The sequence below is a fragment of the Trichosurus vulpecula genome, chromosome 3 (assembly GCF_011100635.1).
Source record: "Trichosurus vulpecula isolate mTriVul1 chromosome 3, mTriVul1.pri, whole genome shotgun sequence".
In the NCBI taxonomy this organism is placed as follows: Eukaryota; Metazoa; Chordata; class Mammalia; order Diprotodontia; family Phalangeridae; genus Trichosurus; species Trichosurus vulpecula.
Window position 1 is genome coordinate 423129453 of NC_050575.1, and position 72089 is coordinate 423201541.

Here is a 72089-nt window from a genome sequence, read left to right on the forward strand (position 1 = left end):
CCAGAGCTGAATAGAAAATTTGACTTTCAAACACAAGAGTCAAGAGGAGCATATAAAGGTAAAGAAGAAAGAGAAGTCAAAAGGGACTTACTAAAGTTGAGCTGTTTTGTTTACATTCCTACATGGAAAGATGATGTGTATAATTCATGAGACATCAGTATCAGGGTAGCCGAAGGGAACACACACACACACACACACACACACACACACACACACACACATATATACATTTATACACATGTTGATGTGTTGCTATATATATGTGCATGTATGTATATATATATATATATATATATATATATATATGTATGTATATTCCCTTCAGCTACCCTAATACTGATGTATTTTATACACACACACACATACACACACACATATATATATATAGAGGGGGGGCGGGGCACAGGATGAGTTGAATATGAAAGGATGATATCTAAAAAAATAAAATCAAATTAAGTGATGAGAAAGGAGTATATTGAGAGAGGAGAAAGGGAGAGATAAAATGGGGGTAAATTACCTCTCATTAAAGTGGCAAGAAAAAGTAGTTCACTGGAAGGTAAGAGGGGGCAGGTTAGGGGGAATGATTGAATCTTTGTCTCATCGGATTTGACCTGTGGCGGGAATAACATACACACTCAATAGGATATCTTACCCCACAGGAAAGGAGGGGGAGGGGAATAAACAGGGGGGATGATAGAAAGGAGGGCAGATAGGGGGAGGAAGTAATCAAAAGCAAACATTTTTGAAAAGGGACAGGGTGCAGGGAGAAATTTGAATAAATAGGTATAGGACAGGAAGGAGCAAAATTTAATTGGTCTTTCACAACATGAGTATTGTGGAAGGGTTTTGCATCATGATACACATGTGGCCTATGTTGAATTGCTTACCTTCTAAAGGAGGATGGGTGGGCAGGGACGAGGGGAGAAAATTTGGAACTCAAAGTTTTAAAAGCAGATGTTCAAAAAAAGTTTGATTTTCATGCAACTAGGAGATAAGATATGCAGACAATGGGGCATAGAAATCTCTTACCCTATAAGAAAGTAAGGAAAAAGGTGATGGGTGGGGAGTGGGGTGATAGAAGGGAAGGCTGACTGGGAAATTGGGCAATCAGAATACATGCCCTCTTGTAGTGGGGGGGAGGGTAGAAATGGGAAGAAATTTGTAATTCAAAATCTTGTGGAAATCGATGCTGAAAACTAAAAATATGAAATAAATAAAAAATAATTAAAAGAAAAAACATTACTTCATTGTCAGTAATGATTACTCCTTTTAATTTCCCTCACTAAGCATTGGTTTAATTCCTTTTGGCTCACTCCAGCTCACCTTCCTGATTTTTAGTATCTACCACTAAATACTTTTGGTCTGATTTCTATATGAAATAGTCAAAATTTCCCTGAAAAATAATGTCACTATTTTGGAGGCACCAACAACCATTTTAGACATAGGACTCTCTTTAAGCTATTTGAATCCATTCTTCCTAAGTTTCTTATTTTTTAGGGCATGGAAAGCCTGACTGTGGTCTATTTTTTGTACCCTGAAACAACAGTGGCCAACTTTAATTTAGCCAATTTTCATGGAAGATGTGGTGCAGTGCTCAGATTACTGGTTTGGAAAGTAAGCACTTGGGATTAATATATATGTGTGTGTGTGTGTGTGTGTGTGTACACACATATATATATATACATACATACTATCTATCTATCATGTGTGTGTGTGTGTGTGTGTGTATATGTACTTGATTTTGACTACCTGTGTAAAATTTGGCAAGTCCTATATTCTCCCCATTTTAAAGATGAGAAAGTTAGAGTCAAACAAAAAGAGAATGACTTCTCCAAGGTCATAAAAGTAGGAAATAACAGGGATTTAACTTGAACTTAATCTTCTTTCTGACTCCAAAATCTGGTCTTTTTCTTCCACCTGAAATTATTCTGTATTTTCTTACTACATACAGATTTGTTTATGTTCTCCAATGAAAGTAAAGTCACTGAAGAATGGAATATGGTTTTTTTTTTGTATTTTCCAAATCTAGCACATACAGTAAATTCTGTTGTATGTTTTAGATAGGACACCACTTCATACTATCTGCCTAAAACTAAAATACTGAAAAGGCAGTGATCATTTTTGTTCCTCACACACACAGTCTCCTATGTTGATAGAGTATCTGCGAGGGTAAGTTGCACAGTGAGATTATCATTAGGGAAGCCAACTATGAAATATCCATTTAAACTTTTTTTCTACAATCCATCTTTATGTATTTAGTAGTTCCTCTCCAAACAAATCATGATACAAATGCTAAATAAGCAAAGAGTCAATTTAGTGGCATTTAGGCTGTGCAAATAATAAACTTCACCAAATTTCTTCATTTGGAATTTTTCTTATTCAAAAGGATATTTTCATTTTTAATTTAATATACATTTTGAGAAGGTCACATTTTTCCACTCATTTGCAAGGTTATTAGAAACAACATATTTCATGTGCTTTGTCAGGGTTTTCCAATACATCAAGATAAACTCAACAAATGTTTATTGAGAGCATAGAATGAGCAAGAAAATTGGTCTGGGCTACAGCATAATACAAGAATGAATAAGTCTTTTTTATTATTCAATTGTCTTAGTTGTGTCTAACTCTTTGTGACCCCCCTTGGGGGTTTTCTTCACAGAGAGAATGGAATGGGTTTCCCTTTCCATTTTCAGCTGATTTTACATATGAAGCTAACAGGGTTAAGTGACTTGCCTAGTGTCACAAAATTACTAAGTATGTGAGGCAAGGTTTGAACTCACAATGATGAGTCTTCCTGACTCTAGGCCCCATGCTATATCCACTGTGCTACCTATATTCCTATTGAATAAGTCATACCATGATTTAATAGTGAAATAATTGTAATCATGATCTGAAAAGGATGCATTAATATTTCTGTTTTTATGCATTTGTTGGTAAAATTTTTATTCCCTAACATATGGTCAGTTTTTTTTTTTTTTTTTTTTTTTTTTTTTTTTTTTTTTTTTTGTGTAGGTGCTATGTAACATCGAGAAAAAAAAAAGGTATATTCCTTTCTGTCCCCATTGAGTTTTCTGTAGGGAACTATGATATTTAAGTTTTCTAAAAGTATATTGACCCCCTTAATTTCTTTCTTATTTATTTTGTGGTTAGATTTATCTAGTTCTGAGAGGGGGAGGTTGAGGTACCCCACTATTATTGTGTTGTTTTATATTTCTTCCTGTAACTCATTTTAACTTCTCCTCCAAGAATTTGGATGTTGTGCTACTTGGAGCATATATGTTTAGTATTGATATTACTTCATTGTCTGTGGTAGCATTAGCAAGATATAGTTTCCTTCCTATGTCTTTTAATTAGATCTATATTTGTTTTTGCTTTCTTTGAGGTCAGAAGTGCTACCCTTCCTTTTTTTTTTCTTCAACTGAAGCATAGTATATTTTTCTCTAAACTTTTACCTTTACCTTTACATTGCTTCAAATTTATTTTTTGGTAAACATTATATTGTAGGATTTTGTTTTGTTTCTTAATCCATCCTGCTATCAGTTCCTGTTTTATGGGAGAGCTCATCCCATTCATATTCACAGTTGTGATTATTAACTGTGTATTTCCCTCTATCCCATTTTCTCCCTTTCTCTTTCCTTTTCTCTCTCCTTTCACTCTGCCCCACCCCATTCGAATTTTGCTTCATGCCACCATTTCCCTCAATCTGCCCTCCAATCTATCACCTCCTCCCCTTTCTTTCCCTTTTACCCTCCTACATCTGCCCTGACTTCTATCAGCCCCCTGCCTTTCCATCCCCCCTTTGTCCTCTTACTTTTCTATAGGGTAAGATAAATTTCTATAGCCAACTGAATGTATATGTTACTCTATCTTTGACACAAATCCTATGAGAGTAAGGTTCAAATGATGCTCACCCTTCCCTTTTTATCTTTACTGTAATAGATCTTTTGCACCCCTTTATGTGATGTAATTTATCCTATTCTATCTATTCTTTTTTTTTCTCCCTGTACAATCATTTTTTCACTCCTTATTTTTTTTATATCATCACATCAATGTCAACTTGTACCTATACCTGCTGTCTGTGTATATTTCTTCTAACTGCACTAATACAGATACACTTCTCAAGAGTTACATGTATCATCTTCCCTTGTAGGAAAAACAGTTTAAATCTTATTGAATACCATAATTTTCTTTACTGTTTACCTTTTTATGCTTCACTTGAGTCTTGTATTTGAAGATCAAATTTTGTGTTCAGCTGTGGTCTTTTCATCAGTAATGTTTGAAAGCCTCTTATTTCATTGAAAGTATTTTTCCCTGAAAGATTATGTTCATTTTTTCTGGTTAGGTGATTCTTGGTTTTAATCCAACCTCCTTTCCCTTCCAAAATATCATTTTCCAAGACCTCCAGTTCTTTAATGTAGAAGCTGCTAAATCCTGCGTAATCCTAATTGTGGCACTTTAATATTTTAATTGTTTCTTCCTGGATTCCTGAGGTATTTTATCCTTGACCTGACAGTTGTAGAATTTGGTTCCTACATTCTTTGGAGTTTTCACTTTAGGATCTTTTTTTTTTTTCTCAGGAAGTGATCAGTGCATTTTTTTCAATGACTATTTTGCCCTCTGGTTCTAGGATGTCAGGGTAGTTTTCCTTGATAAGTTCTTCAAAGATGCTGTCCAGGCACTTAATTTATGTTAAATTTATATACAAAAAGTTAAATACACAAAAAAGAAAAAGAAACATATTATAAACTTAAATATTAAAACATAAATACAAAATAAGGAAAGAAAAAACATTGTCATATGCACAGCAGAACTTAAGAGAGGATTAAAATTATACAGCAATAAATTTGTATTGCAAGAAAGCCTATATAATAAGTATTATTCATTTTGTTCAGAGTTATCTGTCTTTTATTTGCTTCCTTGTAAGTTTTCTTTTGTTCTCTGCTAAGCAGGTTTTACTATGTTCTTTTATGCCCTCTTTCTCCCTGCCCCCCAAAATATACAATTAACCACATATATAATTTCTTTTCCCAATTTTTCTTCTTCCTCTCTTACTTGGTTTTAAGATTCTTTTTGAGTTCTTCTAAGAGGATTTTTTGGGCTTGAGTTCAATTCACTTTGCAACTTCACATATAGGCATTTTCACATTGTCCTCTTCCGATTTTGTGTTTTGATCATCAGTTACCATATCAGCTTTCTGTGGTCAGGGCTCTCTTCTATTTCTTACTCATTTTAAGTCTATTTAATGACTTTTCAAATTTAGCTCTGCTGCTAGGGCACAGGGGCCACTATCCTAAGCTTCTTATGTTCAGAGCCAGGGGCTTTCCATTCTGGGGCCTCAGATGCTTGCAGCTTGCCCACTGCACTGGCTTAGTCATGCCTCTTTTGCTGGAATTCTGGGGCTCACTATTTTCCTTCTGCACTGAGGTTGCAGGCCTCACTGCTGTCCTGCTGTACCAAGATTGAGGGGCCTCCATGGCTGATCTGTGCTGTGGCTAAGAGCCTTTTGCTGACTCCCCTGAACACTGTCCACACTGGCCTCCATTCTCCTTTAACCTAAGTGAGACAGACCTTTCCTGAATTCCTTCTAAGTTATCTCAAGCTAGAAAATTGTTTCACTCTATCTTTTTGTGGATTCTGTCACAGCAGAATATGCTTAGAGATGTGATTTAATGTTGTATCTGTAGGAAACCAGGGAGAGCTCAGACAACTTCCTGTCTTGTCTCTGTTATCTTGGCTCTGCTGATTTTTTTTTTTAAATTAAGATTGGTGATGAATGGGATCATTGCTTTTGGAATAACTAGTAAAAGATGACACTGAATTTGCCAGCCTGGGTGATTGGGATAATGGTGGTATCCTTGAGGCTAATAATGAAGCTCAGATGAGGGAAAGATTTTGGAATTGGAAAAAAAATAATATTTTGCACATACTGACTTAAGGATGCCTACTTCAGATCCAATTAAAGTTAATCAAAATGCCATTGGTGGTATCGGATAGTAGGTAAGATGAGACATTAGGACTGGATGGATGGATCTAGGAATCATTTGCATAGAAATTTGGACCTATAAGAACTGATAAGATCATCAAATAAGGTACTATAGTTGAAAAAGGAATAAAAGGACCCAGTACAGAATGTGGGGCAGGACAATATTGACCTGGCATGTGAAGAATCAATAAAGTTGATTGAGAAGAAATCACACAGGTAGATTGAAAATATGGCATTGCAGAAAGCTAGAGATGGCTTGGTGTATAGAGTGCTGGACCTGAAATCAAGAGTACCTGAGATCAAGTATGGCCTGAGACACTTAATATTTGTGTGACCCTGGGCAAGTTAATTAATCTCTGCTTGCCGTAATCCACTAGAGAAGGAAATGGCAAAACACTCTAGTATCTTTCCTAAGAAAACCCCATGAACAGTATTGGTGTGCTATGATCCACAGAGTCAAGAAAATTCAGACACGAATGAATGAACAACAGCAAAGTCTCTGGGAAGAGTAAATGAAAGATATTTCCAAATTACATATGGAGTCAAGAAGGATTATTGGTGATAACTGGCCATGTTTATCAATTGAGATATTGGTGAATAGGAAAAAGATTTTTTTTTCTTTTAACTATGAAGTTGGAAACTGGATTGCTGAAGATTTAGAAGGAAATGAAAGTTCAAAAAATGAAGGCTAAGTGTCAATGCTTTCTCAATGACTATGGATGAGAAAGGAACACTTCCAAGAATAGAAAGGAAAGAAATATGGTCTTAAAGGAGGAGAATATGAAGTATTATAATACTTCCATAAAATATTTTATTTAGGAACTGAAATTTCCAAGTTATTGATTGTGATTAGCTCATTCAGTAAAGCTGTGAAATACTAATACTGGAGATTTGAATACAGATCTTAATGATTTTGTGTATAAAATTCTATCCTTCATATTACCATGATCCTGCTGGTCTGTTTGACCTTCAGAACATAGACTGATTCACTCTGAATCAGAAAGACTTGACCTAGAATCGCACCTCATACCCAGGTAAATTACTTAACCTCTCTGATCTTTAGTTTTCTCTTTGGGAAAAGTAGAACATTGGAAGTGATCACCTCTGAATTGCTTTGCAGCCATATATCTATGGTGCTATGTCCCTATGATTTATTAAATTTAGACAATAACATTTCTTTGACTCTTTACAAATTTGTGCTGATGCTCAAATGAGATAATGCATGTTAGGTATAAAGAGCACTTTGCAAAATTTAAAAGTGCTACAAAAGTGTCTGCTATTATTATGACTGTGTTTTTATCTCTCTTAGCAGTTATATTATCATAACTGAATTATTTGCACTTTCTGGGCTTATAGTTTGTTTACAGCAATATTTTCAACTCTGAGGTCTTGCCAACTCATTCAGTACTTGGTACATTTCTTTAAAAAAAACCTTTATTTGTTTATTTAGCATTTCATTTGGTACATTTCTTCATAAAAGGATTTTCCAGTTATATAAAAGTGAATATAACCATCATTGATTGTTCAAGTGGATTATACACCCCACCCCCAGAGATTGGTGCATTTCATGAAAACCTAAGGCATTTTCAATTTGAAATATACCAAAGGGGTATTGATTCCTATATTTTAAATTAATGAATGGATGGTACTACAGAGATATTATAAATCTTATCAATTACCTGAAACAGGGCCACCTTTTTAAATAACAATATTATATTTATATTGTTATGGTTATGAGTCCTGCAGAAATGAATTCCAGTGTCCTTTCCTATGTGAAGATTTTCCCAATGGCTCCCAGGACTTAGTTACATTGCTCCCAATAGTAACTTGTATATATACTTTGTATGTATACTCCGCAGCAGCTAGTCTGGAAAACTCATTTTCCTAAATACAAATCTGGCCTCAGACCCTTACTACCTGTGTGACTGTGGATAAGTCACTTAACCCCGATTATCTCAGTTTCCTCATCTGTAAAATGAGCAGGAGAAGGAAATGGGAAACCAATCCAATACCTTGCCAAGAAAACTCCAAATGGAATCATAAAGATGAGACATGACTGAAACAACTCAGCAACAACAACAAAATATACTTTAGTGAATAAAATAATAGGCTCTTTTATCTTGTTTTTTTTGGGGGGTCAAGTGACTTGCCCAAGGACACACAGTTAGTACATGTGTCAAGTGTTTGAGTTCACATTTGAATTCAGGTCCTCTTGACTCCAGGGCTGGCGCTCTGCTCACTGCGCCACCTAGGTGCCCAATCTAGTGGGCACTTTCGATGTGATTTCACTGACAGAGGGAAGTACTTGATGAAGGAACTCCCTTTCTTGATGAAGGAACTCCCTTTCTTGATGAAAATCAGCATCTGCTCTACAACTTATAGTCTTAAAGAGTTTGGTAGACAACTGAGATCATATAAGCTTTGAGGCAAGTTTTGAACCCAGATATTCCTATCTATGAGACTAGGATTATGGTTCTCCACATCCTGCTGCCTCTCACATATTGTCTTCATATCTACATATTCACGTTTTGTCTCTGCCTTTCGAATGAAATCTTCTCGAAGCACAGAGCTTTTGTCTCTCTTTCCTTTTTTTTTAATGGTTCTTTTCAGTTTATTACATGAATGAATTACACTAGTCAAAGTTAAACAGCAGACCCTAAATGGTTACATTATACAAGCTGAGAGGTTTTTAAACTTATGACAAGGGACAGAAGGGAATTCTTCTACTCATTGCAAGGCAATCCTCCCTTAAGCTCAGTGAGCCACAAACACTTAAAACCCATGCGTCTTCAGCGGGTCGTCCTTAGTCCAATTTCAACGAGAAACCAGCATATATTCTTGCGGTGGTCATCCTGTAGCTGAATTACTTCTCCATACTATGAATGCTCAATTACAGTACCATTGCAGGCAAATTTCTTCTTGAATGCCTTTACTAGTTTCTTTTTATCGTAATCATCAGCGATGCCCTGGACACTAGTGAGGATCTTCCTGCCGTTCCTCTGTTGAATTCTTATACAGATATAGTCCTCAGTCCCAGCAGGAAGGAGGTCATCACCCTTACTTGCATCAGCAAAGGTGTCGAAAAAATGCACGTTCTTGATAGCGGACTACGATACGATTTCTTTCCCTCGCTGGAAATAGCTGCGGAAGGCAGTGAGGACGGGAGAAGACGGGCTAGGGGAGGGGGGGGGCAGGGACGAAGCGTGCGGAAGCGAGGAGGCTCGAGGGAGAGGCTGCTGAGTCCTCGCAGCGGCTTAGTGACTGGCAGCACACGGCTTTTTTCACATGTCTTTGTACACTTACTGTAGCAAATGGTAGGATCTCCCTAAATACTGTTTGATTGGTTGCTTTAGAGGACATTATTCTCTGTAAATAATTTTCTACGAGTATTAAGAAGTCACTGGAGAGACTCATGTGATAAGTAGGAGCAGGGCGCAATAAAACTTGGAATTATAAAGGAGACCCAAACTGAAAGATGTCCTCAAAGAAATATGAGTGAAAATGATGATGATGATGATGGTGGTAGTGGTGGTGGTGGTGGTGATGCTGAGAGTTAACATTTAATTTTCAATTTAAGGTGTGTAAAACACTTTTCATAAGTCATTGCAATTGAATGAAAAGACAACACTGTGGTGTAGGTGCTATAATTATCCTGATTTTGTATGGGAGATGTCTGAGTTATAGAGAGGTTAGGTATCTTACCTAAGCTCAAAATCTTATAAGTGTCTGATGCATAATTTGAACTCAGTTCTTTCTGACTTCCCCTTTTTTGGTCGAGGCACTAAATTATTTAAATGACAAATATGAGAAGTGATGAGAAAGAGTTAAGACACTGTATGCTCTATTGTCCACCTTTTGATGTCAAGAAAAATCAAGGAATCATGTTACAGTATTTGTTGTGCCCCCGTTGGCAAATGTATATGAATAAGAGTCACTCAGAATAAGCAGTCAAGGGCAAGTTAGGTATTGGATCTGTGGAAGGAGCACGCACATTGTTGAAATCAGAGATTCAATAGCCTGCATGTTTATCTATTCCACTACTACTCTATTGTTTTTGCAAAATATTCCCTACCTTGTGATGATATTTGAGTAGGGAAGGAAATTAAAAGAGAAAAATACACATTTGTTTCCATTTCTGCCTTTCTATGATAAAGGAGAAGAAATGAAAAAAAAAATGCTTCTCCACATTGCAGATGCTAAGAAATATTTTTTTTTAATTTAAATTTATTTATTTAACATATTTGGTTTTCAGCATTGATTTTTACAACAGTTTGAACTACAAATTTTCTCCCCATTTCCACCCTCCCCCCCACTCCAAGATGGCATATATTCTGGTTGCCCTGTTCCCCAGTCAGCCCTCCCCTCTATCACCCCCCTCCCCTCTCATCCCCTTTTCCCTTCCTTTCTTGTAGGGCAAGATAAATTTCTAAGCCCCATTGCCTGTGTATCTTATTTTTCAGTTGCATGCAAAAACTTTTTTTTTTTGTTTTTGAACATTTGTTTTTAAAACTTTGAGTTCCAAATTCTCTCCCCTCTTCCCTTCCCACCCACCCTCCCCAAGAAGTCAAGCAATTCAACCTAGGCCACACATGTATCATTATGTATAACCCTTCCACAATACTCATGTTGTGAAAGGCTAACTACATTTTGCTCCCTCCCAACCCATCCCGCTTTATTGAATTTTCTCCCTTGACCCTGTCCCCCTTCCAAAGTGTTTGTTTTGATTACTTCCACCCCCATCTGCCCACCCCTCCATCATCCCCCCCCTTATTTACTTATTTTTTTTTTATCTTCCTCCCTCTTCTTTTCTGTGGGGTAAGACACCCAACTGAGTATGTATGGTATTCCCCCTCAGGCCAGATCTGATGAGAGCAAGGTTCACTCATTCTCCCCTCACCTGCCCTCTCCCCTACTCCCACAGAACTGCTTCCTCTTGCCACCTTTATGTGAGATAATCCACCCCATTCTGTCTCCTCCTATCTCCCTCTCTCAGTATGTTGCTCTCTCATCCCTTAATTTCATTTTATTTCTTTTAGATATCTTCCCTTCATCTTCAACTCACCCTGTGTCTGCTCTCTCTCTTTTACATATATATATATATATATATATATATATATATATATATATATATATATATATATAAACACACATATATATACATACATACACATACATACATATGCACATAGATATACATACATACACATTCACTTATATATATACATAAACATATATATATATATATATATATATATATATATATATATATATATATATATATATATAAATGCATATTCCATTCAACTACCCTAATACTGAGGTCTCATGAATCATACACATCATCTTTCCATGTAGAAATGTAAACAAAACAGTTCAACTTTAGTAAGTCCCTCTCAATTTCCGTTTCTTGATTACCTTTTCATGCTTCTCTTGATTCTTGTGTTTGAAAGTCAAATTTTCTATTCAGTTCTGGTCTTTTCACTGAGAAAGTTTGAAAGTTCTCTATTTTATTGAAAGTGTATATTTTGCCTTGGAACATGATACTCAGTTTTGCTGGGTAGTTGATTCTAGGTTTTAATCCTAGCTCCATTGACCTCCGGAATATCACATTCCAAGCCCTTCGATCTCTTAATGTAGAAGCTGCCAGATCTTGGGTTATTCTGATTGGGTTTCCACAATACTCAAATTGTTTCTTTCTGGCTGCTTGCAGTATTTTCTCCTTGATCTGGGAGCTCTAGAATTTGGCGACAATATTCCTAGGAGATTTCTTTTTTGGATCTATTTGAGGAGGCAATCAATGGATTCTTTCAATTTCTATTTTGCCCTGTGGCTCTAGAATATCAGGGCAGTTCTCCTTGATAATTTCTTGAAAGATGGTGTCTAGGCTCTTTTTTTGATCATGGCTTTCAGGTAGTCCAATAATTTTTAAATTATCTCTCCTGGATCTATTTTCCAGGTCAGTGGTTTTTCCAAGGAGATATTTCACATTGTCTTCCATTTTTTCATTCCTTTGGTTCTGTTTTATAATATCCTGATTTCTCATAAAGTCACTAGCTTCCACTTGCTCCAATCTAATTTTTAAAGTAGTATTTTCTTCAGTAGTCTTTTGGACCTCCTTTTCCATTTGGCTAATTCTGCCTTTCAAGGCATTCTTCTCCTCATTGGCTTTTTGGAGCTCTTTTGCCATTTGAGTTAGTCTGTTTTTTAAGGTGTTGTTTTCTTCAGTGTATTTTTCAGTATTTTTTGGGTCTCCTTTAGCAAGTCATTGACTTGTTTTTCATGGTTTTCTCGCATCCTTCTCATTTCTCTTCCCAAATTTTCCTCTACTTCTCTAACTTGCTTTTCCAACTCCTTTTTGAGTTCTTCTATGGCCTGGGGCCAGTTCATGCTTTTCTTGGAGGCTTTTGTTGTAGGCTCTATGACTTTGTTGTCTTCTTTAGGCTGTATGTTTTGGTCTTCTTTGTCACCAAAGGAAGAATCCAAAGTCTGAGACTGAATCTGGGTGTGCTTTCACTGCCTGGCCATATTCCCAACCAACTAACTTGACCCTTGAGTTTTTCAGTGGGGTATGACTGCTTGTAGACTAAGGAGTTCTATGTCCCACGTTTGGGGGGGAGGTGCCAGCTGTGCCGCAACAGCACTGCTCCTTCCCCAACCCCCAACCCGGACTGGGCTTAGATCTTTGGCAGGCTGTGCACTCCTGCTCTGATCCACCACTTAATTCCTCCCACAAGGTGGGCCTGGAGCCGGAAGTAACAACAGGTGTTGCTGCCCCACCTCCGCTTCCCCCGGGGCTGGAAGCAGAACCACGAACTCCTTCCACTCCTGCAGCTTTTCCCACTAACCTTCTCCTCAGTCTTTGGTGTTTGTGGGTCGAGGGGTCCGGTAACTGCCGCAGCTCACATATTCAGTGTGCTAGGGGCCCCATCCGCCCGACCCCAAGTTTGGTTGTTCCACGCTGCTCAGGCTGGGCTCTGCTGCACTCCGTTCCCAGCTCCCAGTTCCCAGCTCCATGTGGAATAGACCTCACCCAGAGACCATCCAGGCTGTCCTGGGCTGGAGCCCTGCTTCCCTCTGCTGTTCTGTGGGTTCTTCCATCCTAGAATCGGTTCAGAGCCATTTTTAATAGGTTTTTGGAGGGACTCGGTAGGGAGCTCACTCTAGTTCTTGCTTACCCGCCCCCATCTTGGCTCCGCCCCTCGCTAAGAAATATTTTAAAGCATGCCTGGTAATCTCACAAACTACAAATCAGAACGAAATGTTAATGTGATTTTCTTCTTTCTTCATATGCAATAGCAAAAATGACAGTACCACTAAAACTTTCTTCTCAAGAAATACTAGACAATGTCTGATGTGACCAAGAATAATAATTCAACTCAGATTCAATTCTTCTCCTCTTGGATTGCCTCACTTCCTTTAAAGCTCAGTTTAACTCAAGTGCCACCTCTTATATGACTCTGTTCCTGATCCCCCTAGCTGCTAATACACTTCCTTCAAATTACTGTGTATTGATTTTGTATAGAGGTTAGGGAGTAGATCTGTGATGCCATTGGTATGTAGTTCTCCTAAAGGATGAAGTTTCCACTACCAACGCAGGCTGCCACCTTCTCTGTGACTTATAGTTCTAGAAATTGGCTTGGAACATTGAAAGGTTTAGTAACTTGACAGAAAATCAGTGTGGAATAATGTGAGTACGTATTTGTATAGAAGCTATCTCTTCCAAAATAATAAAAGCCTATGAAGGTCAGGATAATTTTTATCATTGAATCTACAGCACCTACCACAGCATCTGATACATAGCAGGTGAGTGATCATGATTTTTGATTAACATAATTCAATAAATATTTAAATATATCTCATGGAAGGCAATGTTGTGAGTGCTGGAGATCCAAACAATCAAGCAAAGAACACTCACCAACATATATCAAATCCTCACTTGGATTATTACAGTAATTAATTGGTCCAAATTAGTTTACCTGCTTCTTTCTTCTTCAATCCAACCTCCATAAAGTGACCAAATTGATATGTCAAAAACATAGATCTGGCCATGTTGCTTACTTGCTAATGCCTAAATCAAAACAAAAAAAAAGTAAAACTCAAAAATCATATGTGGAAAGTTAGAACAGTAAGATAATAAATTAGAGAAACTAAGAAGTTACCTTTCAGTTCCATGGATGAGCGAACAATTAATACAATTAATAAGTAAACAAGGGAAATACAGAATTACAACATAAAACATACAATGTTGACCGCATATTTTTAACCTATGGAACTCCAAAGTAGTTAAGCTTAGAATGCAAATTATTATGTAGAAGAAATATTTGCAGTTTGTTTTCCTTATAAATGTTTAATTTCTAAAATATATGAAGAACTGAATTATTTTTAAAGAATAAACAGCATCCACACATTCTTAAGTGGTAAAAAAATAATAAAAGATATCAACAGGCAGTTCTCAAAGAAAGAAACCAAGCCTATCTATAGACATATGAAAAATGCTCTAAATTACTACTATTTAGAGAATTACAAATTAAAACAACTCAGATTGTACCTCATAACTAACATATTGGTGACATTGAGCAAAAAAAGGAAAATGACAAATATTGAAGGACCTGCAGTAAAACAGAAAAATTGGAATGCTTTTGGTAGAGCTGTGAATTAGTCCTGCTTTTTTATTACCGGCAATTTCAAACTCTGTTCCCCAAAATTACTAAAATATACAGCCACTATGTCCCCAAAATACCATTACTACATCTGTAACCCAAAGTCGTCAAAGAAAAAGGAATAATATTTTTTTTGTAATGGCAAAGAACTAGAAACTAAGGAAATTTCCATCAACTGAGGAATGGCTGAACAAAGGTATTTGAATATAAAAGATAATTATTTTGGTGAAATAATTTTGGAAAAGACCAATTCAGAGAAGTCTGGAAGACTTGTATGAATTGATGCAAAGTGAAATGAGTAGAACCAAGAAAACTAACCCTCTCTATGTGTCTCTCTGTCTCTGTCTATCTGTCTCTCTCTTTCTGTATACATATATATGTATGTATATGTACATGTATGCCAACACACATATATGTAATTGTATGTGTAAACTTTGAAAGACAACATCTCTAATCAACATAAAAATGATCCCTCATTCTAGCAGATGGAAGTAAAGCATGGTACCAACTTTCTGATGGAAAGGCTAGGGAAAATTCTCAGAATGAAACATGGTCTTTTGTCTCAGTCTCCACCAGCAAAGGGATGCTCACAGAGTACTCCTCTCCATAATCTCTGCCATCACCAAGATTGTCTGGGCCTTTGCCAATGGATTTGCCCTCTGCTCCCAAGTCTTATGCAACCAACTATGGTGATGCTCAGGAAGGCTGCTAAAATCAAAGTGAGCAATAAAGAAAATGATTCTTTCCCCAAATGAGATAGAAGACTGCAAATATGAGGATATTTCAAAATATGAAGAAGAAAAAACTGGAAGGGAAAGAAGGTGGGAAAGAAGACTGTGGTTACACCATCAAAGAACACACTACCAGCCAAAAAAAAGAAAAAAAAAAAGAAACCATTGTTTCCACCACACCTGCCAGGAAAGCAGCCATGATTCTAGTAAGAAGGACACTGTGGCCCTGACTAAGAAAGTGGCTACCCCAGCTAAAGCTGTTATCACACCAGGCAAGAACGGAGCTGCTTCAGCTATAGCGGAAATTACCCAGCTAAAGCTGCAACTCCCATCCCCTGACCAAAGGGGCAAAAAAGAAGAATTCCAAAAAAGATCACAGTGAATCTCATGATGAGGATAGTGAAGACAAGAAGTATGAAGAATTTGAGCCACTTCTCAGCCACAGAACTGGAAGCAGTTCCAGCCAAAGAAGACTATGGGGATGAGGAGGAAGAGGAAACTAATAAGGATGAAGAAGATGATGATGGCTTTAAAGAATAAGTAAGGATACCACATCTGCCAAAGGGAAGACTGTTTCTAAGAAAGGTATCCCCAAGACATCTGGGAAAGCCAACGAATCTGAGGAGGAAAAAGATGAGGAAGATGAGGAGGAGAGAGTGTCTGTCAAAGATGCACCAGGAAAGAGGCAAAAAGAAATGGGCAAACAAAACACTCCTGAAGCCAATAATCAGATTTTGGAAGTTGAAGCATCTGCAAATTTCAATCTCTTTCCTGGTAATCTGAACTTCAACAAAACTGCTTCTGAACTAAAACTGGCACCATAGACTTCTTTGCAAAAGAAGTTTCACCAGGAAGCTTGCCAACATGGCATTTTAATCTGCTGAAGACATGGAAAAGACTATGGATCTCAGTGACTTCAAAGTCCTTAGCTCTGAAGTGAAGCTGGAAAAAAGCAAAAGAGAGCAAGAAAGACTGAGAAACGCAGATATACTTCATAAAGAATCTGCCATGTAAAGTAACTCAGGAGGAGCTCAAGGAAGTATATTGAAGATGCTCTTTAGGTCAGACTCCATTTGCACCAAGAATGGGACACCCAAAGGAATTGCCTACATTGACTTTAAAGCAGAAGTAGACATGAACAAGGCCTTGGAAGAGGAACAGGAGACCTAGACCGATGATTTGGCCTTCACTCTTAACTACACAGGGGAGAAAATTCAAGGATAGGAGAACTTGAGAGACAGAAAGAATAATTTTTTGGAGTGTAAAAAACAGCAAGATGTCAGACTCAAAGGCACTGGTGCTGAATGATCTCACCTACAACACCACCGAAGAAAGTCTGAAGGAAGTTTTTGATAAGGTAATGTTCATCAACTTGCCCAAGAACAACAAATATAACTAAAGGGTAGATGTTCATTGAATCAGTTTCTGTGGAAGATGAAAAAGAAGTTTTTGATTCTTATAACAATGTGCAGATTGAATGCAAAGCCTCTTGGCTGGAGTTGAAGGGACAGAAGGCATCTGTTGCTGTTCCAAGGATCCATTCTTACAAAACTTTGTTTTATCAAATATGCACAATCAAAATTCCTATATTGATTATGTACAAAAATGTTTGTCTCATTCTTTTTTCTATGTTAGGTGCTTTTAATATATCCTAAGAAAGATTTCTGAAGCAGAAACAATAAGAAAACATTAACTTTTCTTTTTCCTTTATATTCAGAAAATGGGATGAAAATGAAACAAAACAAAACAGCTACAGACCATTGTAGAAAAATGGTTTTGTACATGGGTAATAACATTATGAAATCAAGATAATTCATAAGTCTGACATCTTTCACTCTTTCAGGAACATACATCCAAAACCAACATGATCTCTCCCGTGAAATGTCATTTTTCCAAAATGATCTCTGGACTATGTATGTCATGGAATGTTCTCAGAAGGCTCTTTCAATGATGAGACAACAGGCACAAATATCCAGAATCCATCCAAATGGCAGAGAAAAAGAAAATGGGGACAGGCTATTCAAGCTATGATTCTTTCCTTGTGGCTTGTCATCTCCTCCTCCTTGCCCTCCTCAGAAACCACCCCAACCTCCAAAGTAGCACCTTCTTGGCCACTGAAGCGTCCATCACCATCACTGCCACAAATGTTTCCTTAGCTTCCAAAACCACTAAGCTTGAACCAGCCCTGAATTATTTAGTTTATATCAATTTCCCCGTCTTCCATGGCCTCTTTTGTAGAGATAGCATTTTCTTCTGAGTTGAAGTCCACAAAGCTGAATCATTTCATTTTGCTCTTTGCGGGTGGTAGATGTGAGAATAAAAAAAATGATAATTTTAAAATATTAAGTATACATATGCTTACACACATGCACTGTGCATACAGGTACATATATGCATAGATGTATGTATATATATATATATAATATTAAAATCACTTTGTGAGAAATAAGAATATGTTAAGAATCATGTGACCATAAGAGTTCTCTAATAAATTCTCTGTTATATCCATTTGTCAACATCTTGTCAAGTTAAAAAAAATCAAATATCAATTCACATTGATATAAAAAGTAATCTGTATCACAGTACTGTGAGAGTTATTTATCTCTCCAGTAAAAAAAGTTTTTATGCCAATGGGGGAAAATTTTTCATTGGTTTCCTATTGCCACCTGAATAAAATACAAAATTCTCAGTGAGACTTTTAAAGCAATCCAGTCTTCCTATTTACCTTACAGCTTCATGTCATATAATGTTTCTACAAAAATGCTTCATTTTATGAAAACTTGCCTGTTATCTAGTTTCCAGGAATCTAGAGTCTATATTCCATCTCTCCAACTCCTAAATTTGCATAGGCTAACCATCCAATCCTGCACGTTCTTCTCCTTCCTTCTGCCTCTTAGAATTCATAGCTTTCTTTAAAGAGCATTCAGTGTTACCTACTACACGATGCTTACCCCTACCCCAGTTTGTTATGGTGCTCTCCTTCTTGAAATTACTTCATATTTTTAATTTGCTTTGCATTTATATATGACAATCAAAGATTTATATAGAACCATATATTATCCCATAGGAGCCTCCAAATAGCCCTGTGAGGTAGAGTAGGGACTCTTGATATCCACATTTTGCAATCTGGGAAACTGAAGCTGAGAGAGGCAAGTGACTTACCCATTGTAAGTCTATGTTAAGTGTCTTGGAGAGGACCTGAACTCAGTTCTTTCTAAAATCAAAGCCAGTGCTATATCCATTATTCCACCAGATGCCTTTGGATCCTATATTATATCCCCCAGCAGAATATAAAACTCTTGAGTTTAGAAGCTCTTTTGTATTTCACTTCACATTCTCAGAGGCTAGCATAATACCATTCATATAGTAAGTATTTACTATAGTATAGACACTATAGTATAGACATTTAGTCTATAGAATTACAGCAGCACTCAGAATAAATTTATTCAGAGTAGAAGTATTTCCCTTTCAGTTGGTATAAAGTACTAGGCATGGAGAATCTTCCCTGAAAGATTCTCAGGTATTCTATGCCACAAATTTGATGAGTATAAACTAATTTCAGCTGAAAAGCAATCACCTCATGAAATAAATAATCCAATTAGTATCCCTATCCTTGAATAAATTTTTGAGAAAATTTATTCAGAGTGATTTCAGTTTGAATATATATTTGCCCTCAATGACTTTCTATACTTGCATTTCCTTTTTTTATTTAATTTGTTTTGCATTCACTTTTTAATGTTGGAATATGAATGGTATGATTTAAAAGAACAAAAGGCACAGAGGAGAGTTATAGAATGACTACACACTGTGGTCTCAGTGGAAGAACAGAGGATCCATTTATAAAAATGTAACTCACCTTCTTGTGTGTTTTCATATAAACTGGACGATCATATTTTGTCACACAGCTGCAGTATTAAATATGAAGCCTTTCCACTAGAGAGAAAACAAAAACAGATGCAAATGAGGAGCAAATGCTTTACCAAAGATGAAGCTAAAAAAAGAGAAATCTTGCATTTCCACTAGATAAGGGATAGGGTCAGTGCTAAAGAAGATATATCACTGTCTCAAAAATATAAGAAGAAAAATCAGGGCAGTTAGCTCAAAGCAAAATAAAATAAAAATTTAATTAACAAAATTATTTTTAGATTAATTCAGAGATGAGTTTAATCTCTTTATTCTGGTATCCATAGCAGTCCCTTTTGCAATACTTCTCTAATTTTCAGCTTAATATGGTAGACAGAATGTTTTATATGCTCTCATATGATTCAAGATAACGGATTTCAATACCTTTACATAGAGTTTACTAGTTGTATACAGTAAGTCTTTAGAATCAGATGTTTTTTTTTCATCTCTTGAACACAGGTAAAAATGCTTCTACATCACATGGTCGTTGTGATACTCTCTAATAATGTATATAGATCTCTTTATAAACCTCAAATCCCTGCATTTGCTGGTTCCCTGCCCCAAAGTGAGAGCTTCAGTGATGCTCCTTAATAATAATTTAGTATTCCATTAAATTCATCATGGCTTTTTATCCACCCTATAGTTGGGCTTCACATAATATACAGCACTCATTTAGAGGGATTATTACTGTCATTTCCTACTCTGTATTGTGTACTTCCTCCATTCCAACAATCTACTACTCTATTTCTTAGCCAGTATCAGTTTTAATGGTTTCTACTTTGTAATACATGTTGAGATTTGGGACTGTGAGGCCACATTCCTTCAGATTTTTTCCTACTGATCCCATTGATACTCTGGACTTTTTGTTCTATCACATGAATTTTGTTATGACTTCTTCTAGCTCTGTAAAATAAGTTTTTGATAGTTTATTTGGCATGTCACTGAATAAGTAAGTTAATTTAGGTGGAATTATTTTTATTGTATTGGCTTTGACTTATCCTTCAGCAGTTAACATTTATTCAGTTTATTTGGATTTGTCTTGTTTTGCATGAAATGTGTTTTATAATTGTGTTCATAAAGTATATGGTTTTGTCTTGGCACACTAATTTCTAAGTATGTTACATTTCCTGAAGTCATTTTAAATGGAATTCTTCTTTCTGTATCTTTCTGCTATACTTTGTTGGTAATATGTAGAAATGCTAATTTATTTGCATTTTTATAACCTGCCCCTTTGCCAAAGTTGTTAATTGTCTCAACTATTTTTAGTTGATTCTCTAGGGTTATCTAAGATATCTTCATAATCATCTGCTAAGAATGGAAATGTTGTTTCCTTGTTCACCATTTTTTGTTCTTCCAACCTCTTTTTCTTGTCTTATTGCTAGCATTTCTAGTACACAATTGAAGAAGTGGAATGATAATGGGCACCTTTGCTTTATACTTGTTCTAATAGGAAAGGATTTCTAGCTTATCCACTTTACAGCTAATGCTTCCTGGTAGTTTTATATTGATGTGATCTATCATTTTAATGAAAGCTCCATTCATTTCTATGGTGGCTAGTGTTTTTATTATGAATGAATATTTTTGTATTAAAAGCTTATTCTTTTTTCCCTGCATCTCATGTGATAATTTTTTTTATTCTTATTGTCAATTATGCTGATTTCCTAATATTAAATTGGGTCTTCATTCCTAGTATATATCCCACCTGGTCATAGTGTAGGATATTTATGATCTATTGCCATGATATCTTTGCAAGTATTTTATTTTATTTTTACATCAATAGTCATATAGATTGCTCTATATTTTTTTTCTGTTTTTCTTCATCCTGGTTTGGTATCAGAACCATATTTGTTTCATTAAAGGAATTTAGTTAAACTCCTTTGCCTATATTTTTTTAAATAGCTTTATATTATTGCAATTAAGTGTTCTTTAAATGTTTAGTAGGATTCACTTGTGAATCCACATGCTTCTAGGCATTCCTGAGGAAGCTCATTTATGACTTGTTAGATTTATTTTCTAAGAAAGGTTATTTATTTATTACATTTCCTCTCATGATATTTTCACATTTTTTTTTATTTTTGTAAATATCTATTCATTTCTCTTAGATTGTCAGTTATACTCTCATAGAATTGATCCAAATAGCACCTAACTATTGCTTTATTTTCTTGTTCATGGGTGGTGCATTGACACTTTTCATTTCTGAAACTGAACTGGTAATTTGATTTTTTTAAATCAAATTGACCAATAATTTATCTATTGTCTTTTTTCCTAAAACCAGCTCCTAGTTATATTTGCTATTCTAATATGTTTTATATTCAATTTTATAAATTTGTCCTTTGATTTTCAAGATTTTCAATTTGAAGTTTAATTGAGTGTGTGTAACTTGTTATTTTTCTAATTTATTTCTTGCATGTTAAGTTCATTAATCTTCTCTTTCTCTATTTAGTTGATGTAAAAATATAGACATAAATTTCCCTCCCTAATTATTTTTTGAAGTGCCTCTCACAAATTTTGTTATATGGTCTCATTGTTGTCATTCTCTTTAATGACATTATTTATTGTTTCTATGATTTGATCTTTGACCATTTCATTCCTTAGGATTAGAATGTTTATTTTACAAGTAACTTTAATTGATGTTTCTGTAGCTCTTGGTTGAATGTAATTTTATTGCATTCTGGTCTGAAAAGGATGTATTATATGCACACATATGTGTATGCATGTATGTACATACATATTTGTGCATGCATGTATTTACATATGTAAATATAGATGAATGTATACATAGATGTATGTATAAATACATATATGCATTATATGCATATATATGTGTATAAACATACAAACACATACATGTTTTAATTTTTGACATTTTGTTGGGATTTTTTTTTCCCTAATCTGTGGTCAGTTCCTGTGAAGGTGGAGCTTAGAAAAAGGCATATTCTTTTCTATTCCCATTCAGTTTTCTTCAAATATCTATAATATCTATTTTTTCTAATATTCTATTAATCCCCTTAACTTTGTCATATTTGCTTTGTGACTAAACTTATTCAGCTGTTCAGAGAGGAAAAGTGTGGTCTACTGTTGGGGGCGGGAACGGGAGATGTTGGGGGCGGGAACACTTAGAGCTAGCTTGCTGCCATATTAGGAGATAAAGTAGGACTCAGCCTGTGATTGGACGATAGAGCTCGCATAGGGAGGGGTAAAGCTATAAGAGCACTCACTTCGGGGAAGTGCAGCGTTCCAGGATGTAGTCGCGACGGAATAAAGAGCTCCCTGATTACCTCAGGTGTTCTGTCTGGTTCATCCTCCGCGAGGGTCGCGGAGGCCGGCGGCCCCGAAGACTCACCATGCTGCGACTTGGTGAGTGAGAGGACGGGCTAGCAGTGGGGGGACAGTAGCGCGAGTGCTGGAGGTAGAGCACTCCGCAGTCTACAACTAGTAAAATTTTATTACTTATTTTCTCTTCTAACTCTTTTAACCATTTCTTTAAGAATTTGGATATTGTGGCATTTGATACATATATGGTTAGTTTGATATTGTTTCATTTTATATGGTATCTTTTAGCAAAATGTAATTTCTCTACTTATCACTTTTAATTAAATTTACATTTTTTTTGCTTTTGCTGAGATCTTGATTGCTACCCATGTTTGTTTGTTTGTTTTACCTCAGCTGAAGCATACTAGAATCTGCTCCAGCTTCTCATTTTAACTCTGTCTTCTCTATTGCAAGGTTTTTTTTCTTATAAAACCATATTTTGTTGGAAGTTAGTTTCTAATCACTCTGCTATTCACTCCCATTTTCTGGGTGAGTCCATCCCATCCATGTTCACAATTGTTGTTTATTTCCCTCCATCCTCTTTTCCTCCCATTTATCCTTCTATCTCTTTATCTTCTCCCTTCTCAAAATATCTTTTTCTTCTAATCACTGTCTCTGTTAATCTGTTGTCTCCCTTTTATCACTCCTCTTTCTCTTATCCCCTTCACCTCCTACTTCCCTCTTGGCTAAGATTAATTTCTATTTTCAAGTGAATGTGTATGCTATTCCCTCCTTAAACCAATTTTAGTGAAAGTAAAGTTCAAGAGTTGTCTGCTAGTCTACTTGTCTACAAATTCCTCTTTCATTGCAAAATTTCTTTCTTCTTTTCTTCTTTCATGTGAGATTTTTTTTTCATTCTTTTTCTTCCTCTTTCTCCCAGTCCACCTTTTTTTCTCTTACCTTATTTGTTTTGAGATTATCCCATACTCATCAATTCAAACCCATAACCTCTATGTTTGTATAACCCTTTTAACTGCCCTAGTCATGGTAAAGTTCTTAAGATTTTCTAGTATCATCTCGTATAGGAATGTAAATAGTTTATCCTTATAATTTCTCTCTTGTATTTATGTTTTTATATTTCTCTTCAGTACTGTTTTGAAAGTCTAATTTCCTATTTAGCTCTGGTATGTACATCAAGAGTGATTGGTGGGGGGGGGGCGGGGGGGTGGAGCCAAGATAGTCATGTGAAAACAGTGTCTTACAGGAGCTGTCACACAAATTCTGTCAGATACCTCTAAAAAAAGTGAATCTGAGCAGATTTGAGAGAGTTAGAACCCACTAGGATACTGAGTGTGTCAAATTTCCAAGCCAGGAGAGCTCACAGACTCGACAGGATGGATCTGTAGGCTGGGAGAGAACCCAGCATGTGGAGCTGCACCAGACCACACAAAAGTTGAAGCAGCTGGGGAACTCAGCCAGTGATCCAGGCTGGGAAAATGCTGGGCTCATGAAACTTGTGGTGATCCCCAGGCCTCCCAGTCCAGCACAGGAGTCTGTCAGAGCTACAGGAAGAAGCAGCACAGGGCCTGAGGCCACAAGAAAAACTACTCTGGGGGTTTGCAACCAGAAATCTAAAGGTTTGAAATGCACCTTCTTGAACTTCTGAGAGCCGTAATTGCCAGCTAAAACTGCAATCTACCCTCCCTCCTTAACCCAGATAATACTCTTTCAGGAGAAACTTTGAAATAAAAGTACCAGAAGCAGAGCTTCAGTAGCCTTTTAACTTGAGAAGTTGGGGAGAGGGCCCTTATTATGGTGGTGGAAGGATACTAGTGCATGAAGAGAGGTGTCCCAGAAGGCCTCACCACAGCAGAACAGTTGTTTATATCTCTATATAAGATTATATTGTTTTATATATGTCACATATATGTCAATATTAAGAATAGCCCAGTTATTATGACTGTTTAAAGGGATGTATTTAGACTGTGGATGTCAGTGTAAAATAATTGATATAGCTATGAAAGCATAATTAAGGGATATAAAGGAATGGATCTGGGAAAAAAGGTAAGGAAGTAATAGAAAATGGTAAATTACATCACATGAAGAGGCACAAGTACATAGTATAATAGAGTGAAAGAAGGGAGGGAGAAGAGCTATATTTGAGCTTTACTCTCCTCAGATTTGGTTCAAGAAGGGAACAATATAATCTGAAAAGTATAGAAATCAAAGTTGTCCTACAGGCAGTGGGAGCTTAAATGGGAAAGATGGAGGAGTGGTCAGAAGGGAAGGAAGAAGTTACAAGGGGAAAAGGGTAAGATAAGGGAAGGGAATCAATAGAGACGGTAAACTGAGTAAGGTGGTGTTCAAAAGCAAAACTTTTGTGAGGAGTGGAAGGGAGAGTGGAGAAATAAAAGCATAAATAATGGATAAAATAAGATGCAGAAAAAGACATAGCTTGTAATCATAACTGGGAATGTGAATGGAATGAACTCTCCCATAAAACGGAGGTAGATAGCTGGATGGATTAAAAACCATAATCGTACAACACGTTGTTTACAAAAAACACATTTGAAACAGGGGGTCACACATAGGGTAAAGGTAAAAGGCTGGAACAGAACATATTGTGCTTCAGTTGAAGTGAATAAAAAAGCAGGGCTTGCAATCCTAATCTCAGGGAAAGCAAAAGTAAAGGTAGATCTAATTAAAAGATATAAGGACGGACCCTATATACTGCTAAAATTCTCCACAGACAATACAGCATTATTATTAACAGATATGCACCAAGTGATACAGCATGCAAATTCTTAGAGGAGAAGTTAAGGGAATTACAGGAAGAAATAGACAGCAAAACTATACTAGTGGGGGACGTCAATGTCCCCCTCTCTTAACTTGATAAATCTAACCTCAAAATAAACAAAAAAGAAGTTAAGGAGGTGAATAGAATTTTAGAAAAGGCAGATATGATAGACCTCTGGAGAAAACTAAATGGGGATAAAAAGGAATATACTTTTTTCACAGTGGTATATGGCACATACTCAAAAACTGACCATGTACTAGGGCATAAAAACCTCTCAATCCAGTAAAGAAAGGCAGAAATAGTCAATGCATCCTTTTCAGATCATAATGCAATAAAATTATTTGTAATAAAGAACGAGGAGAAAATAAGCTAAAAATTAATTGGAGACTAAATAAACTAATCCTAAAGAATGAGTGGGCCAAAGAACAAATCATAGAAACAATTAATAACTTCATTCAAGAGAATGACATTAACAAGACAACATAAAAAAAAAATTTGGGATATGTAAAAAGCTGTTCTTATGGCAAGTTTTATATCTTTAAATTCTTAGATGAATAAAATAGATAAAAAAGGAGATCAATGAATTGGGTGTGCAAATAAAAAAAAAAACTAGGAAAAGATCAAATTGAAAATCCCCAGTTAAATACCAAATTAGAAATACAGAAATTCAGAGGAGAGATTAATAAAATGGAAACCAAGAAAGCTATTGAATGAATAAATAAAAATAAGAGCCTCTTTTATGAAAAAAACAATAAAATTGATAAAGCCTTGGTCAATTTGATTTAAAAAAAGAAAGAAGAAACAAAATTACGAGTATCAAAAATGAAAATGGTGAATTCACCTCCAATGAAGAGGAAATTAAAACAATAACTAGGAATGTTTTGCCCAATTGTATTCCCATAAATTTGACAACCTTAGGGAAATGGATGAATATTTACAAAAAAAAATTAAAGGAAGTAAAATACCCATCTCAGAAAAAGAAATTAAGAAAGACATCAATGAACTCACTAGGAAAAAATCTCCAGGGACAGACGATTTTAAATGTGAATTCTATCAAACATTTAAAGAACAATTAATTCCCATACTTTAGAGACTATTTGGGAAAAATAGGTGAAGAAAGAGTCCTAACAAATTATTGTTATGATGCAAATATAGTACTAACACTCAAACCAGGAAGAGTCAAAACAGAGAAAGAAAACTATAGACCAATTACCCTAATGAATATTGATGCAAAAGTTTGAAAAAAAAGGTTAGCAAAAACTTTGCAGCAACTTATCAGGAGAATAAAACACTTTGGCCAGATGGGATTTATTCCAGGAATGAAAGGCTGGTTCAATATTAGGAAAACTATCAATGTAATTAATCATATCAGCAACAAAACTAATAGAAACCATAGGATTATCTCAATAGATGCAGAAAAATCTTTTGTCAAAATACAACCTCCATTCCTATTAAAAATGATACAAAGCATAGGAATAAATGGAGCCTTCCTTAAATTTATAAATAGCATCTACCTAAAACCATCAGGAAGCATTATATGTAATGGGGATAAGCTATATCCATTCCCAATAAGACCTGGGGTGAAACAAGGATGTCCATTATCACCCCTGTTGTTCAACTTGGTACTAGAAATGTTAGCTGTAGCAATAAGAGAAGAAAAAGAAATTGAAGGAATTAGAGTATGCAAAGAAGAAACTAAATTATCACTCTTTCCAGATGATATGATAATTTACTTAGAGAACCCTAGAGGTTCAAGTAAAAAACTACTTGAAATAATAAATAACTTTAGCAAAGTTGCAGGATATTAAATAAACCTACATAAATTGTCAGCATTCCTATATCTTACTGACAAAGACAAACAGCAAGAGGTAGAAAGAGAAATTCCATTTAAATTTACTGTAGACACTATAAAATATTTCAGAGTCTACCTGCCAAGACATCCAGGGCCTATATGAACAGAATTATGCAATACTTTCACACAAATAAAGTCAGATCTAAACAAATTGAAAAACATTATTTGCTCAAGGTTAGGCCAAGCTAATATAATAAAAATGACAATTTTACCTAAATTAATTACATATTTAGTGCCATACCAATTAAAGCACCAAAAATTGTTTAATGGAGTTGGATAAAAGAATAACAAAATTCATCTGAAAGAAAAAAATTTACAGAATATCAAGTGAATTAATGAAAAGAAATGCTAGGGAAGGTGGGCTAGCCATACCAGTTGTTAAACTATAATATGAAACAGCAGTCATCAAACCTATTTGGTACTAGCTAAGAAGCAGAGTGGTGGATCGGTGGATTAGGTTAGGTACACAAGTTGCAGTAGTCAACAACTATAGCAATCTACTCTTTGATAAACTAAAATAATCCAGCTTCTGGGGTAAGAACTCACTATTTCACAAAAAAATACTGAGAAAATTGGAAAATGTTATGGCAGAAACTGGGTATAAACCAATATCTTATACATACATACATACATACATACATACATATATATATATATATGTGTGTGTGTGTGTATATACATATATATGTATACACAATGTGTGTGTGCATATATATGTGTGTATTGTGTGTATATATATGTATATATGTGTGTATATATGTATATGTATGTGTGTACACACACACATATATATACATATATACATACATACATACATACATATATATATATATATATATATATATATATATATATATATATATATATATATATATATATATATATATATATATATATATATATATATATATATATATATATATATATACATGATTTAGGATAAAGGCTGGTACTCTAAGCAATTTGGGAGATCAAGGAATTGTTGACCTGTCAGTTTTATGGGAAAGTGAAGAATTCATGACTCAACAAGAAATAGAGAGCATCACAAAATGCAAAATGGATAATTTTGATTATGTTAAATTGAAAAGCTTTTGTATAAACAAAGTCAAAGATACAAAGATTAGAAAGGAAGCATAAAACTGGAAGAAAATATTTACAACTAGTGTCTCTGATAAAGGCCTCATATCTTAAATATACAGGGAATTGAGCCAAATTTATACGAATGCAAATCATTCCCCAAATTAGAAATCGTCAAAGGATATGAACAGGCAGTTTTCAGAGGCAGAAATTAAAGATATCTACAGGCATAGGAAAAAAGTCTTTAAATCACTATCCATCAGAGAAATGCAAATCAAAACAACTCTTAAGTATAAAATCTCTCCCATGAGATTGGCTAACATGACAAAACATTAAAATGATAAGTGCTAGAGAGGATGTGGGAAAATTGGCACATTGTTACATTGTCTGTGGAGTTGAGAACAGATCCAGTAAATCTGGATAGCAATTTGGAACTATGCCCAAAGGGCTATAAAATTTACATACTCTTTGACCCAGCAATACCACTTCTAGGGCTGTATCCTAAAGAGATTGCACAAGTGGCCTGTACATACAAAAATATTTATAGCATTTCTTTTTGTGGTAGCAAAGAACTGGAAATAATGGAATGCCCATCAATTGCGAAGTGGCTAAACAAGCTGTGCTACATTAATGCAATGGAATACTCTTGTGCAATGGGAAATGGGGAAGATACAGACTTCATAATAACCTGAAAAGAACTACATGATATAAGGCTGAGTGAGAATAGCAGAACCAGGAGAACGTTTTACACAACCACAGACATATTGATTCTGTGATGATTCTCTTTGACAGACTTGGCTCTTCTCAACAATACAAGGTTCAAAGTTAGCCCCAAAAGTCTCATGAGGGAAAGAGCTATCTACATCCAGATAAAGAACTATTGAGTCTGAATGTGGATTGAAGGAAACTATCTGCTCTCTTTCTTTTTTTCTATGTCTTTTTTGGGGTTTTATTTCTTTTTTCTCATGATTCACCCCATTGATCATGGTTCTTCTTTACCACTTGACTACTGTGTAAATATGTTTGATGTGAAGGTATATGTAGAACATATATCAGATTCCATGCCGTCTTGGGGAAAGTGTGGAGGGGAGGGAGGGGAAGAAAATTTGGAACTCAAGCTCTTGTGGAATTGAGTGGTGTAAACTAAAACTAAAAAAAATCTTAAAAAAGTCACATCTAAACAACTTGAAAAATATTATTTGTTCTGGGGTAGGCTGAGTCAATATAATACAAGTGACAATTCTACCTAAATTAATTTACTTATTCAGTGCCATACCAATCAAACTACCAAAATAATTTTATAGATCTAGGAAAAAAGTAAAATTCATCTGGAAAAAGAAAGGTCAATATCAAGGGAATTCATTGGGGAAAAAAGCGAAGGAAGGTTACCTAGCCAAACCAGATTTCAAACTGTATAATAAACTGGTAATCATCAAAACTATGTGGTACTAGCTAAGAGATAGAGGAGCAGGTCAGGGGAATAGGTTGGGTACATAGTACATGGTAGGTAATGACCATAGTAATGTAGTGTTTTATAAATGCAAAGATCCCAGCTTTGGGGACAAGAACTATTTGGCAAAAATTGCTGGGAAACCTGGAAAGCAATTTGGCAGAAACTAAGAATAAATCAACATCTTACACCATATACCAGAGTAAGGTCAAAATGGGTACATGGTAGCATAAGCAAATTAGGGGAGGGTGAAATAATTTACCTATGGATCTATGATAAGGGAAGAATATAAAACTAAACAAGAGGTAGCATTATGAGATGTAAATTGATAATTTTGCTTATATTAAATTGAAAAGTTTTATCATAAACAAAACCAATGGAGCCAAGATTAGAAGGGAAGCAGAAAACAGGGAAGCAGAGGAGGGAATTTATAGCACATTTCTCTGATAAAGGCCTCATTTCCCAGTTATATAGAGAACAGAGTAAAATTTATAAGTATACAAGTCATTCCCCAATTGGTAAATGGTCAAAGGATATGAAAGGGCAGTTTTCAGATGAAGAAATCAATGCTATCTATAGTCATATAAAAATACCCTATATCACTATAGAGAAATGCAAATTAAAAGAACTCTGATATACCACCTCACACTTATCAGATTACTAATAGGACAGAAAAGGAAAATGACACATTGGAGGGAATGTGGGATGTTGGTGGAGAAGTAGATAGATTTTGAACCATTCTGTGGAGCAATTTAGAACTATTTGCAAAGGGTAACCAAAGACTGTACATACCCTTTGATCCAGCAATAGCACTAATAGGTCTGTACACCAAAGAGATTTTTTTAATAGAAAAGAACCTATATATTTGTTGTAAATGTAAATCTCACGAATGTAATAATAATGATCTATATATTTGTAATAAATTTAAATGTAATAAATGTAAAAAAAATATTTGAAGCAGCTCTTTGTAGTCACAAAGAATTAGAAATTGAGGGGATGCCCATCAATTGGGGAATGACTGGAAAAGTTGTGGTATATAATTGTGCTAGAAGACTATTGTGTTATAAAAAATGATGAGCAGGATGCCCTCAGAAAAATCCAGAAAGACTTACACTAAGTGATGCAAAATGAAGTGAGCAGAACCAAGAGAACATTGTACACAGTAATAGCAAAATTGTACAATGATAAACTGTGAAACACTTAGCTCTCCTCAGCAATACGGTGATCCAAGGCAATTCCAAAGGAATTATGATGAAGAATTGCTATCTGCATCTTGAGAAAGAATTGATGGAGTCAGAATGAATATCGAAGCATACTGTTTTATATTTTATTTTTGACCATGTTTTTTTTTCTTTTTTGGTCTGTTTCCTTTCACAACATGACTAATGTAGAAATAGGTTTTGCATGACAGCATAAGTATAACCTACATCAAATTGCTTGCCCTCAAAGTGAAGGGGGAGAGAAGTGAGGGAGGGAGAGAATTTAGAATTCTAAATACTAAAAAATAAATATTGAAACATCTTTATATGTAATTGGAAATTATTTTTAATTTATTTTTTAAAAGTGATTGATTGTCAAAGGATGTGAACAGGCAGTTTTTAGAGGAAAAAATTAAAGATATCTATAGTCATATGAAAAAATGCTTTATATTACTATTGATTAGAGAAATGCAAATCAAAACAACTCTAAGGTACCACATGATCTGATGCTGAGAGAGGGGAGCAGAAACAAGAGTACATTATACATGATTACAGACACATGGTATCTGTGATGACTAACTTTAATAGACTTGACTCTTCCCAGCAATACGGGGTTCAAAGCCAGCTCCAAAAGACTCATGATGTAAAAAGCTATGCAAATCCAGAGAAAGAATTACGGAGTCTGAATACAGATTGAGGCAAACTGTTTTCTCTCTCTTTTTTCTTTTTTGGTTTTGTTTCTTCTTTCTCATGATTCATTCCATTGGTTACACTTCTTCTTTACAAATTGCCTATTGTATTAATAAGTTTAATGTGAAAGTATATGTAGAATATATATCACATTCCATGCCATCTTGGGGAAGAGGGAGGAGGTGAGGGGGGCTATTTGGTGCTCAAAAACTTGTGGAACTGAGTGTTGTAAATCTAAAATCAAAAATAAATTTTAATAAAAGTGATTGAAAGTCTTCTATTTCATTACATGTTAATTTCCCCCCGAAGGTTTATACTCACTTTTAATGGGTATGTCATTATTGGTTACAATCCCAGCTCCTTTGCATTCCAAAACATCATATTCCAAGAGCTCTTCTTCTTTAAAATGGAAGCTGCTAAATGTTCTGTGATCCTAATGGCATCTCTGTGATATTTCAATTTTACTTTCTGGCTACTTGAAATATTTCTTCTTGACCTGAGAGTTCTGGAATTTGACTCCAAATTACTGCATTTCACTACAATATTCCAAGGAGTTTTCATTTTGGGATGTTTTTCAGGTATTTATCAATAAGTAGTTACAATTTTTATTTTGTCATCTGATTGTATGGTATGAGAATTTTTTGAAATATATCTGAGCTCTTTCTTTTTTGATCATCACTTTCAGATAGTATGTTAATTTTAAGTTATCTCTCCTTCCTCTATTTAGTGCTTTAGTTGTTTTAATGAGATATTTCACATTCTCTTCTATTTTTTCATTCCTTTTCCTTTGCAGTGTTATTTCTTGATGTCTGATAGAATGATTAGTTTCCACTTGGCTAATACTAATTTTTAAGGAATTATTTTTTCACTGAATTTTGTACTTCTTTTTCCATTGGTCAGTTCTGCTTTGTAAAGTTTTCTCAGGTGGATTTTTGTGCCTCTTTTGCCATTTAGACAATTTGTTTTCTAAGGTATTATTTTCCTATAGTACTTTTTGTACCTCTTTTATCAAGCTATTACTCTCTTTTAATGTTTGTTTCCTCACTGCCATATATTTTCCTAATATTTCCTCTACCTCTCTTTGATGTTTTTTTTTGAAAAAAAAAATCTTTTCTCGACCTCTGTCGGGAATTCTTGTTGAGGATGTGTCCAAATAACTTTTTTTTTTTCCTTTTGAGACTTTGCTTGTAGCTGATTCATCTTCATTGTCCTCTTCTGAGATTGTTTTGCTTGTAGCTGATTCATCTTCATTGTCCTCTTCTGAGATTGTTGGTTGATTCTCCAAGTCAGTATTGTAGCTTTTAATGCTTAGGTTCTTTTTTATTATTTGCTTTTTTCCAGCCTATTTCTCTACTTTGAAAGTTGTGTTAAAGCTGAGCTCTGCTGCTGGGGCATGGAAGGTGGGTCACTGCCCTAATCTTATTTTTTTGCTGCTGTTTTCAGAGATAGTTATGGGGTGATTTTAAGTTTTTGGTACTTCAACAGTAGTATGATCAAAGGAGAGGTGTCAACATTGCTCTCCTCATATGTGCTCTTCTCTTTCCTTGAGAAGGGGTCTTGCTTCCCTGCAGCCACAAGTGCTAGACCTCCTCTTGGCCCTGGAACTGTAATGAGGGCTTTTGCTCTCCTGAAGTTGCAAGTGTTTATACTTCTATTTGTCTTGGAAATTTGACCTGGGCCAGTGCTCCCTTTGGACTGACAAGTGCTCTTCTCTGCTCTGGAACTGTCATGTAGAATTGTGTATGTTTAATAGAGGTGCTAATCATGCCAACTACACCCAGTGCCAGCACACATTCCCCTGCAAAATCTTCCTGACCGTTTCTCTGATTCCCTTACCATCTCTGAGCTGAGAAATCCCAAAACTCCTTCTGCAGTTGCTCTCTCCACTGCCCTCAGTGCTTCACTTGTGCTGCCATTGAGTGTGCTGTAGGTCAATCCCAACCCTGGTGCCACAGACTCTCCTGCCCAACTCCTCAGTTAACTTAGGCTTGAAAAATGTCTCCTTCTGACCTTCAGTTGGGTCTTCTGCTCCAGAATTCTATTTGGGGCTTTATTTTTAAGTGGCTTGAAGGGGAATGTTGAGAGAGTTTAACTGAGTTGCTGCTTGTAGTTGACCACTCCGACTCCACTCCCCAGGGTAAGCTCTTTGATAAATGAGAATGTCTTATTTTTCTGTCTCTTTTTCAAGTGCTCAGCAGTAAATGTTTAATTTATTTTATTTCATTCATTCATTCATTCATTCATTCATTTATTCATTTATTTTATTTATTTATTCTCTTCATTCATTCATTTATTCATCTACTCACTATTCGTATTACTACTTTTTAATCTTTTTTTGAGGGGGGGAAGGCAGGGCAATTGGGGTTGAGTGACTTGCCCAAGATCACACAGCTAGGAAGTGTGTCAAGTGTCTGAGGCCAGATTTGAACTCAGGTCCTCCTGACTCCAGGGCTGGTGCTGTACTTACAGCACATCCTAGATGCCCCCCTATTACTTACTTTTTAATACCACTATTTACTAAGTAGCTGCCAAATTGTGATAATACAGATAGTTTCTGCATTAGGAATTCTTTATAACAATGAAAAGGCTGGTCACTTCCTCACCACTATATTCTCCATTTTACACAAAAACAAACTCATGGCACTCATGGGAACATAGATTTAAAGCACTGTTTAATTTTTCCCCACTAAACCTTACCCAAATTTGATTATTCAGCTTTCCTCAACCATGTCCAACACCTTTTCATGTCTGTGTCTTTGATCATGTCATTTCTAATGTCTGTCATAACCTACCTCATTTCCCATAGTTGAAATTCCACTTTATCTTCAAGGCACAAATCAAAACTTACCTCTTCTATTAGACATTGTCCTGGGGAAAGGGAGGAGGTGGAAGGATTGATTTTTTTTTCTGAGACTTCATTTAACACTTCATATTTGTCTTACGTTCTAGATATTTTGTTTGAATAATGTAAAAATTACAGACTATTTGAGCCAATGTGGATTTTAGTGAATGTAGACATCCACTGAATACAACCCAACTTCTGCTTGAAGTTTTCCCTCTTTTAAGGCACCCATAGGAAGTGGCACCTCAGCTAATCTTTGAAAGAAATGAAAAATTCTAATAGTTGGTGAAAAAATAAATACTTGATGTGTGAATAAATGATTGAAAAAATGAATAGGGAGGCTCCAGAATGTATTTTGTTTAGGGGGTATATATTGTCAGACTTCATGTTACTTGTGAAAGCAAACATTATTAAAATGCCATCATATTTGTAAGCCCCTTCCCACCTTAAAACATGCCATTCAGTGGACATCTGCAGGCATGCACAGATTTGACAGTCATGCTAAACTCACTGTGAAAATGCTGGAGTGGAAAATAGGAAGGCAGCTGTGAGCTGACTGGCAGCTCATATGATCCAGACAGACGGGCATTTCGTTACACTGTGTAAGAGAATGTTATCCCAGCAGGCGCTATCTTTGAAGTGAGCAGCAGGGGTTTTATGGATTCAATTTATGGACTAGACACTTCAACTTCACACTCAAATCTCTTGGGTGGGACCTGTAACTTTTAAAGGGAAGAGGTCTAGCAGTTTATCATAGTTAGGTAACTGTGTAGTCTTTAACTTCCATCCAGGAAAGCAAACAGAGCGTTCTGCTTCTTGCTGAGGTGGCAAACGTAAATACATATAGGATATCACAGAACTTACAGGTGGAAGTAACATTCCATTTTAGAGATGTTAGAAGGAACTAGAGAGTCAGACTTGGCACTGTGAAAGTCCAAGAGATGTGTGACCTTATAGGTGATACAAACAAACAACATGTTCTGCTTTAAGGATCAATGTCATTTTCTCATTGTTCATCATTCTTGCTTCTTCAGTAATAGCCATGTTTTAGCACTACATTCACTTCAAATGTGATAATTAATAAAAAGCTGTTTCCAAAATTTGAAGCATTATAAAAAATGCTATATTTTAAAGAAAGTAAAAGGAGTTATTTTGCCCAATTATATTCCAATAAATTTAACAATTTGAGTGAAATGGAAAACTATTTACAAAAGTTATAAATTGCCTAGATTAGCAGAAGAGGATATAGAATATATAGAGAGATGTGCTTTAGAAAAAAAAAAAGAAATTAAGAAGCCCCCAAATGAACTTCCTAAGAGGAAAAAAAAACAGGACCAGATGGATTTACAAATGAATTCTATAAAAAAATTTAAAGACCAACTAATTCCAATATTTTAAAAATGGAATAATAGGTAAATAAGCGATCCTACAAAATTAATTTTATGAAACAAATATGATACTGATACCTAAATCACAAAGAGTAAAAACAGAAAAAAGATAATTATAGACCAATTTCATTAATAAATATGGACAAAAAATCCTAAATAATATGCTAGCTAAAAGATTACAATAATATAGTATAAAGATTATCCATAATGATCAAGTAGTATTTATAGCAGGAATGCAGGAAAACTAATAATATAATTTATTACATCAATAATAAAAGTTTAAAAATCATATGATTATATCAATAAATGCAGAAAAAAGCTGCCCAATTTTTTTTATTAAAAACATTAAAAACAGTGGTGCAGATAGATTTTCCCTAAATTGATAAAAATCATTTACCAAAACCATCAGCAAGAATTATTTGTAATGAGGATAAAATAGAAGCCTTCCCAATAAGATCAGATGTGAAACAAGGATGCCCACTTTCACCAAATTATTCAATATTGTATTGGAAATCCTAGCAATAGAAAGAAGAAAAAGAAATAGAATGAATCCTAATAGGGCTGGAAGTAAGAAAACGATCTCTTTTTTTCCAGGTGATATGATAATATACTTGGAAAATCCTTAAGACTCAATTCAAAATAACAATTTTAGCAAAGCAGCAGGATATAAAGTACATCCACATAAATCATTAGCATCCCTATATGCCACAAACAAAACTCTGCAAGAAGAGTTAGTTATAAACTACCATATTTAAAATAAATCTGGGTAGTATAAAATACCTGGAAGCATACCTGCAAAAACAAATGCAGGAACTAGATAAAAATATTTTTTTAAAAAATTTATATAAATAAACAAAAGATTTAAATAAGTGAAGAAATGTTAATTCTTCATGGGTCAGTATAATATAAGCGACAATTTAGGCAAACATTGATATATTGAACAACATCCCAATTAAATTGCCATGTTTCATTGAATTAAAAAAAATAACAATTCATTTGGAAAAAACAAAAAAAATCAATAATATCAAAAGAAGCAATACAAGATGTACAGGAAGGTGGCTTAGCAATACCAGGTCTTAAATATATTATAAGGGAGTAATTACCAAAACTATCAGGTTTTGAAATGCAAAATAGATCAATAGAATAGAGTAGATATACAGTTTATAGCAGCAAATAAACTTAAAAACCTTGTATTTGACAAGTGTAAAGACTTAAGACTTTGCCATAAAAGTCCATTATTTACTAAAAAAATAGTTGTTGGAAAAATTGGAAAACAGTGTGGGAGAAACTGGGCATAGACTGATATCTTACACAATTTACCAACCTAAGTTTAAAATAGATGCATGGCTTACATATAAAGAGAGATTTTACAGGAAAATTAGAACACAGGGCATATAATTTATCAGACTTATGGATTTGTAAAATTTATGAATAAACAAGAGATAAAGAGCAAAAATTGGGTGTAAAGTGGATAATTTTGATTACATTAAATTAAAAAAGGTGTTTCATACAAATAAAAAAATTGTTGCAAAGATCAGAAAGAAAATAGAACATGGGTGAGGTAATTTTAGATAGTTTCTCAGATAAAGCTCACATATTTCAAATATATAAAGAACATTGTTAAATATCTAAGAATATGAGTTATTCCCCCATTGAGAAATAGTCAAAATATATGAGCAGGAAGTTTTCCAATGAAGAAATCAATACAACTTATAATCATATGAAAAAAATGCTCCAAAGAGTGCTTAGAGAAATGCAAATCAAAACAACCTTAATATATCATTTTACATCTATCAGATTGGCTAAAATGATAGAATCGGAAACAGACAAATATTGGAGGAGATGTGGAGAAATTGAGACACCAATTCATTTTTGGTGCAAGTGTGAAATGATCCAACTATTTTTGAGAGCAATCTGGAATTGAGCCCAAAGAGTTATTAAATGACCCCATACTCTTTCATTCACCAATACCAATTACTTGTTTGTTTTGAAGATAATTGTGGAAAAAAAGAAAAAAAAAACTAAATGTTCTAAAATATTTGTAGCATCTCTCTTTGTGATGGCAAAGAGCTAGAAATTGCAAGGATTCCCATCAATTTGTGAATTACTGAACAAGTTGTTGTATACAGTTGTTATAGAATACTACTGTGCTATAAGAAATGATGAGCTCAATGGTGTTAGAAAAAAAATCATGGAAAGACTTTCACAAAATATTGAACAGTGAAATGAGCAGAACCAAGAGAACATCGTATACACCAAGACCAAAATTGTTTTAATCACAACTTTGAGTGGATGAACTATTTTAACTATTATAAATGCCTATGTTAACTTATAAATCACATATAAAGGAAGGCATGATCTTCCTCCAGAGAAAGAACTCAGTAGTTGAAGTATGTGTGTATATATAATATATATAGATGCATATAAATTCTACATATGTATGTCTGTATGTGTGTTGTGTATGTGTTTCTAAGGTAGGGGAAAATAAATTTGAATAATAATTTTGATTATATTTGAAAGAAATAGCAAGTTGTACATAGTAGATTTGCAATTTCATATCTAATCATCTTTTTATTGTGCTTTGTTATAGAAATACTAGTTTTATTCCATATATTCAAAAATTATAAATCAATTTTTAACATTTGTTTTAAAAACTTTGAGTACTAGATTCTCTCCCTTCTTCCATCTCCACCCACCTGCATGGAGAAAGCAAGTGATTCAATATAGGTTATATATGTGTAGTTATGCAAAACAATTCCCTAATAGTCATATTGTGAAAGACTAACTATGTTTCCCTCCATTCTGGAGCCCCCTCTTCCTTTCCTACAGAACTGCTTTTTCTTGCCACTTGTATGTGAGATAATTTATCCCATTCTATCTCTCCTTTTCTCCCTCTCTCAATATATTCTTCTCTCATCCCTTAATTTGATTTTATTTTTTTTAGATGTCATCCCTTCATATTCAACTCACCCTATGCCCTCTGTCTATATCTATATATCTATATCTATATCTATCTATCTATATCTATATATATATATATACATACACATACACACACACACACACACACACACACACACACACACACACACACATATATGCATATACCCTTCAGCTACCCTAATTCTGAGGTCTCATGAATCATACACATCATCTTTCCATGTAAGAATGTAAACAAAACAGTTCAACTTTAGTAACTACCTTATGATTTCTTTTTCTTGTTTACCTTTTCATTCTTCTCTTCATTCTTGTGTTTGAAAATCAAATTTTCTATTCAGCTCTGGCTGTTTCACTGAGAAAGCTTGAAAGTCCTCTATTTTATTGAAAATCCATATTTTGCCTTGGAGCATGATACTCAGTTCTGCTTGGTAGGTGATTCTTGGTTTTAATCCTAGCTCCATTGACCTCCGGAATATCTTATTCCAAGCCCTTCTATCCCTTAATGTAGAAGCTGCTAGATCTTATGTTATTCTGATTGTGCGTCCACCATACTCAGATTGTTTCTTTCTGGCAGCTTGCAGTATATTCTCCTTGATCTAGGAGCTCTGGAATTTGGCGACAATATTCCTAGGAGTTTTCTTTTTGGGATCTTTTTGAGGAGGTGATCTGTGGATTCTTTCAATTTCTATTTTACCCACTGGCTATAGAATATCAGGGCAGCTACACTTGATCATTTCTTCAAAGATGATATCTAAGCTCTTTTTTGATCATGGCTTTTATGTAGTGCAATAATTTTTAAATTATCTCTCTTGGATTTATTTTCCAGGTCAGTGGTCCTTTCAATGAGATATTTCACATTGTCTTCCATTTTTGTCTTTCCTTTGGTTCTGTTTTATAACATCTTTATTTCTCATCAAGTCACTAGCTTCCACTTGCTCCATGCTAATTCTTAAGGTAGTATTTTCTTCAGTGGTCTTTTGGCCCTCCTTTTCCATTTGGCTAATTCTACCTTTGAAGACATTCTTCTCCTCATTAGCTTTTTGGAGCTCTTTTTCCATTTGAGTTAGTCTATTTTTAAGGTGTTTTCTTCAGTATTTTTTTTCTGTATTTTTTGAGTCTCCTTTAGCAAGTCATTGACTTGTTTTTCATGGTTTTCTCGCATCTTTCTCATTTCTCTTCCCAATTTTTCCTCTAGTTCTCTAACTTGCTTTTCCAAATCCCTTTTCAGCTCTTCCATGGCCTGAGCCCAGTTCATGTTTTTCTTGGAGGCTTTTGATGTAGGCTCTTTGACTTTGTTGACTTCTTCTGGCTGTTTGTTTTGGTCTTCTTTGTCACCAAAGAAAGACTCTAAAGTCTGAGACTGAATCTGGGTGCGTTTTCACTGCCTGGCTATGTTCCCAGGCAACTTACTTGACTTGAGTTTTTCGTCGGGGTATGACTGCTTTAGAGTAGAGAGTACTTTGTTCCAAGCTTGAGGGGATGTGCTGTCATTTGCAGAGGTATTTCTACACAGCCAGCTCTGCCACACCAGCACTCCTCCTTCCCCAAGAACCACCGTGGACCTGACTCAGATCTTAATCAGGCCCTGTACTCCTGCTCTGATTCTCCACTTAATTCCTCCCACCAGGTGGGCCTGGGGCCAGAAGTAACTGCAGCTGAAGTTCTGTAGCTGCACCATCCCCACTCTCTCTGGAGCGGTGGCCTAACCCACTCCTATCACTCTGTCCGCTGCAGCTTTTCCCACTATCTTTCTCTGTTGTCTTTGGTGTTTGTGAGTTGAGAAGTCTGGTAACTGCCACAGCTCACTGATTCAGGGTGCTAGGACCCGCTCCGCCTAGCCCCAGGTCTTCTTGGTCTGGGCACAGCCCATGCTGGTCTCTGTTTCACTCTGATCCTAGATTCATGCACTATAGACCTTACCCAGAGACCACCCAGGCTGTCCTGGGCTGGAGCCCTGCTTCCCTCTGCTATTTTGTGGGTTCTGCAGTTCTAGAATTTGTTCAGAGCCATTCTTCATAGGTTTTTGGAGGGACCTGGTGGGGACCTCACTTAAATCCCTGCTTTCCAGCCACCATTTTGGCTCTGCCCCCCTCCATTTGAATTCTATCAAAGATTTAAAGAACAATTAATTTTCATACTTTATAAACTATATGGGAAAATAGGGGGGAAAAGAATCCTACCAAATTATTTTTTATGACATAAATATGGTACTAATACCTAAACCAGGAAGAGTCAAAACAGAGTAAGAAAATTATTGACCAATTTCTGTAATGAATATTGATACAAAAATTTAAATGAAACATTAGCAAAAAGATTCCAGTAACTTGTCATTAGAATAATACATGATGACCACATAGGATTTATTCTAGGAATGAAAGGCCAGTTCAATATTAGGAAACTATCAGCATGATTGATCATACCAAAAAAAAAAAAACCCATCAGAAACCATATGATTATCTCAATATATGCAGGAAAAAAAAAAAAAACCTTTGGCAAATTACAAAAACTATTCATATTAAAAAAGCCCTAGAGGCCAAGATGGCCGCATGAAGGCAGCGTCTTACCGGAGCTCTCTCACAAGGTCTGTCAGATTCCCATGAAAAAGTGAATTTGAGCAGATTTGAGAGAGTCAGAAACCGAGAGCAGTGTGCGTGGGGCAAATTTCTGAACTGGGAGAGTCTGAAAGGCCGGAGGAACGAGCCTGCGGGCTCGGAGAGTGCTCGGTGCGGAGCTGCTCCAGACCAAGGCGGTAGCAGCCAGCCGGGAAATCCACGTGGGAGACAGGCTGGGAGAGGGCTGGGCGCCCGAAACTGGCAGAGATCCCCAGGCCTCCCAACACAGGACGGCAGTCTCTGGGAGCGACGAGAGGCAGCGCAACGCCACCAGCCGTGAAAACACCCAGTCCTGACGCTTGCAAAACCCAGGAACTCGCTTCTTGAACTTCCGGAAGACTCAATGGCCAGGTAAACGGCTCTAACCCCTCCCCCCCTCACCCAGAGAATTCCTCGGGAAAAAAAAAAAAAAGAGAACTGAAACAGAGGAGAGAGTAGCGGGGCTTCACAGGACAAATACTAGAAGCTCATTAGTATCAGAGGGGAAGAGTCGGCAGGGGGCCAAGCCAGGAGCCCAGACGTAACCTTGCTCCCCCAGGGGAAGCGCCAGTCATCAGCTCAAACAACAAACAGCTGAGACCATTGCTGAAAAGCAAGTGCTGGAGAGCACCCATAGGGAGTGAGATGCCAGGGAGCCAGACCCCTCCCCCACACCTCAGGAAACTGAAGGTTATAATTCTAGACTCACAACCCCCAGAATAAGAAAGCTGGGACAGAAAGCCCTGAGACCCACAGATAGAAATTCGTTGTAAAGCCAGCAAAAGGCAAACCAACATGAAGAAGAACACAAAAAAACCGAGGACAATAGATTCTTTTTATGGAGACAGCAGGATCAAAATATCGACATAGAAGAAGATAGCAATGACACGGTAGATACATCAGATACCTCAAAAGCTAATATGATCTGGTCCCCAGCCCAAAAAGCACTGCTGGAAGAGCTAAAAGAGGATTTTAAAAACCAAATTAGGGAGCTAAAAGAAAATATGGAAAAAATGGAAAAAAGGGAGAAAAAATCCACTGACGAAATCAAGTCCCTAAAAAATAAGATTGGCGAAATGGCTATGGAGATTCAGAATCTAGAGAGAGAAAAGGACACCCTGAGAGGTGAAATCAACCACTTGAAAATGGAGGCTCAAAAGCAAAATGTAAACACTAACTCATTTAAAATTAGACTTGAGCAAGTGGAAGCTAATGAAGCTATGAGGCATCAAGAAGTAATAAAACAAAATGTAAAGAATGAAAAAATAGAAAAAAATGTGAAATATCTGATTGGCAAAACAACTGACCTGGAAAATAGATCCAGGAGAGACAATTTGAGAATTATTGGTCTACCGGAAATCCACGATGAAAAAAGGAGCCTTGACAGTATCTTCGAAGAAATCATCAAAGACAACTGCCCAGAGGTCCTAGAACCAGAGGGCAAAATAGTCATTGAAAGAATTCACCGATCACCCCCTGAAAGAGATCCCAAACTGAAAACACCAAGAAATATTATAGCCAAATTTCAGAGCTATAAACTCAAGGAGAAAACACTGCAAGCAGCCAAAAAGAAGCAATTCAAATATCGTGGAATTATAGTCAGGATCACCCAGGATCTCTCAGCTTACACATTAAAAGACAGGAGAAATTGGAATATGATATTCCGAAGGGCAAAGGAGCTGGGACTACAACCAAGGATCAACTACCCAGCAAAACTAAGCATAATTTTCCAGGCAAGGCGATGGACATTCAATGAAATAAGGGAATTCCAGACCTTCCTGATGAAAAGGCCAGAACTCAATGGAAAATTTGATCTCCAAATACAAACCTCAAGAGAGACATAAAAAGGTAACCAGGGGGAAAAGCCCCACAAACTTCATTAACCAATAAGCTTAGGTTGTTTACATCTTTATGTGGGATTATATCATCTTATGTATGTTTTTTATGTATATATATATATATATATATATATATATATATATATATACATATATATACATATACATATATAAGTCATTCTTGTGAATGGTACAACTATTGTGACAAATGAAAGGGATATACATAGGTTGTGAATGCCTGTATAAATTAACTGATGTAAAGATATAAAATATAAATAAGAGATATAAAGGGAGGGCTATGAGGGAAGTGGTAAGGAGGTTGTAGAAAAGGGTAAATTACACCAAAGGAAGTGGCAAAAAAACATATTATAGTAGAGGGAAAGAAGGGAGGGAGAAGAGCAGTACTTGAGCTTTACTGTCATCTGATCTAGTTCAAGAAGGGAATAACATACTCTGATAAGTTTAGAAATCTAACTTGTCCTACAGGAAGTGGGAGGGAAAGGGGGGAAAAAGGGAGGGGGGAGGGCAGAAGGAAGAGGAGAAGTAGCAAGTGGGTAACGGTAAGATTAGGGAGGGGAATAAAGAGGGAGGGTTAACTGAGGAAAGCGGCGGTCAAAAGCAAAACTTTGTTGGGAAGGAGAAGGGGAAAGGGAGAAATAAAAGCATAAACAGGGGGAATTAGGATGGAGAAAAAGACACAGATAGAAATCATAACCCTGAATGTGCAGGGGATGAACATTCTCACAAAACAGAAGCAGATAGCAGAATGGATTAAAAACCATAATCCTACAATATGCTGTTTACAAGAAACGCATCTGAAACAGGGGGATACACATAGGGTTAAGGTAAAAGGCTGGAGTAAAATATATTGTGCCTCAGCTAAAGTAAAAAAAGCAGGTGTAGCAATCCTAATCTCAGACAAAGCAAAAGTAAAGATAGATCTAATTAAAAGAGATAAGGAAGGACATTATATCCTGCTAAAAGGCACCATAAACAATGAAGCATATCATTGCTTAACATATATGCACCAAGTGGTAAGGCATACAAATTCTTAGAGGAGAGGTTAAGGGAGTTACAGGAAGAAATAGACAGCAAAACTATAATATTGGGAGACCTCAACCTCCCCCTGTCTGAACTTGATAAATCTAACCTCAAAATAAATAAGAGAAAAGTTAAGGAGGTAAACAGAATTTTAGAAAAGGCACATATGATAGACCTCTGGAGAAAACTGAACAGGGATAAAAAGGAATATACTTTCTTCTCAAAAGTACATGGCACATACTCAAAAATTGACCATGTACTAGGGCATAAAAACCTCACAATCCAGTGCAGAAAAGCAGAAGTAGTCAATGCATCCTTTTCAGATCATGATGCAATAAGAATCATTTTTAATAAAGTACCATGGAAAAATAAGCTAAAAACTAATTGGAAACTAAATAATTTAATTCTAAAGAGTGAGTGGGCCAAAGATCAAATCAGAGAAACAATTAATAATTTCATTCAAGAGAATGACAATAATGAAACAACATACCAAAACTTATGGGATGCAGCAAAAGCAGTTCTTAGGGGAAGTTTTATATCTCTAAATGCCTACATGCATAAAATAGGGAAAGAGGAGATCAATGATCTGGGCATACAGCTGAAAAAGCTAGAAAAAGAGCAAATTGAAAACCCCCAATTAAATACCAAATTAGAAATACTGAAAATCAAAGGAGAGATTAATAAAATTGAAACCAAGAAAACTATTGAATTAATAAATAAAACAAAGAGCTGTTTTTATGAAAAAACCAATAAAATTGACAAACCTTTGGCCAATTTGATTAAAAAAAAGAAAGAAGAAAATCAAATTACCAGTATAAAAAACAAAAAAGGTGAGGTCACCTCTAATGAAGAGGAAATCAAAACAATAATTAGGAATTATTTTGCCCAACTGTATGCCCATAAATTTGACAACCTTAGAGATATGGATGAATATCTACAAAAACATAAACTGCCCAGACTAACAGAGAAGGAAGTGAAAATTCTTAATGACCCCATATCAGAAAAAGAAATTGAGCAGGCCATCAACGAACTCCCTAGGAAAAAATCTCTAGGGCCAGATGGTTTTACATGTGAATTCTATCAAACATTTAAAGAACAACTAATTCCAATACTTTGTAGACTATTTGGGAAAATAGGTGAAGAAGGAATCCTACCAAATTCTTTTTATGACACAAATATGGTACTAATACCCAAACCAGGTAGAGTTAAAACAGAGAAAGAAAATTATAGACCAATTTCTCTAATGAATATTGATGCAAAAATTTTAAATAAAATATTAGCAAAAAGATTGCAACAACTCATTACGAGAATAATACACCATGACCAGGTAGGATTTATTCCAGGAATGCAAGGCTGGTTCAATATTAGGAAAACTATTAGCATAATTGACCATATCAACAACAAAACTAGCAGAAACCATATGATCATCTCAATAGATGCAGAAAAAGCCTTTGACAAAGTACAACACCCATTCCTATTAAAAACACTAGAAAGCATAGGAATAAGGGGAACCTTCCTCAAAATTATAAATAGCATCTACCTAAAACCATCAACAAGCATTATTTGTAATGGGGATAAACTAGATGCATTCCCAATAAGATCAGGGGTGAAACAAGGATGTCTATTATCACCCCTATTATTCAATTTGGTTCTAGAAACGTTAGCTGTAGCAATAAGAGAAGAAAAAGAAATTGAAGGAATTAAAATAGGAAAAGAAGAAACTAAATTATCACTTTTTGCAGATGATATGATGATTTATCTAGAGAATCCTAGAGAATCAAGTAAACAACTACTTGAAATAATAAACAACTTTAGCAAAGTTGCAGGATATAAAATGAACCCACACAAATCCTCAGCATTCCTATACATTACTGACAAAGCCCAACAGCAAGAGATAGAAAGAGAAATTCCATTCAAAGTTACTGAAGGCACTATAAAATATTTGGGAGTCTATTTGCCAAGACAAACCCAGGGCCTATATGAACATAACTATGAAACACTTTTCACGCAAATAAAATCAGATCTAAATAAATGGAGAAATATCAGTTGCTCATGGTTAGGCCGAGCTAATATAATAAAAATGACAATTCTACCTAAATTAATCTATCTATTCAGTGCCATACCAATCGAACTACCAAAAAATTTTTTTACTGAGCTGGACAAAATAATAACAAAATTCATTTGGAAAAACAAGAGGTCTAGAGTATCTAGGATATTAATGAAAAGACATGCTAGAGATGGTGGTTTAGCCACACCAGATATTAAACTGTACTACACAGCAGCAGTCATCAAAACTGCCTGGTACTGGTTAAGAAACAGGGGTGTGGATCAGTGGAATAGGATAGGTACACAAGTAGGTGAAATCAACAAGTTTAGCAATCTACTCTTTGATAAACCCAAAGAAGCCAGTTTCTGGGCTAATAATTCACTATTTCACAAAAACTGTTGGGAAAATTGGAAAATGGTAGGGCAAAAACTGGGCATAGTCCAATATCTTACACCATATACCAAAATAAAGTCAAAATGGGTTCATGATTTAGGAGTTAAAGTTGATACTCTAAGTAATTTGGGAAAGCAAGGAATAGTTTACTTATCAGATTTGTGGAAAAGTAAAGAATTCATGACCCAACAAGAGATAGAGAGCATTACAAAATGCAAAATGGATAATTTTGATTATGTCAAATTGAAATGTTTTTGTACAAAAAAAGCCAATGCAACAAGAATTAGGAGGGAAGCAGAAAATTGGGAGAAAATCTTTGCAACTAGTATCTCTGATAAAGGCCTCATCTCTAAAATATACAGGGAGCTAAGCCAAATATATAGGAATACAAGCCATTCCCCAATTGAGAAATGGTCAAAGGATATGAACAGGCAGTTTTCAGAGGAAGAAATTAAAGCTATCTACAGGCATATGGAAAAATGCTCTGGATCGCTGCTGATTAGAGAAATGCAAATCAAAACAACTCTTAGATACCACATCTCTCCTGTCAGATTGGCTAAAATAACAAATCAGGAGAATAATAAATGCTGGAGAGGATGTGGGGAAATTGGAACATTGTTGCATTGCTGGTGGAGTTGTGAGCTGATCCAGCCATTTTGGAGGGCGGTGTGGAACTATGCCCAAAGGGCTATAGAAATGTTCATACCCTTTGACCCAGTAATACCACTTCTAGGGTTGTATCCCAAAGAAATCATGCAAGCGGGAAAAGGACCCATATGTACAACAATATTTATAGCAGCTCTCTTTGTGGTAGCCAAGAATTGGAAATCAAAGGGATGCCCATCAATTGGGGAATGGCTGAACAAGCTGTGGTATATGAAGGTGATGGAATACTATTGTGCCATAAGAAATGGGGATGATGCAGACTTCATAACAACCTGGAAAAACCTACACGACATAATGCTGAGTGAGCGGAGCAGAGCCAGGAGAACGTTGTGCACAGCCACAGATATGTGGATTCCGTGAGGACCAATCCTGACATACTGTGCTTCTCTCAGCAACCTAAAGGGGCAAGGACAACTCCAGGGGACTCACGATGGAGAATGCTATCTTCATTCAGAGAAAGAACTGCGAAGTTTGAATACAGACTGAGGCACACTACATGCTCGCCTTTTCTGCTTCTCTTTTGTTTTTGTTTTTGGGTTTTTTTTTTTGGTTTTTTTTTGTTTTTTTTTGGGGGGGGGGTTCTGTTTCTTCTTTCTCATGATTCATTCCATTGGTCAAAATTCTTCTCCACGACTTGACTAGAGCATAAATTAATTCAATGCGAAGTTATACATGACAGTTATATGAGACTTCATGCCGTCTTGGGGAGGGAGGAAGGAGGGAGGGGAGAAAAACTGGAACTCAAAACTATGTAGAACCGTGTGTGGTAAACTAAAAATAAATAAAGAAAAAAAAATATATAATAAAAAAAACCCTAGAAAGCAAGGAATAAATGGAGCCTTCCTTAAAATTAAAAATAGCATCTACCTAAAACCATCAGCAAGAATTATATGTAATGGGGATAAGCTAGATGCACTCTCAATAAGATTAGGATGATTCAAGAATGTCTATTATCACCACTATTATTCAATTTGGTACTAGAACTATTAGAACTAGCAATAAATGAAGAAAAATTAATTGAAGGAATTAGAATATGCAAAGAAAAAACTAAGTTATCATTCTTTGCAGATAATACGATGATTTTCTAAGAAAATCCTAGAGAATCAAGCTAAAAACTACTTGAAATAATAAATAACTTTAGCAAAGTTGCAGGCTATAAAATAAACCCACATACTCAGCATTCCTATATATTACTAACAAAAACCAGCAGCCAGAAATAGAAAGAGAAATTCCATTTAAATTTAATATAGACATTATGAAATATTTGAGTGTCTATCTGCCAAGAAAAACCCAGGACCTATATGAACACAATTACATACACTTTCACACAAATAAAGTCAGATCTAAATAAATGGAAAAAAAAAAAACAAGAGTTTCTTGTGGTTAAGCTGAGCTAATGTAATAAAATGACAATTTTACATTAATCAATATACTTATTCAGTGCTGTATCAATCAAACTGACAAAATATTTTATAGAGCTGGATAAAGTAATAACAAAATTCATATGCAAGAACAAAAGGTCCAGAATATCAAAGGAATTAATGAAAAAAAGTGCTAGGGAACGTAGCCTAGCCATATCTGTTATTAAACTGTACTATAAAGCAGCAGTCATTGAAACTACTTGGTGCTGGGTAACAAACAAAGTGGTGGATCAATGGAATAGGCTAGGTACCCAAGACATAGTAGGCAATAATTATAGCAATCTACTCTGATAAACCTAAAGAATCCAGCTTCTGAGTGATGAATTCACTATTTCACAAACACTGCTGGGAAAACTGGAAAACAGTATGGAAGAAACTGAGCATAAACCATTATCTTACACCATATAACAAAATAAAGTAAAAATGAGTCCATGATTTAGGAATAAAGTCTAATATTATAAGCAATTTGGGAGAGCAAGGAATAGTTTGCCTGTCAGATTTATGGGAAAAGGAAGAATTCCTGACCAGAAAAGAGATAGAGAGTATTACAAAATACAAAATGGATAATTTTGATTATGTTAAATCGAAAAGTTTTTGTACATACAAAGTCAATGCAACAAAGATTAAAAGGAAAGCAGAAAACTGGGAAATAATCTTCACAACCTGTGTCACTGACAAAGTCCTCAAGTCTAAAATGTACTAAGAGCCAAATTTATAGGAAAAGAAGTCATTCATCAATTCAAAATTGGTCAAATGAAAAAATGCTCTAAATCACTATTGATTAGAGAAATGTAAATCAAAACAATTCTTTGGCAACACATCTCTCCTGCCACATTGAGTAACATGAGGGAACAGTAAAATGATACAGTGAGGAAATTGGAATATTGTTACATTGTTGGTGGGGTTGTGAACTGATCCAGCCATTCTGGAGTGCAATTTGGAACTATGCCTAAAGGGCTACAAAATGTGCATAGCCTTTGACCCAGCAATACCACTTCTAGGGCTATATCCCAAGAGATCACACATGTGGGAACTGGACCAGCGTGTCCAAAAATATTTATAGCACCTCTTTTTGTGATGGCAAAGTATTGGAAATCAAGGGGATTCCCATCAATTGTGGAATGACTAAACAAGTTGTGGTATATTAATGTAATGGGATACTATTTTGCTATAGGAAATGAGGAGCAGACAGACTTTATAATCACCTGGAAAGACTTACATGAAGTGATGCTGAGTAATAGAAGCACAACCAGGAGATCATTACACATGATTACAGACACACAGCATCTGTAAGGACTAACTTTGATGGACTTGGCTCTTCTCATCAATGCAAAGTTCAAAGATAGCTCCAAAATACTCATGATAAAATAAACTATGCAAACCAGAGAAAGAGTTACAGAGACTGAATGAAGATTGAGGAGTACTACATGCTTTCTTTTCTTCCTTGTTTTTTGGTTTTATTGCTTCTTTGTCATGATTCATTCCATTGGTTACAATTCTTCTTTACAATTTGACTATTATGTAAATAAGTTTAAAGTGAAGGTATATGTAGAACCTACAGTGGATTACCTGCCATCTTGGGGGAAGGGGGAGGAGAGGAAGGGAGAGAAAATTTGGAACTCAAAAACTTGTTTAGCTGAGTGTTGTAAACTAAAAGTAATTTAAAAAGTATAAAAAAAGAAAAAGAAAAAATAGAAGACAATGTGAAATATCTCACTGGAAAAAACCACTCACCAGGAAGATAAAACCACAACAGATAATTTAAAAAGTATTGGAATATCTGAAAGCCATGATACAAAAAGGGCCTATATATCATTTTTCAAGAAATAATCAAGGGAAACATATATACATACATAATTCATAAATACATACGCACACAATATCTACTTGTGTGTATATTCATGTACATATACATACATGTATGTCTATACATATACATATATACGTGTGTGTATATTATATATTTTACATATACACACATATGTATATGTGTGTGTGTATATATGTATGTATGTATATATGTGTATGTGTGTGTGTGTATATATATATATATATATATGTATATATATATATATATATATATATATATAGTCAGAGCACATAGGATGAAGTAGATGCGAAGGGTGGATATCTAAAAAAAATAAAGTTAATCAGTGAGAGTGGAATATATTGAGAGAAGGAGAATGGGATAGATAGAATGGGGGCATTTATCTCACATAAAAGAGGTAAGAAAAAACTGTTTTAATGCAAGGGAAGAGGAGGGAGGTGAAAGGAAATAAGTGAACCCTACTTTCAACAGATTTGGGTTCAGGAGGGAATAACATACACAGTCAACTGGGTATCTTACCTTACAGGAAAGCAGAGGGGAAGGCGATAACATTAGGGGATGACAGATGTGTATATCTATCATATATGTATATGTGTGTGCATGTATGCATGTATGTATGTATGTATGTATTTTTGTATATTCTCTTCAAATACTCTGATACTGAGAAAGGTCCCGTGAGCTACAAATACAATCTGTCTATGTAGGAATGTAAACCATTCACCTTTATTAAGTCCCTTAAAATTTCTCTTTCCTGTTTACCTTTTCATGCTTCTCTGGATTCTTGTATTTGAAAGTCAAATTTTCTATTAGAAAAAAATTCAACTTCAAAAAAAAAAGATTGGGCAAATGGAAAATGAGGTACAGAAACTCACTGAAGATAATAATTCCTTAAAAGTTAGAAGGGAGCAAATAGAATGGCACTGAACTCACTCTTTTCATTTTTGGTACTGGTAATTTGGCTTTCTTTTTTTTTAAATCAAATTAACCAAAAGTTTATCTATTTTATTTTTTTTCCATAAAACCAACTTCTAATTTTATTTATTATTTCAATGGTTTTCTTACTTTCAATTTTATTAATCTCTCCTTTGATTTTCAGAATTTCTTATTTGCTACTTAATATGAATTTTTGTCTTTATTTTTGGCAGCTTGCAGTATTTTCAGCTTTACCTGTTAACTCTTTAATTAGGCTACAATATTCATTGGAGTTTTCATGTTTTGGATCTCTTTGAAGAGGTGATTGTTGCATTCTTTTAATTACTATTTTACTCCCTAGTTGTAGGATATCAGGGCAATTGCCTTTGATAATTTCTTGAAATATCCTTTCCAAAGCTTTTTTTTTAAAGAAATATTTTTTTTTATGATGGCTTTCAGGAGTCCAATAATTCTTAACTTATTTCTCTTGTATTGATTTTACAAGCCACTCTTTTTTTAATAAGGTGTTTTTCATTTTTTTTCTTTTTTTTATTATTTTTTTTTGTTTGACTGATATTGAATGTCTCAGAGTCATTAGCTTCCACTTGCTCAATACCGATTTTTAAGGAATTATTTCATTTAGTTCCCTTTTGCACCTCCTTTTCCATTTGGCCAATTCTACTTTTCAAGGAGTCATTCTCTTCAGTGGATTTTTCTCCCCAGTTACCAGCTGTGTTTTTTTTTTTTAAGGAATTGTTTTCTTTATTCAATTTTTGTTCTTCCTTTTCCACACTGTTGACTGTCTTGCATACTTCTAATTTCTTTTCCCAGCTTTTCTTCTACCTCTCTTATTTGATTTTTAAAATTACTTTTGAGCTCTTCCAAGAAGGTTTTGTGGTTTTGAAACTAATTCATATTCTTCTTTGAGGTTTCATATGAAGATATTTGACATTCTTGTGCTCTTCTGAGTTTGTGTTTTAATCTTCCCTGTCACCAAGTAGTTTTTTATGGTCAAGCTCCTTTTCTGTTTCTTGATCATTTTTAGCCTTTTGGTGACTTTTTAAAGTTGAACTGTGCTAAGGGAGCACCAGGAACACTGTCCCAAGCGTCTTGTGCTGGGGGCCAGGGGCTTGGTCACCGGTTATCTTCTCTGGGTTCTCAGGTGCTGGCGGCTTGCTTAGTCAGCTGGCGTGGTCTGGCCTATTCACACCTATTGTGCTCTAGGTTCTGCAGTTGGCAATTTGCCCTTTGGGTCTGGAGGCCTCATGTCTGTCCTGCTGTGCCATTGGCTTGCTGATCCAGAAGCATAGGTCCTCAGTTGCTGATATGCGCTATGACTAAGAGCCTCCCACTCACTTCCCCAGACTCCATCTTCACTGGGCTGTGCTGCTCTTCTGTGAAAGTGAGGCAGAAATTTCCTTATATACTTTCAAGTTCTCTTAAGTATGAAAATTGTTATACTCTGTCTTTTTGTAGGTTCTGTTGTTCCAGAATCCATTTAGATACTTGATTTAATGTTATTTCCATGGGACACTAGGAAAACCACAGGCTACTTCTTGGTTTTTCTCTGCCATCTTGGCTTTGCCCCACCAAAAATATTTTTCCTTCATTTTAATGTTGAAATGTCACATGGTGCAGTGTTAAGAGCTATGAATAAGATGTCATGTTGCCTCAGCTCAAATATGACCTTTATCCCGTATCATTTATGTGATCTTGTTTAAATTGTATAAGTTCCCTTGGTCTGTATCCTCAAGGGCAAAAATAGAAGAATGGACTATATGATTTCCAGTGCTTTAGACCTAGATGTCCAAACTGTCATGATCTTATAATTTTGCATAGCCTCAGTTTCCTCGTCTTTAAAATGAATTGATTGGACTACATAATATCTAAAGTCACAACTACCTTTATGTTTATATGCCTATATGTAATATATGTATTGTTGCTATCGTTATCCAAAATCTACTATTAAAGAGGCTGTTCAGTTCAGGAATTATGGGACAAATGAAGAAACAAAAATATTTGTCTGATGGGCTTCCAAATAAAATGATATTTTCACCACCACTCCACCCAACCTATTTCTCCTCTGTGGAGAAGTACATATGTTAGTATGTTAGTATGAAATTCAAAGAGATAGAATGAGGGATGTATTGCAATATCAGAGATAAGAGAGGCCATTCAACAGATTTTCCTGAGTTTAATTTTATGTGGCCAGGAAATAAGGCCTTTCATTTTTCAAAATGTCTCCTTTTTCAGTAAGGCAATAATTAGCTTTTTCTAACATTGCTAATATTCTTGGACAGGGAAACCAATCAGCCATTTGTGTTTCCTTGCTATGTTCACTGTATTTGACTGACAATTTACTGAATTCTTCTGATGCCCTCTGTCAAAGATCAACAATTAATTTATCGTACTTGCGAGTCAAAAACAAAAACCAAAAAAGTGATTGGGGGAGATTTGCAACTTCAGTTTTTGGATAACACTTTGTACACATGGAGAGAACACCACAAAATCTTGAGCAATGTCATTGTGCAGCAGCAAGTCTTGATCAAGAAGAATGTGACATTGGTCAGGTTTGAGGAAGTTTGGGGTAGGTCCTGAAAAGCTGCTTTCTGTTGAGGCTGATTTTTTGGTTTTGAAGCCTTTTTTTCTGTCAGTTTGAACTTATAGTGTAACATGTTTGTGAACCAAGAGGGTATTTGCAGTGGAAATTATCAAGTTCTAAGACAATCAGAAAATAAAAAATAAACAACAACAACAAAAAAAACAAACTGGTGGCTGGGTCAGTGCACAGATGGTCAGACATAACGTCATGTATGTGCCTTTAAACAAATGATTACCATGAAATGATCGTTTATCCAATTCAACAAATATTTGTCAACCTCATTACCATAATATTCAGAATTCCTGAAATTTAAAAAAATAGTCAGAATTCATAAAACACATTAATGCTTTCACGGCCCTTTACAGACACGTTCTCACCAAAACTTCAGAGTTCATAATGACAGGCATAGTAGTTATGTTTATTGCTGAGAAAACTGAAATACAGTGGCTTGCAGAAAGATCAAACTGTTGATTAATATTAGAGTAAGGACCTGGCACATTGTCTTCCTGTAATAAAGAGCACTCTAATCACTATGCTAGATTGCTTTTTCTGATTGCTTAATTCCTTACAAAATTACTGACATCCCTAGTGTCACTTCTTGCACTTGAACTTAAATTCTTTATCTTCTTATCATCATCATCATCATCAACAACAGCAACAAAATACTACTACTACTACTACTACTACTACTACTACTACTACTGCTACTACTACTACTACTGCTACTACTACTACTACTAATATTTCTATTAATCATCCAATTTTGACCCTTTTTCAGTTTAGGCACTTAGCTTCACCTTGAGCCCTCTAGGTTTAAGGTTATATTCTGCTTACTGATACTTGCTGGGCATTTCTCCACTCCTCTAATTGTGAAGAGATGAATCAGGATAATGTGGCCATTAAACATACCATATGGTAAATACTGAAATAGTAACCATGGACTTAGTAAGGACCTAGTCACTCATTTAATCAACATTTACTAGTTCTATGGGTGATGAAGGAACAAAAGTATGTGTCTTTGAAGATGATATTATGGTATACTGAGAGAAACCTAAGCAACCAAACAAAAAAAAAACTACTCAAAATAATTTACAACTTGATTAAAGTTGCAAAATTTAAAATAAACCCATATAAATTACTAGCTTTTCAATATATTGCCAACAAATCCCAGCAGCAACTGATAGAGAAATTCCAATGAAAATAACTGTAAACAATATGAAATACTTGGGAGTCTACCTGCCCAAAACAAATACAGGTACTCTATGAATACAATTACAAAACACTTTATACATGCACACACACACACCAATACAGACATACACACGCACACACACATGAACAAAATCAGATCTAAACAATTAGAAAATATCAATTGTGTATGGTTAGGTGGAACTTATATACTAAAAAATGACAATTCTGCATAATTAATTTACTTATCAAGTGTCATATCAATCAAATTACTAAAAAAAACCCTATGGAGCTAAAAATAATAAAATTTATCTGGAAGAACAATAGCTCAATAATGTCAATGAAATTAATGAAAAATGCAAAGTGTCTTAGCTGTACCAGATCTCAAATTAAAATATAAAATGGAAATGATCAAAACTATTTGATACTGGCTAAGAAATAAAATGGTGGATCACTGGAATTGATTAGGTACACAAGATACAGGTGTAAATGACCTCAGTAATTTAGTGTTTGATAAACTCACTATTTGACAAAAACTGCTTGGACAACAGTATGGCAAAAACTAGGTATATATCAATATCTTATACCATATACCAAACTAGTATTAAAATGGGAAACATGATTTAGATATAAAGGGTGATACTATAAGCAAATTAGGAGAGCAAGGAATAGTTTATCTGTCAAATCTATGAAAAAAGGAAGAGCTTTTTTTTTTACCAAACAACAAGTAGAGAGCATTATAAGATATAAATGGATAATTTTGATTTTATTCAATTAAAATAAAAAGGGTTTGCACAATCAAAAGCAATGCAACCAAGATTAGAAGGAAAGCAGAAAGCTGGGAAACAACTTTTTTCAGGCAGTTTCTCTGATAAAGGCCTTATTTCTAAAAATATATAGACAACTGAGTCAAATTTGTAAGAATGCAAGTCATTCCCCCATTGATAAATGATTAAAGGGTAGGAACAGGCAGTTTTCAGATGAGGATATCAAAACTATCTATAGTCACATGAAAAAGTTCTAAATCAGTGTTGATTAGAAAAATGTAAATTAAAACATCTCTGCTGTACCACCTCACACCTATCACATTGACTAATATCACAGAAAAGTAAAGTGATATATATTGGAGAGGATGTGTGAAAATTGAGACATTAATGTACTGTTGGTGGAATTGTGAAATGATTCAACCGTTCTGTAGAACAACTTGGAAATGTGCCCAAAAACCAATCAAACTGTGCACACCCTTGATTCTGACAACACCGCTACTAGTTCTATATTCCAAAGAAATCACAAAAAATGGAAAAAAAGACATACATATACAAAAATATTTATAACAGTTCTTTTTGTCGTGGCAAAGACTTGGAAATTGAGGGGATGCTCATCTAATGAAGAATAGCTGAACAAGTTGTGGTATATGCATATGATGGAATACTATTGTGATGAGCAGGAGGATTTCAGAAAAAAAAAAAAAAACCTTGAAAGACATATATGAATTGATGCAAAATGAAGTAAGCAGAACCAGTATAACAGTGTACATAGTAAATGCAACATTATGCAACGATCAACTATGAATGACTTACCCGGTAGCAATCCAATGATGCAAGACAGTCTCAAAGGACTCATGATGGTAAACGCTATCCACACCCAGAGAAAGAATTGTTGGAATATGAATGCACATTGAAGGATAATATTTTTTACTTTATTTTTTCAGGTTATTTTTTTCATTTTGGTCTATTTCTTCTTTCACAGCATGACTAATACAGAATTATGTTTTACATGACGCTACACATATGATTTCTGTCAAATTGCTAACCATTTTAGGGATGGGGAGGAGAGAATGAGAACAATTTGGAACCCCAATTTTTTAATGAATAATAAAAATGTCTTTATATGTAATTAGAAAAAAAATAAAATACTAGTAAAGCATTTACTTTCTTAATAAATCTTCTGTGAGGGATAAAAATTATGACATTATGGAATGGATCATAGAGTATGAGGACCATAGAATACATGGAGTAAGGTATACGGCTGGTTATTTAGGAAAGGGACAGCTGGTGAAGAGTCTTAAATGCCAAACAAAGAGGTTTATAAATGATCTGAGATAACTGGATTTTGTTGTTCATCTTTCACTTTTAAAGAAGACCAATGATATGACAGGCAGTATCCTGACTTACGTGTTAATTGGATTTAAGTGAAGCAGTCATCATCGTCCCCCTCACTATCATCTTCCTGAAGAAGTATATGAAATGCCAACCTATAGACTGACTTTTTATTGTCCTTTAAAAAAATCCCACTATCAGTTTCATGTATTACCTTGCCCCTCCTTCACGTCCAAGAAAAAGTTAACGAAAACCAAACTATATAGTGACCGTGTCTGACAGTATAAGTATGTAATATTCCAAATCTATATTCCCAAAGTCTTCTGGTTTTTCTTCCATTTTTCCTTGTTATTTATTTAATATTTTTAGTTTTCAGCATTAATTTTCACAAATTTTACAAATTGTCTCCCCATTTCTACCCTCCCCCAACTCCAAGATGGTATATATTCTGATTGCCCCATTCCCCAGTCAACCTTCTGTTCTGTCACCCCACTCCCCCTTATCCCATTTTCCCTTACTTTCTTGTAGGAAAAGATCTGTGCCCCACTGCCTGTATATCTTACTCCCTAGTTGCAAGCAAAAACTGTTTTTTTGAACATCTCCTTTTAAAACATTGAATTCCAAATTCTCTCCCCTCTTCCCTTCCCACCCATCCTCCCTAAGAAGGCAAACAATTCAGCATAGGCCACATGTGTATCATTATGGAAAACTTTTCCACAATACTCATGTTGTGAAAGACTAACTATATGTAGCTGCTTCCTATCCTATCCCCCTTTATCCAGTTTTCTCCTTTGACCTTGTCCCTTTTCAAACCTGTTTGCTTTTGATTACCTCCTCCCCTTATCTGCCCTCCCTTCTATTGTCCCCCATTATTTATTTCCTTCCTCCTCCTTTCCTGTGGGGTAAGATAACAGTTCCGTGTGATAGACCTTACCCAGCGACCATCCAGGCTGTGCTGGGCTGGAGCCCTGCTTTCGTCTGCTATTTTGTGGGTTCTGCAGTTCTAGAATTTGTTCAGAGATATTTTTATAGGTGTTTGGAGGGACCTGGGGGGGAGCTTAAGTCCCTGCTTTCCAGAAGCTATCTTGGCTCCGCCCCCAAAAGTTGGTCTTTCTATGGTAGTCTCCACCTCTGGCAACTATTCTCAGAGCATAGTGAAATTGGGAACCAAAATAAGGCCTATCTCTGTGAGTTAAATAGGAAAGACTTAAATAAGTAAGTATCTGTTTTGACCACTCTACATCTTTTAACTCAACTTCAAAATGATTGGAACAGTAAGAGATAGCAAACATGTCTTTTTAAATCTCATCTACATTCCCAGATTCTTTCAAACAATGTCACGGTTTTTAACACTCTTATCCTGGTGCTTGTTATTTTCCAGTTCCCTTCATGCCATGACATATGTGTCCACAACTTAAAACCATGAACAAGATGTTGCTGTATGACAACAGATCATCACCTCCATCTGTCCAGAGACTGATTTTATTGTTGCAGTCATTGATTGCATCTGAGCTGCCTGATCATGCTGCTGACACACATTGACCTTGGAGACCATTAAAAGCCCTAGGTTATTTTGCATCAGCTTCATTCTAACTTCTTATATCTTATGTTGTATTTTAAAGTTTGTTTATTTTTTCGCAAACTATAGAACTATATATTTTCCTGGACTGATTTTTTTTTGGTATCTTATCAACTTATAATATTTTTTCTTATACAATTAAAGACTGTGAAGATAAAATCATTCGGAGTTATAATTTTTAGGTTGGCAAAAGAACCCCGCTAACTATTCTATGGTGGCTTTGTTTTATTTATAATCTTAATAAGCTTGGCATCTCTATTTTCATACAAGTTATATATGTATGTATACAGGATTGTGTGTGTACATAAACATTCACATATATATGTGTATATATACACACACATATACATATACATACATACATACATATATATATATATATATATACTCTGCATATACATATGCCTATGTGTATATTCACATACCCAACAGAATACACACTCACATTTGTATAGATGTACATGTGTACACACACACACACACACACACACACACACACACACACACACAGGATTAAGCCATGAGAGCCTTCATTGGAAACATTTCTGCAATGTCACAGTGATGGATTATCCTATGGTCGTTGGGTTGAGTCATTCATCCAGTTCTAAATTTATCTATCTGAACATTTCTCCAACTCATCCACAAGGGTCATTTGAAAAAGTTTGTCAATTATCTCGATGCAATGTAGGCATATATTTGCAAAGGTTGTTGGAACATTCAATATGTGACACTGCAGTGGATTTTAGGGCCCCACCTAACTACAAAAAGTGGGCATCTTTTTCCTAGATACTATTCAGTTAGGAAATTCTTGCTTGGGTCTAATGTCAGTGTTTCTATATCCTTTCACTGAATAACTTTGCTCAGTAACCATAAAAGATAAAACACAGAAAGTTAGAGAAATGAAATTGAAAATTATGAGCATCAGCCTCAAGAAGATGGGCTGAATTCTTGCCTCTGTTACATACTAGCTATGTGACTTAAGCAATTGTCATATCCTCCTAGAATCCCCAGACAATAATCGAAGATGATAAGTTATATATGAGTTGATGAGCTACAGTAAAAAAGTGATTTTATATATCATAAGTACAAACAGCAGAAAAAAAAGTGTCTGCCTTGCCCACCCCCTCCAATAGTATAGGTTTGAGGTGATGAGGTTTTATACTGTGGTGGTGTCTGTGTGAAAACAGAAAAGTGTCAAATGTAAGAAATATTATGAAGCTAGAAACAGCCAGTTGGTTGCCTTTCTAGGATAAAAAAGTGAGGTGTCAAGGATAACATCATTGTTATAAAATTTTGGAAAATATCCATGTCTTAGAAATAAATAGGTAACTTGAGAAGAAGAAACATGCTTAGTTCTATTCTGAATATGTTGAATGTCAGCTTTCTTTTGGATATCTCATATGAAATATATAATAGCCTGCAATATTAAAAAATCTGAATATGGCTGGTTAAACATTACAAAACCTGCAAACTTACAGGACCATATTAATAATAAAGATATGTGTATCTGTGCAGGTGTGTGTATGAGTATACATGCATACATATACACACACACACACACATACAGGCAGACATACAAACATATATGCATAATACAGGAAAAAAGATTTCTAAAAATCTTACCCATTTATATAAAAAAAATAAATCCAATAAGGAAGCATATAAAAAACACAGCAATGAGTTGCTTTTTCCTTCATTAGCTCAACAGTGCCTACCTGACATCCAGACCTAGCATAATATGAGATGGAAAAAATGCTAGAGGGCTTTCTAATATAATAAGGGGTAAAACAAAGATATCTGCTGTCAGTATTTGATACATTTCTAGAAAGGCAATGACAAGATAAATTGAGAAATAAGGAGAGACAAAGAAGAAAAAATGAATCTGCAAATATATTGGTTTACTTTGAGAACAGTAGAGATTCAATTAAAATTAATTAAAATAATCTCTAAAGAAGCATGTTATAAAATAAATTCAGTAAGAGCAGAAGTCTCTTAGTAGGCTGTCAACAAAGCCTGGAATAGAAAAAAAATATCAGGAATATCTCCTTAAAGTATAAAATATCTGCGAAGGCACCTTTCAAAATATACACACAGATTTTATGACTACTCCTACATATATTTTTAACATGAAGGAAGACAAATAATTAGAAATATATTAATTATTCATGTTTGGCTCATGTTAAGATAATAAATATCAATACTACGCAATCAATTTATGTATTAAGTGCCATACCAAGCTAACAAATGGTTGCTTTATAGTACTAGACCAACTGAAAACAAAACTTACCTGAAAGAAAAAAAAAGCCAAAAATTGAATTGGAAATAGTCAATAAACTTCTATTTCACACCCACTATTTTCCAAACAGCGTGCTAAGTGCTTGGGATACAAACAGAGGGAAAAATTAAGCAAGTCCCAGCCCTAAAGCAATATACAAGCTAATGGGGGAAAACAAAACGCAAAAGGAAACTGAAAAAGGGAGGAGGATAATGGACTGATGAGTAGGGAAGTCAGTCAGTGAAGCCCAAAAGTATTGAAACCAGGTAAGAAATGAGAAACTGAGCTTTTTCTCTTCTAGAAACTTACACTCCAGAGAGACAGAGACTAATAATGAGATAGAGTATAATGGCTGATTAAATCTTACAGGAGGAAGAGGTTATCTCAATAATGAGCCTTCTGGGGCATGGCCAGTATCTAGAAATACTGGAGAAATGTGAGTCCATCAGTACCAGATCATATTACAATCTAATAAACATCAAAGTTATTCTACACTGGTTAAAAATAGAAAAGTTGATCATTGAAACAGGTAAATATGATATAGAGCCAACTAAACTTTGGTATACATTTAATAAATCTGAGGATAACAACAATTGCTCTTACAATACCCTTTTCAATACCAGACAGAAAAACAGATAGACTTAGAGACAGACAAATAAACTAGGAAAACCAAAAAGGCATTTTGAAGAAATAGGACTTCAACTAACATCTTTGAATGAATAGATAAATTAAAGGAGGATATTTTTACACATTGTCACTGCTGTCACAATTGTGGATAAAATTCTTCTTGACCAACCAAGGGATAAGTATTGCAATAAAAATCAGAATGTATAATTTTAGTTACATTTAAAGAAAAAGTATCCATACAAATACATATATTATTGTTGTTTTAGTTGTGTACACATAGATGATGAGGTTGACACACGCGTTGCCAGAGTCAGCTCAGTTTTTGGCAAGCTCAAAAAGAAGGCCTGAGAGAAATGAGGTATTAGACTGCCTACGAAACTGAAGGTCTACAAAGGTATTGTGCTGATCTCATTTTTGTATGTCTGTGAAACCTGGATACTCTAACATGACAGTGAGAAGAAATTAAATGATTTCCAGTTGAATTGTCTTAAGGAGATTCTAAAGAACACCTGACAAGATATAGTACCAGACAGAGATCCTTCCTAGAGCTGAACTGCCAAGCACCCAAACATGGCTGCAGACAGCACCACTCCAAAGGACAGGCCATGTTGTTTGATTGCCAAACATACATTTGCCTAAAATAATATTTTATGGAAAATTCACTCAAGGCAAGCACTCACACAAGGGTCAGAAGAAGTGATAGAAGGACACCCTTGAGTCTCTCTGAAGAACTTGGAAATCAGTTGTGATATGGCTGGGAATAATGGTCTTACTACATCAAATTATTCATATGATAGTACCCAAATATTGCTTCCTGGGGGACTCAAACAAATACACAAACACACATTCTAAATGTTTATAAAGGTAAATAATATGATTCCATTATTGTACAGGGGGCTGAGGGTGGGAAGAAAGAAATCAAAGAGCTATTTTCAAATGAAATCCAAAATATGCTCCAGAATATTGTGACAACAAAGTACATCTCACAGTTGGTGCTGACCAACAAAATTCTTTTGGGACAACTTTCTAAAATATTCATTAGAGTGACCTGAGAGGGCTATGGAGCTCTTATTGCATCAATAGGAAATTTTAATTATGCTGATGTTGAAGATACTTTGTATTATGTTTTTGTTCATTTTCTATAAAGTTAAATCCTTCACTTGCCCTGAAGTTCTACTCTAGTGTTTCACTGCGGTGGGCAGGAGAATCTAGATCTTGAAGATCTTGACTTTCACGATGGTGGAGACAAAGCTTTGGCAGGACCTATGAAACTGGAAAATTTTCCAACGTGGGATTAGCAATTGATTTCATATTTGTCTTCTTGACCAGTTAAATTAGGGGAAACTTAATACTAAAGGGTCAGCCCTCAGGAGACAATTCATTTTTAAATAGTTTTTTTTTATTTTATTTTACCAGAACACAAATGCAAAATATAGAAAAGAAATTAAAACATATAATAAACTTCAATATTGAAACTTAAAGTAAGAAAGGAAAAAAAAATCATATCATGTGCATAGCAGAACACAGGAGAGGATTCAAAATATGTTACAATAAATTTTTGTTTCAAGAAAGTCTATATGATAAATAATACATCTTGGATTGAGAATTGCCGTCCATCTTTCCTTTGCTTCCTTGTGTTACTTTTTTGTTCTTTGCCGTCAACTTTTTAACTTTATTCTTTTTTTCCTAATGCCCCAGAAGGCTACAATATAATTTAGACATGTTTCAAGATATGTACATAGACATACAGAGATATACATACACTTATACATATTATATATATATATATATATATATATATATATATATATACACATACATAGACATATACTTTCCCAAACATACTCCACTCCTCATTCTTGTTGTTGTTTGTACATGTCTTTTGTTTTCTATCCAATGTGCCTCCTCTACTTTACTTCTACCTGCTACATCAGCCTCCTATTACTTGTCTACCTCCCTCCTCCACCAACCACCCTAATCACCTATTACTTGCCTTCCCGCTTCTAAGGATCCCTCCCCCTTCCTCCTATTCCCATTAATCTAAACACCTTTTCCCTATTACCTCATTCTCCCCTCTAAAAATCCCTCCCTTATCCTAATCCCTCTCTTGTCCTCTCCCCCTTGACAATACCTCTGCTACTTTATTTCTTCTAAATTTAGAAGACTTTTATACACTTCTAAATTCATATGTATTGTTCCCTCTTAAACGTATTCCCGATGAAAGTAAGTTACCAGAACTAACAGCCCTCCTCCCCCATCTAAATCCTCTGTATCATTTCTTCCTCTTGCACCTTTTTTATACAAAATACTCTTTTTCAGCTGTTTCTAAATGGTTTTGCTTTTTTAAATTCATAGTATAGTGAGATTTATCCACCTCTTACTTAGGAGCTTGACAATTATTAATAAGAATATTAGACATACAGTTTATGTTTTGTGTTATATGAAAGATAAACAGTCTGTCCTTATGAATCCCCTATAGTCATTCTTTGGTATATACCTTATCTTTCTCTTGATTCATGTATGTCAAATCTTCTATTAAGTTGAGGATTTTTTTAAACAAAACCTTGAACGTCTGAGAGTTTGTCAAACGTCCATTTTTTCATTCAAGATAATACTTAAATTTGAAGCATATGATATTTTCAGCCAGAGCCCCAGGTCTTTTGCTCTTTGATATATTGTGTCCCCAGACATGTGGTCCTTTGGTGTCTCTGCTGCTAGGTTTTGTGTAATTCTAATTGTGGCACCATCATGTTTAAATTGTTTTAATCTTAGTGCTTCTAATATTTTGTCCTTGACCTGGGGGTTTTGGGATTTGACCATGATATCCTATGAGTTTTCCTCATAGAATCTCTTTTAAGGGGTGTTCGATGGATTTTCTCCATTTCTTCTTCCCTGCCTTGTTCTAATGCTTGGGACAATTTTCTTTATTTCTCATATTATTGCATCAAGATTCTTTTTTCGATCATAACTTTCAATTATTCTGATTATTTTTATATTTTTTCTTCTTGGTCTTTTCCAAATCTGTTGTTTTTCTTATGTTTCACTTCCTCTTCTATTTTTTCATTATTCATGTTTTGTTTGATTATTTCTTGATCTCTTATAATTTCACTGGCTTCACTTTGCAAATTCTAACTTTCAAGGTGTCATTTTCCTCCTTGAGATTTTGGATCTCCTTTTCTAATTAGTTGACTTTCCTTTCATAACATTCTTGTTTTTCTTGGAGTATTTTTATTTTGTTTTTTTAGTTTTTCTTCCATCTCTGTCATTTGATTTTTAAAATCTTTTTTGAGGTATTCTATAAATTAATTTTTTTGGGCAAGTGACCATTTGACGTTGCTTTTGTGGGTTTCTTTACTTCAACATCCTCCTCTGAAGGTGAACCCCAGTCATCTCTATTCCTGTAATAGGCTTCTGTGGTTGGATTCTTTCTCCTTTGCCTATGCATTTGTTTTGTGGTGATAATTAGATTTTTGTAATCACCTCTAGCACTGGGGGTGTGGGAAATAGTGCCTCTTGCCCCAGAGCTTCAAGTCTCCCTTCTAGCCTGGAACCAATGTCAAATCTCCAACCTCCTGTAAGTGCCCACAGCCAGGGGCTTTCTGCCCCACACCGGGCGTGTGCTGGTTCCTTCTCACCCCCATCGCTCTTCCCAGCACAGCTGGATCTGGCGTTCCTTGTCAAAAGAGATTTCCTCAATCTTCCTGGGCTAAAATGTACAACTCCCCTCACTATCATGGGGTGAAAAGTTGCAGTGGTTGGGGCCAAGGCAGCCTCTCAAACCAACTAACCCCAGTATTTGCTGCCTGTTGTTTAAGGAGTTTGCTGCTTGTTTTTCAAAGGGAACAACCAAGCCTAGAGGTGTTTACTCTTTGCAGGGGCCAAACCCCACACTGGGATTTTTCTTCAGATCTTCTTGAACTGTCCCAGGAAGATCCTGGTTGTTCCCCTGTTCTTCTTTGTCTCCACCCACACTTTATTCACCCTAAGGTGCTATTTTAACTCTTTCATGGGGGAAAATCTTGAGAGCTTGGGATTTTCTGACCTACTCCACCATCCTCCCAGAATCCTCTGAGATACTATATTTTTATTATATTTTGATCACTGCAACTATTCAATATATTCCTCAGGGCCATAAGGCCTCTATGACACACCACGGTGGAAGCAGTACAACCATCTGTGAAATCACAGGCTTTTTGAATATGGAAGTTAGTTTAGGCATCATCTTACTGCTATTTTGTTTTGAGAATACTCAAGGCTTTTCCAGAAACTCCCCACCTCTTCACAGGAGATTCTAAGCCTGCTTCTAATTACAAACCAGTAAATCATGAAGTATTTATCAAGCAACTCCTATGCACCATCATTGTGCTAGGATCTTGGCATAAAATAACAAAGAATGAAACAATCCTTCTCTGAAAGATGTTTTATTAAATATGCATGGTCTGCTGCATTTGTTTATGTATGTATGTCTGTGTCTGTATGTTTTCACATGTACATATATTTACATAAGTTTACCTCTTTCATATGTTGAGTAGATTAGATAGATAGATATGGATGTGGATATGTGCGTGGGGGTGTATTTGTTTGTATTTGTATAAAAATGGATATGTGTACTTATAGAGGCACCTAAATGGCTCAGTGGATAGAGTGCTGGCCTTGGAATCAGAAAACCTGAGTTCAAATCTGGCCATAGATACTTACTAGTTATGGGACCTTGGGCAAGTCACTTAAATCCTCTGCCTAGGAGGCAGCTAGGTTTGTTAGTGGATATAGAGCTTGACCTAGAGTGAGGAAGACCTGAGGTCAAATCCAGCTTCACTTAATAGTTATGTGACCTTGGACAACTCACTTAACCTCTGTTTGTCTTAATCCACTGGAGAGGGAAATGGTAAACAACTCCAGTACCTTTACCAAGAAAACCTCATCGACATTATAATCCACTGGGTCATGGAAAGTCAGACAAGACAGAACAACAACAAATCACGTGTATTATATAAATAAATGAATGCATATTCACACATGTGATTGTAAACATCTGTGTGTATACACATGCATATAAATAAACACGTGTAGTGACACCTGCAGATTGGTGAATTGAGGAAAGGGTCAAGAATAATGGCAAGCTTCCAAATTTGATTGACTGAAAAGGTAATAGTACCTGTGAAAAAATAGCAAAGTTTTTTTTTAAAAAAAGTTTGGATTTAGTGGGTGAGGAGGGGAAAATGATTACAGTTTGGGGCATGCTGTAGTACACCCATTGCAAAATGCCCAATATGATATCAGCTTCCATTTATTCATTTATTTATTTATTTATCTGTTCATTTATTTATTTGTTTATTTGTTTATTTTGCAGATAGGTATTTTGTATACCTAGAATCTAGTGTATCTCCTGGGCCACAGATTATACTCAATACATTCTGACTGACTGATTAATTTATTGATTGATAAACTATAAAATGAAACTTGAGAGGAAATACAGTAGAAAGAGTCTAGGATTCGAGAGTCAAAGTTTTAGTTTGAATCTGAGTTTGATGATTTCTACCTGTGTGACCTTGGGCAATCAATCCATAGTCCTTAACTGAGTCCTTCCTATGTGCTAAGCCCTGCAATTCCAAAGAGAAAAATGAAACATCCCCTACCCCCAACAAGATTAGGTTCCAGCAGGAGAAGTGACACATACACAAAGAAGTATATTGAAAATCTATACAAATAAAATATAAGCTTAATTCTTTGTAGGTGCTGGAGGTTGATTTCATCAGTTATGGCCTTGGGTAGATGATACTTGGGTGGGTATATGAAGGCAAGTAGGGATGGTAAAAGGCTAAAAGGGGAAAAGAGCACTTTCTATGCATGAAGACCACCTGGACAGCGGTGTAGGAATGTTGAAAGAATGTCATATATAATCACAGCAAAGACAGTTTGCCCAGAATGGAAGACACATAAATTGAAATAATATGAAATAATACTAGAAGGCTTGGACATCTGGTGGAAAGAATTTCAAAGCTAAGCATCATTTGAAAGTAGCAGAAATAAGGAGTCACTGGAGGACATTGAACAAATGAATGACAAAGAAGGGAAGATACTCCCTGCTACCCCCCCTCCATTTGTTCATCTGCAAAATGAGAAGTTTAGGGGCAGCAAGGCGGCGCAGGGAGTGAAGCACTGGTCCTGGAGTCAGGAGGAGTTCAAATCTGGCCTCAGACACTTGACACATGTACTAGCTGTGTGACCTTGGGAAAGTCACTTAACCCCAATTGCCCTGCCAACCCCGCCCCCCCCCAAAAAAAAACAAAAAAAAAACTAGATGAAAAGTTTGGACCAGTTGACCTCTAAGAGAGGTTTCCTCCAACTCTAAATCTGTTATCTTAATATTATAGCACACTTAGAACATAGAACTCATGTAAATTCAACTGGGAATTTATAATAATAATGTCACTTTAGAAAGAAAAAATAATTTTTCTTTCCAAAATAACCTTTCTCTAAAATATATCTTTCTCTAAATTACAATTATTCTTCCTTTTGCTTACAAATGTCAAATTTATGAATTTAAACATGATATTTTTATTTAAAGAATTGCTCCTGGGGCAGCTAGGTGGCACAGTGAGTAGAGCACTGGCCCTGGAGTCAGGAGGAACTGAATTCAAATCAAGCCTCAGACACTTGACACACATTGTACAAGCTGTGTGACTTTGAGCAAGTCACTTGACCCCAATCATCCTGCCACAAACAAAACAAAACAAACAAACAAACAAAAAAACAATCGCTCTTAGCTACACTGTGGAATATAAAAATTCCCCCCAAAATGATTTTTAAATTAGAGCACCACTAACATCTGGTCTTGTCCCACTTACTACATTAGCCAGATATAATTATTGAACATATATTCACATCTCATGTTCATTAAGAGAAATGTGTGTCACATAATAATGCTCATCTACTTAGCCCTTCCATAACAATGGATATAATGCATGCAAAATACTTTGTAAAATGAAAAGGGCCATCTAAACAAAAGCTATTCATATTATCTCATCCAATAAGCATTTCTCAAGTACCTACTTAATAAATGCTTACTAAACAGTTAGTGTTTATCTAACACTTTAAGGTTTATAAATCAATTTACATATTATCTCTTCCTGACAACAACCTTATGAGGTAAGTTCTATTAGTATCTCCATTTTACAGGGGAGGAAATGGAGGCTGATGGATTTTGTGGAATTTGGCATGGATCACATAATTACTAAGTGGGGGAGGGAGAATTCTACCTCAGGCCTTTGTGACTCAAAGTCTTAGCCATCCTGCCATGTAGCTGTCAATAAATTTAACAAAAAGCAAACCAGACTCTGCCTCTGAGGATCTAATATTCTACAAGGACACTCAGCATGAATATATCAGCAAATTGAGGAAAATGACAGTACTAACAAGAAAAAAGTTCCCTGGAGGAGCTGAGCTCTGAAGGAAGCTCTGAATTCTGAGAAGCAAAGGTGAGGAGGGAATAGTTTTTCAGGCATGGCAAATAGTATAAATGAAACCTCTGTGTCAGACTTCAAGTGGCCCTGTTTTAGAAGTGAATGAATGGAGAATCAAAGTATTTAAGTGACATGACCAAGTTGCCATTGCTTGTAAATATCAGAGAGTATATTTAAATCCAGGTTCTACTGAGGTTGTTTGCTCTATATTGCACGGTATTTTTGAAAGACTAAAGTAAAATTTGAAAAATATGCCTGTGGATGGGCTGAGTGTAACCAGAATGGCCTTTGTTTTCTTTGAGTGACTCAGCTTACCTCATTGAGCCTCTGGACGCTGTGGCTTGCTCTTCCGGGGCAGGAAGTCCAGCAATCATGCCAGGAACCAGAACTTCCTGTGTGAGTCATGGGGCTGGCTGAGGGGAGGTGTTAGCTCCAGAACCTGGTCTACGCTAGGGGGAGGGGCCAAGTCAAGAACCAATCGGCCCTGGTCATTCAGGTGGCACTTGATGATGTCAAAAACTCTATAAGAGGGGAGAGGACAGCTTGAAGATCCTTCTTTCCTCTTCCGGTTGGTGTGGGAAGCAGCGGCAAGCAAGCGTGACTCTGGGCCAGCCCTTGCTCTCAGGCCGAGCCCAGATGTTGGTAACTATGAATTGTATTGGGTCTGTCTGTTGATATTTGTAATTTGTTTGTGTTTTGGTTTTGAGGTTTGGGGTGCTGGTTTGTTTTTTTCCCCTGAAGTAAGTCAATGAATCTGTATTTGGTCTGTCTCTTGATGCTTGTCTGTATGCTCCCCTGAACTAACTGAATGCTAACTGAATGCTGGCATTTTCCCCTGAACTAAATGAATGTTGTCTGTATGCTAAGTGAATGCTGGATTAAAGTAAGCTGGTCAACCCCTTCACCGTGCTTTCCTTGTTTAAGCAGATAAAAAGAACCTGTGCTTTCCCGGCAGCCCCCTGGGTCCCGGCAGCCCCCTGGGTCCCGGCTGTGGGGGAGGGATCTTAAGCCCCCACCAAAGCTGCTAGCTGGGTTGTTAAAACACTGAGTAGCCCTGGCTCTGGGGGACCTAGAATTCACTGTTTAAACATGAGCTATATGACAAAGAAATTCAAATGTAACAGGGTCCAGCACATGGGTAAAATGCCTCTTTTATCATCTTTCCAGGTAGAGATCCTGAGGAGCCTGCTTCTGGAAGAGCCTCAACGACATGGTTTGGAAGGGCTATGGAGAGACAATGGAGCATGGAGAGACTTCACATTACTGTTTCATGTCTGCTCATCACATTTTAAGGGAGGTCTTTTTTGATTTATAGCCTAGCCAGAACATGAAATTGATGGAACCAAAATTCCACAGAAACTGAGCCAAGAGCGTGCCCTTAAGGTGTTGAGAAGGAATGTCTGTTTCAATGTTTGTTCTTGTTATGTCCTCAAAGTAAATATTCTCTTGTAAAATATAATTGATGATAAATGATCAAATGGAATTAGGGTCTACTCACTGTCACCTAAGAAAGAGGGGCAACAATTTCTGCAGGGACTCGAACCAATGGCAATAGAGAAGAGACCCCTTTAACTCCTCAGTGTACCTAGAACCCCAAGAGGAAGATATAGCTAGCATTACTTGAGAGTGCAAGCCAGAATTGACTTGCTACAAATATATAAATTCAATTTTCAATCCAATCCAACAATGCCTCAACCATGTATTAAGGACCTAATATACACAAATCAATGTGCTTTGAGATGGGAATGCAAAGACAAAAATCCCTGTCAGTAAAGACTCTATGTAGTACTAGGGGCAAGGGAATGAAATAAATAAATAATTATAAAGACACGGTACAGTATCAGGAGAGAGGAGGGGGAAATTCACCAATTTGAATCAATACAACAGATAATAAGTGTTTACTGTCTTAGACAATGGGTAGACAAAATCTTCAAGGACTGTATATTCTATCGGAGGAAAACAACATACATAGAAAAGAGGAGAAGGAGGAGTGTGAGTAAGGAGGATTTTGTTATCCTTTTTTAGAGTTTAGTGTCTCAGGATCCATGGCCATGGCAAGCTCTAGTGTCTAGGTGTTAGATAATAACTCCCAGAATAGCCCCAAGGATCCTAAATAGTAATCCTAGAATCATAGTGATAGGCAGTCCTACTGAGGCTGCACCATGAGATATGGGGTGACATAATGCAATATTTACTAGGCTTGCACAAGATGACAATATTGCTAAAGTTAACCTGTGAGCTTAATGTTGGCCTATTTGTTTAATGTATAATGTTTGCCTGTTGCCCTATAAAGCAAGTGGGCACTGGTCAGTGAGTGGGGAATCCAAATAGGGGAATCCATAGAGGACCCCATGGGGAAACCCATTTGGGATATTTATAATGCATCGAGGAATGCATGTTCCTGCCTCAACCAGTCCCCATTGAGGCTTGAGAGTATTTAGAGGAGTGCACACGCTGTAGTTGTCTCCATTGTCCACATCAAGAAACAGGGGTACTTGCCCCCACCTTCTTGTCATCCTCTGCAAGAAAGGTGATTAGGGAATGCTATAGGCGCTCCCATTATCAGCAACTCTCTTGAAGACTAGAGTAGAATAAAGTAACATTATTAACCCCTCTGAAGCTGTCTCCCTTTCTGACCAGATCAAAAATGAACCTGTTAGAGGCTGGAGTACAACTCCAGTGCCTCCCATGTGTTATTTGCAAAACGATGAGGAAAAGAAGGAAAAAGTGAGACATATTCTCCATTTTTCTGGGA

At 35.7% G+C, this 72089-nt stretch overlaps 1 pseudogene; it reads right to left on the reverse strand.

The window, feature by feature from the left end:
• Nucleotides 1-8755: 8755 nt before the first annotated feature.
• Nucleotides 8756-56914, reverse strand: LOC118842805 (annotated as a pseudogene).
• Between the last annotated feature and the right edge of the window lie 15175 nt (nucleotides 56915-72089).